This window comes from Lygodium microphyllum, chromosome 14, assembly GCF_053477565.2.
Source record: "Lygodium microphyllum isolate KBCC chromosome 14, Lygodium_microphyllum_v1.1.10, whole genome shotgun sequence".
Taxonomy (NCBI): domain Eukaryota; kingdom Viridiplantae; phylum Streptophyta; class Polypodiopsida; order Schizaeales; family Lygodiaceae; genus Lygodium; species Lygodium microphyllum.
Window position 1 is genome coordinate 31273546 of NC_141148.1, and position 70741 is coordinate 31344286.

Below are 70741 nucleotides of genomic sequence, written 5' to 3' on the forward strand. Positions count from 1 at the left end.
AGCAAATCGCTTGGATGCTAAACGAAAGCATAATGAACTTTTGACGTACCGTTTGAATGGACGGGGAATGGCACCTTCTCCCATAATTATTTAATTACAAAGAGATTTGTGCCAACTCTTCGACATGCTATATAGCATGTTTTCTCATTTCATTTATTTATTTATTTTTATGTATTGTTATTGTTTATTGATTTTATTATCATTTTATTAGAATTACTATTAAGAAAAAATCATATTATCCTTACACTTCAAAAAAATAACTATCCTTTTCTTAATGAAATTACGAAGTATAGCACGTTTTTCCTTGAACAAGTATACTATAGTTTTATGATAAAAACATATTGTTCTCATCAGCATCAATGGATGCTGCAAAGAAACAAAGTCACAAGGTATCCTTCAGGACTTCTAGAAAAAGGAAAACTGTGGCTTCTAGAAAAACATCACTAAAATTGTTTGCTGCAACTTCATACGACCTAGAAAAATTTGAATCATCTTGGGCGACAAAATGTGAACGCATCATTGAAAGACCAACAATGTGTGCATCCTCTGGTATAGTCACAATGGAATCGTGCTATCAACTCACAAAAGAAGAATGCATGTACAGAAGAAATAGAAGTTACAGCAGCTTTGTCAAGCACTATTCACATCCTTGCATACCAACAACACGAAGTCAACATGATGATAACTAAATGTCGACCATATCTTGCGAAGAAAGAGAGAAACAAATATGTAGTGTCACTCTTACCAAACTACACCAAATGAACTCTCAATGCAAAGTTGTTATAGCTTCAACTATTGAGTATCATTGGTACATCCATCTCGGTCTACAAAACAACTAAAGCGATTGCGAATGGAACCTTGGACCATCGATCTATTCTCGATAACCCTCTAGTCTCTTGGAATGATGGATCGCTTTCGTAACCATCTACTAGAATTGACTTGACTACATCTATATTACAGATGTGTTTGCTTTCAACATGCTACATAATCACTGATCCAGAAGTACATGGCTATAGCAGAACATCCACATCCAAAGATAGGGCTTTGCATCCTCAACAGGTAATCCATCGAAACCATCAAAAGGATTATCGAGCTCCATCCTGAAAGCTCTCCATTCGACCTAATGCTCCAAGTAGATCACGAGAATGAAATATATTACGAAATACCAACCGTCTCATTGAAAGAACGACGATGTTTAGGACAGACAGCTTACTTGCAAGAACCTCACCCTGCCTAGATATCACCTTGGAAAATGCAATGTTTCCATTCTTATTTCCACTTGGCCATGGTGCCTACGATGGCAACATCTAACTTAGCAAATACATCAAGATGCAGGCTTCAACCCTATTCTCTATGTACACCTTACACAAGCCTTACATTTTGATTCTATACCAGCTAAAACAGGATGTCTTGATCACGAACAACACAAGCACGACTTGCCTACAAAGAGACTCTGACAACTAGAGGCTTGCAAACAAGCACAATTCCAATGAAGAGGTCATCAAGAACATCCTCCAATACAGTGTTTCCCCCTCAATACCGAGATCTCCATCTTGGCACCGGCATAGCTTGAAGGACCTTATCACAATGGTTGATGCATGGAAAATGCCTCATTTCTTCCTCACTTTCACTGCAGACGAGGTCACTAGTATAAGGTGGGCCAAGCTCAACAAGTTGGAATGCATCGCAAAGGAGTTCAATCCTAAATTCTCATGGAAAGATTGTCCCATCAATTCTACCATCCTCTCCACACCAAGTTTCATCTTTTCTTCAAAAACCAGTACATCCTTGGCAGACCAGCTTGCGTAGGGCATGTCCCAGCACCATGTCATTAGGTATGAGATCCAACATAGAGGCTCCTTACACACATAATCCTATGGTTACATGAGGTAGACATTGCAAATACGACTAACGAGATATGTGTATACATTCTATCCAACAATGATCAGTGCAATTCGACAAGAAAACTAAGAGCCCTCATCATGGCAAAGAAATTTCATAGGTGTCATCGTGTCTACTACATAAGCAAAAGTAATGGTCACGATAAATGCAAGTATGGATTTTTGTATGCCTCATCCGACGATCCAGAGCCAACAATGGGCCTTGAAACTCAAAGATACATCTACTACCATCTTGGAGATGAGCATTGAAATGTAGTGCCTTATCACCCAACATTACTGCTCCTATGGGGAGCACACATGAATATTCAACGAGTAACTAACTCTTCCATCTCTTACTACCTGCTCAAGTATGTAGTGAAGGTAGAGCCGATTGGGAATATAAACATCCAAACAAAAGATGCCAATAGTCTTGGACTCCAACAAGCAGAAATTTATTTGCACTGCAATATTGTGCAAGCCAATGTCACCCACCAAAGCAGTGTTGAATTTCTTACAAATCTCGATAGTCACAAGAAGCGAGGTCATCAAGTACATCGACAGCTCCCCTGCACAAATACGACCACAGAAGCTCACAAGGGCAGGGAATATCATCATGCACCCTGTAGACCTTTACTATGCCCGACCATTGAGCTTAGAGAATTTAGCATTCTACCACTACCACAAAAACTACAGTATCACCAAAACCACCACTGCATCTGATCACAAACCTACTCTTTGTGATGCTTATGGCAATATAGTGCAAAAGCATATAAGAGTGGTACGTTTCACCGATTTTCACGCAACCCACCAAACTGAATGTTTCTTCTTCAATACATTACTACAATGAAAAACCTTCAAGTCCGAGAGCGAACTAATAAGTGCGGAGAACACAACACAATCATACTACATGGAGTGCCAACTCCGTGGTCTCGTGTCCGACAAGAAAGACCTCGAAATGCTCATCACAAACTACATGCAAAGAAACTTGCTTGCCTCGGACCAAACCCACCAACTAATGAACATTATCATTCAAAAGATCCCTTTCATCAAAGACAACCCAGCAACATTCACAATACCTCTAACAGCTTCTGACCTCAAAAGTACCATCACATCAATACGAATAAGGACATTACAACTCACAAAAGAGCTCCGAACAATTCTTGAAAGTCCTCTAACAACAGAATAACAAGCTGTCTACAATCACCTCATCAATGCGACATACACACACCGTCAGTGGCACACCAGGCAATGGAAAAAGCTTCCTCATGCATTACTACAGTTACAACCTCATTGCCAAAAATAAGATTTACCAAACAATTGTCATAACTTTTTTCAATGGCATTCTTCAACAGCAAGTCTACGTGGAGCAACAATTTGGTTCTAGTATCCTAAGAATTGTGTTAGAATTACCTCTTGCAAAAGGCTCTCTATGGCTTGAAGCATGCACTTTCAACTTGACGACATTGAATTGACCATTTATTTATTCAACGTGTCGTTTAACATGTCAAATACAATTGCAACCTTTAAAGGATATATTGGTGCAAAATTTATCCTTTATGTGGATGATTCGATTATTTTAAGGAGCCATAATGAGTTCATAGCTCATAAAGTTAGCTATTGAGCAAGTAGTTTGAGACAATACATCTTGGCTCACTTCATTTCTTCGTTGGACTTGAGGTATTCTAGTTATCTAAGAGCATTTTCATATCTTAGCAAAGACATCTCCATAAGAGAGGTCTCATTGATTGACTAGACTTTTTTTCGCTTACTACACATGCTTTGTTTTACAAGTGGTGTAGCTTGAGAAACGATGGATACCACCATTGCTCTTTCTTTTTTATAAAGCTACTTGTTTGGCAACCCTAAATACTATATAGTTGAGTCCATGTTAGCCAAATATGCTTCTCACAAAGAGAACCACAAGTTCTTCATTGAAACAAGCATAGTTGCATGGCCATATCTATAAACCTTGTGTCGCATGCTCACATGAAGCACGACTCACTACCGTTATAATCAAGAACAAAACTTGGATCAAGTTCTACAATTGTCTTATTGTTCTCCAAAGTACTCATGATAGACATCTTCATGGAGGCTCTTCCATTGCCTTCATTTCTTCTTGATTTGCTTTGGAGTTCAAGTATCATCTAGATCCAATAGGGAAAATTAATGGTCATGATACCCTACATTTTAGTCATTTTTTTGCTAGCATAATTATTACACCCATCCATCTACTTTTTTCATGTATAAATTTCACGCCTATTTAGGTCATATGCACCTTTTTATAGGTGGTTGATCAATTAGGCAACCTCTTGTTTTCTCCATTTCATTCTATCTTCCTCCTTACCACTCATATACCCTCACTCTAACTATGTATTGTATGTAGCACATGCAAGGGCTTTATTGCATCAACCTTCATCATTACTCTTAATGTACTTGTCTTATCTTCACATATTTCTTTTTCTACTATTATTCTAACAACATCAAGTCTTGTCTAAACACTTCGCTTGTACAAATGATCATGCTCATGACAAAGACAAGAAGCAATCAATGTCTAATGACGTACATATGGGGAGTGTAGGGATGCTATTGTTTGGTGGCAAAAAGAGGCGGGCAAGGAAGATTAATAAGCAACACAATTGTGTTGTGAAATGAGTGTCAAAAGCATGTGCAAAGGCTAGCACATAAGCCATTGTGATCAACAAGACTACAATTAATACCATAACCATTAATCTTCAAGATCACCATATCTAAATATCCAACACTAGATCATTATGCAAAAGAAAAGACAAATAGCACTAGCATTGAAAAACCAACAATAATCTACTAAATAGCAAAAGTATTAAGGAGAGTTTGTTCATGAAAGCACACACTTATATGCATGTGTATATGTATGCATGCATGTATTATACACACACCCTTCTATATGTGCATATATGTATGCATGTATGTTACGTGCACAAATGTATGTACAATCTTACATGAAAACATTATCACCCCACATACCATTCAACTATTGGTTGTGCTTGTTTATTGTTTGTATGTTTCCATGGGATACCATAATATACCAATGATGTGGTAGCTTCCTTTTATTACAATTTATTTTTATCTTTGAATTTGTTTTCATAATTAGCATGGTGGAAAAAGCTTGAGTATCTCTCCCCGCCCAACCCACCATTGTCATCAAATCAATTGCATTAGGCTCCTCATCAATGGCAACTCAACTATCAAGTAAAAATTGCACGACATTGATCCATGAGGACTTCATCTTAAGTAATCCTCAAGCTTTGAAGAACAACCATTTTGTAATGTATATTTTATATGCATTATATGAGAGCGATGAAAATTTCACTAACCTTGGTTCCAAGGTGTATAAAGTTTCATATTTTATAAAAGAGAATCATGTTACTAATTTCTTATAAGATTCAAATAACACATGTAAATATAGTATCCCATTAACTCAATGGTTTTTTACCCAAAATCAATTACTTAGCTCTAATTATATGTGATACCAAAACTACATCTATGAATACATGATTTGACAAACATAAGGAACCTTGCGTAGAATGTTTGTACATCCATATCAACAAGATCATAAGTACATAACTTTAAAAACAATATTTACCATGCCTACAACTATGTAAATAAAATGAACTACAACATGCTCATTGTCACGCACAAAAGTATTGCCCTTCTCTCTTTTTTTCTTATTTAACTTAAGAGTGCTTGGGGGAATATATTCACACATCTAATTATGCAATTTGTATTTCCAACCGTATTATTGTATGGCATAACTTGTGACAGGTGCTTTAGGCTATGCATTTGAGGTTATTTTCTACTCTTATTAGAATATTGTTGTCTGTGAGGGCCTATTTACCCAATGTATAACACTTTCCTTCTTCAACGTTTGTCTTTTTTATTTCACAAAACTATAATGTTTAGAGTAGAGATTGGGGATTTGAAAGTATTCGAAGGACCATTGAGCATCATCTTCTTTAGTTGTACCTACTCATCTCTTCTTACCTTTTTCCTTAAAATTTGTATAATCATCCTACTCCATTTCTCACATTGTATCCATCTTCACATCTCTTTCATATGAAAAAGGTAGAATATGGGCATCTAAAATGGAGATACAGAATTTGTAACTTTGGGAGTGACACAATCATATTACAATCTTGTCCACCATGGGTTTTTCAAATGAAAAGCTTCAACTTTGTTTTTCTTTTCCATTTTACAAATCCAATTAATTGATGAATAAAAATATCAAGACAACAAGAACAATGCCGAAAGGGACCGAGTGGTTAATGGGGATAAAGTTGAGAATAGAGGTGGAAAACCTTGATGCTTGCTTCACAATAAGATCTTCTACAAGAGTGATAGAACTCTTCATGGTCTAGTGAGACACATTCACAATGCATTAAATGACTTGGAAGAAAAGAACAATCTTGGTAAAATATGCCCTATTTTGAAGTGAAATGAGGTCTTCCATTTCATATATTCACCTCTTAGAAGCAAACAAGCTTTTTGATCAGCTCCTATCAGTGATTTGGCCATGCAAACCAATAAAGTGGACTTCTTTGCTTAAATTCATCATGCTTATCAACTTTTCTAATTGAGAAGTCGATTAAAAAAATATCATTTCTCCTCTTAAAAGGCTCTAGATGGCTTGCAAGTATCGCGTAGCACTCAACTCATCCATGGAAGTCTCCAAAAGAATATCCTCACGCAACAAGATGAATACAAGCATCACTCACTATCAAAATACATAAAAATCATAATCATAACCACTACCAATGAAGAGGTGGAGGATTGATCCAAATCTCTAATACCACTATAAGCACATGTACTTGATAAATAATATACATGATAAGTATCATGAGGAAATAATTGAAGAGAATTGGAGTAACAAACTCTTATAAATTACAATAAAAATTTTGAGAAATGATGCAACTATTGATACATACAATAGTTGGAGGCGAAGTACTATTTATAGCCCATCTCCAATGGATGGTCATCATTCTTACTTTACAAGTTCCACTCTCTTATGTTATGGGAGCATGTATTTTCAATGCTTAGCTTTCGCATTATTAAGGTATGCACATGTGAGGTACACATGCAAAGAGCAAATCTATTAAGTCACGTTGGCGACATGAGTACCCCAAGTGCTCAGTGGTGAAAATTTGTAGAAGTTGTATAAAGTTATGTTTGATAGGAACTTGTCAGTGCCTAGTGTCGCTTTGAGTCTGGACCATTAATTGGGCCACTACATGTCCAATGGTGATATTCGAAAATTATGCATTAATTAATAAATCAATGCTAGTCCAAGGCCAAATAATGTTGGGGCAATTAAATGTCCCATAGGGATTAGCACATTAATTGCGAGTGGGCACTAGCCAATTCTTAGGTAGAATCAAATGAATAATTCATTCATTTAACTTTTAAAAATTAATTAACCGATGATAGAAATTGCATAGAAGGTTGCCACATAGCAAAAGAAAGCACCAAATGTTGATGATGAACAAAAGCGACTCATGCCAGTAGGGTAAGTTATGCAAATGCAAAGCCATATTGATAGTGTCAATCCATGGTTTTTGGACAACTGTGAATGCATGCTAATATGGGTTATCCGAAATACTTTGGTGGTGTAACTATATTCCATGCAATGGCTAGTCAAGCAACGCATATTGGGATATATGGTACAAATCCATATGGTATACAACAACCAATGCATGGAATGCAACACGCAATGTATTTGGGTATGGTAAGTGGAATGCAAAACCCTACATATAGCAATGTTGGCGTGATGTCTAGGATACAATCAAGCATATATAGTAATGCATCTGCAGCCCCTAGTGTGTATGGGACTAAAGGAATGAATGCTAATCATGCAAATGCTTTGTATGGTGTTGGACGCAATGCAAATATAACAAATGAATTTTGCAACAACAATAATGAGGGTGGTATAAGGGGTGAAGTTTGAGACCTTTATTAGTGCACAAGTTAGATTAAAACTATTGACTTTCATTCAATAGTTTAATGCAACATACTCTAGGGATAACTTTATCGAATCCTCTAAGATCCAAAAGATAGCCATATTTTTTAAAGAAATGCATTGCAATGGTTGTCCACACTTTGATGCAAGATGAAGCACCATCGATATGGGTACAATTTAAGAACTATTTGCTTCTAAATGGTTAACAAGTACCTTTGAGGTGGATATTATGTTTACTTGGAATAAGTTAGATGCATCACAATGCAAGAATTTGGAGCAACACAATAAGAAATTTTGGGAAGCTTTATTACCGAGGTCACTTCTTATCGTGTTGTCCCTCTTTCAAAGCAAATTGAGAGATATTGTTGTAGATTGCCCAAGAAAATCATGGATTTTTTGGTAAAGACCACACTATGACCAACATGCCAACTCATTGAGGTGGCATGTATAACTCATGTTTTAGCACCATGGAAATTATTTGGGCTTCAAGGACAAAGAAGAGAAGCTATCCAAAAAAGTTTTCAAGGCTAAGAAAAGAGACTAACTTGAAAGTCAAGTTGAGAAAATGTAAAAACAGTAAGAAAAAACTTGGAAATCGATAGTACTTCTGACTAAGAAGGTGTCATAGTTTAGCTATACTAGAGTTTTGCAAAGATGTCTAAGTTGCCTAGTCTTATAGTACATAAATCTAAGTATACGAAATAGGATTTATCATGGTCAATTCATGGATATGACTTGCATTGTGTAGCTCTTATTTAGTAAGGACTTCATCAATTAGCCAATGATTTAGAATTTCTTTAGGAATATTCTCCCCGTGGTATTGAGTTATCAATTGCACTATGGTTGGTCAATATACCCGCAATCGTACGTTAATAGTCATTTGATCCCTTTGCCTAGCGTTTGTACTATTTCGAGCCTAAGATCATATCATTGTTTCAAGATGGGATACATCTGGCTCAGATATGCTTAATATCTAACGCACTAGGTTTCTAAAATCCTTTTACAAAAGAAGGAATTAGCTTTAGCTTTTGTGTATCTTGGGAGACTCTTGATGAGCTTTTTCTAATAATGGTCTCCTTAGGTAATATAGGTTCAAGCTCTTCCCAAGTGAATAGGAGCAACACATGGCAAAGGATTGTCCCAATAGATAGCAAGCTGGAAAAGGTGCAAATAAGGGAGAAAGAACCCAAAACCTTTACTAGATTGATCCCTAATGTGGTGCCGATGAGCCCAAAGATGATGCTATAGCACTTTATTATGCATGGGGAAAATTTAGAGATCAATACGCATGGAACTTCTTTAATCCTAGCGCATATTCAAATTTTCTCTACAGACATGGCTGCCCATCTAGGCATTAGAAAGGATGAGATGGGTTCTATGGGGAAGATTGGTATGGCATGCAAGGGACACACAGAGCTCATCACTCCTTTCATTGGGAAGCTTCGCTTATCACATTCAGAGCTATGTGAACAATGAAGAGTTCTTCATAGCATAATTGGAAGTACGTGATGTATAACTTGGAATGCCTTGGTATCATGCATGTAGTAGTTGATAGCTGTGATAAAGTTGTAACTCTTCAGCATGAGAGCAAGGTCCATAATCATCTTCCAAACTTGATCCCCAAGAGTAGCCCTCCTAATAAGCCACCATACAGGGTGAGATCCTTACTAAATGTTGGGTAGTGTAGGAAGGTGTTCACTCCTAAACACACACATTATCACGTATGGAGGCGATAAAATGACTAACAAGTAGACCAATGTCATTGGCAAGGTGGACCCAAATATGGAGAATATGCGGATACTATGTATAGCAATGATGATTAATCACTTCGATAAAGAAGAGAGTGAACTTATCTCCATGGCAGGTGAGAGATGGAGTGGTGAATCTGCATTCAATGATCAGTACAAGTACTCCAGGTAGTTCAAATATGAGAACTGTGCTTTTGAGGATCTGATAATGTATAAATGAGCTGTTATCAAGGGCACAAAATATACAAAAACACATGAATGTTGATAATATTTATGATAAAGGTAAGATACCATGATGATGAAAATGTGTGAACTGGTGCAATAACCTAAGTGATATACAAACAGCAGGAGGAGGCAGAGCAAGCGTGAAGGCTCAAACCGCTATAGAACGGCCACACAGGGGTCAGGGACTCAGGTCAGGGCTGTCGTGATGCAGAAGACTCAAGAATGCTCAAAGAGGCGGTCTGGGCTGACTGAGGTTGGGGCTGTTGTGACTCACAAGAGTCAAGAATGCTCAAAGAGTCGGTCTGGATGTGCACTGTTGAACATAGAATCGCAGATGCGACAAATCAGCAGGGTGGAATGTAATGTCACTCCAAATAGATCAAAAATGTGAACAGCCAATTAGCTCTCTACGGAGGGGTTTCAAACTGCCAGATAGATCGCATGGAGACAAAGCACAGCCACATTGCATATGATAGAAGGCATCAAGTCCATCAGGCAGGTTTTCCTGAAGGCTACCCTTTCACATCAGGGCATAGTTATTTTCTGTACGTTACCATATGGCGCGCACATACATTTATGGAAGTATGGAATAAGCATGGTTGACTATTCCTAGGTGAACCATACATGAAACCTAAAACTCACAAGAGTCAAGAATGCTCAAAGAGTCGGTCTGGATGTGCACTGTTGAACATAGAATCGCAGATGAGACAAATCAGCAGGGTGGAATGTAATGTCACTCCAAATAGATCAAAAATGTGAACAGCCAATTAGCTCTCTACGGAGGGGTTTCAAACTGCCAGATAGATCGCATGGAGACAAAGCACAGCCACATTGCATATGATAGAAGGCATCAAGTCCATCAGGCAAGTTTTCCTGAAGGCTACCCTTTCACATCAGGGCATAGTTATTTTCTGTACGTTACCATATGGCGCGCACATACATTTATGGAAGTATGGAATAAGCATGGTTGACTATTCCTAGGTGAACCATACATGAAACCTAATACTCACAAGAGTCAAGAATGCTCAAAGAGTCGGTCTGGATGTGCACTGTTGAACATAGAATCGCAGATGCGACAAATCAGCAGGGTGGAATGTAATGTCACTCCAAATAGATCAAAAATGTGAACAGCCAATTAGCTCTCTACGGAGGGGTTTCAAACTGCCAGATAGATCGCATGGAGACAAAGCACAGCCACATTGCATATGATAGAAGGCATCAAGTCCATCAGGCAGGTTTTCCTGAAGGCTACCCTTTCACATCAGGGCATAGTTATTTTCTGTACGTTACCATATGGCGCGCACATACATTTATGGAAGTATGGAATAAGCATGGTTGACTATTCCTAGGTGAACCATACATGAAACCTAAAACTCACAAGAGTCAAGAATGCTCAAAGAGTCGGTCTGGATGTGCACTGTTGAACATAGAATCGCAGATGCGACAAATCAGCAGGGTGGAATGTAATGTCACTCCAAATAGATCAAAAATGTGAACAGCCAATTAGCTCTCTACGGAGGGGTTTCAAACTGCCAGATAGATCGCATGGAGACAAAGCACAGCCACATTGCATATGATAGAAGGCATCAAGTCCATCAGGCAGGTTTTCCTGAAGGCTACCCTTTCACATCAGGGCATAGTTATTTTCTGTACATTACCATATGGTGCGCACATACATTTATGGAAGTATGGAATAAGCATGGTTGACTATTCCTAGGTGAACCATACATGAAACCTAATACTCACAAGAGTCAAGAATGCTCAAAGAGTCGGTCCGGATGTGCACTGTTGAACATAGAATCGCAGATGCGACAAATCAGCAGGGTGGAATGTAATGTCACTCCAAATAGATCAAAAATGTGAACAGCCAATTAGCTCTCTACGGAGGGGTTTCAAACTGCCAGATAGATCGCATGGAGACAAAGCACAGCCACATTGCATATGATAGAAGGCATCAAGTCCTTCAGGCAGGTTTTCCTGAAGGCTACCCTTTCACATCAGGGCATAGTTATTTTCTGTACGTTACCATATGGCGCGCACATACATTTATGGAAGTATGGAATAAGCATGGTTGACTATTCCTAGGTGAACCATACATGAAACCTAAAATTTTCCATACTTTCAAAAAATAAGATCTAATAATATGCACACTAGAATCTAAAGTCAAAACTTAAGTTTCCACAAATACCATTGAAAAGATTACTCATCACGTTGTATAGAAGTTAAGAACTTAGAACCATGTAATAGGAGACTTGTCATTTGATGATTCGTTGAACATTAGCGGCCAAATACATCAATGCTAATGGTTTGAAATTTGAAGACTCGTAAGACATCAAAGTTGCATTTGTGGCCAGATATATCAATTATAAATTATTGAAAATTGCACTTGTGGCATAAACAAAGCAATCATCACTTTTTCCCCTTGTTGCCAGGACCAAGCATGGTATGTTTTTCATACTTTCTAATACCAAACATTTGCAAAATGTTTGGTAATTTTACCATACACATATGGAAGAGCTATGCAGTTGGGCAATATTATCACGTCTCAATTTACAGTCAGTCGTTTGACATCACCAAGTTCGGGAGAAAGAACATAGAAGATGTGGAGCCATCTTCCACTATAAAGCATCCCTCCAGCAAATTAGGACAACTGCTGCTCTGAAATTGGTGAGCTTTCAGACAGTTCTAGAGTTAAGCTATAATTAACAGGACTGCATGTCCAACATCTTCACATAACTCTCTCATCTCTAAGTACTCAAGCATCATGTCTGCCTTTTTCAGAAGTGCATAGCAAGGATCAATTGCTGCATACCTTTCTGAGATAAGACATTGTGTATTCAATCCAAAGCCTTGTTTGTTGTCGTAACTTGAAGAGAGAGAATGCTTTCCTTTGGTGCAGACGATTTATCAGCGGCTATCCTTCTGGAGATTCCAAACATCTGTCAACAAGTTATAATTAAAATCCATTCTCAGACAGCACAATTTGCTCTGCTCCTGCATTTGTGCATGCAGACGTGCATATACATACTGTGATTTAGCCAAATGCACTTAAAAAGTACTAGATTTGGAAACTTAGAAAGAAAGTGCTGGAGAGCAGTCAAACAAACTACTAATAATCAGACACTCACCACAAACAGAAGAAACATTGTTGCAGCTTGCCCCCCTCCCTCCCCAAAAAAAGAACAAAACAAACACAAAACAAAAAATAGAATGGGATGGTATGAAAAAAACCCAAATAAATAGAGATTTTCAAAGAGAGGGAATTAAAGAAAATCCAAAATCAGAGTAGAAAGCTTTGTAGAAGCAGATAGCTTGCTTGCATCTCGTAGCAAGTTTTAATGACTTTCCTGGCAATCACCCGAACCATGGTCCGATCAGCATGCAAAACTTAAAAGTGGAGGACAGAAATGAATGCAGGGAACTAAATTTAAACCTGTGACACGTCAACCTAGAGTTTAGGCATGCCTAAAGGTAGAAGAAATGCAATGTGCATAGAAGGTTCCAGCTGCAAACAGCTGATCAAGTGCTTAAGGAGGCACGAAGCGCAAAAATAATCCATTATGAGAAGCAAAAGTCTTTGAAACTGTGAGAGTGCACAACGGAAGAGGAAAACGAACACAGAGAAAAGGAGAAGAGAAAAGGCAGCAGGAAGAGAATAGAAGGCTGCATTGAATCTGAAATGAATGCTGAATACAATGGTAGACTGATCAGTCCCTGCACACAGCCCAAAGCATCAGTGAGGGCACCGGATCTGGCTGGAAAAATGATGACAGCACAGGAGACAGTGATGGTGACAAAGATGGAGTGTGCAGCCAGCAGTCCTCGATGGAGACGGAGAAGAATGCTGCAAACTGAGAGCACCTGCAGAAGACAGAAGACAGTGACCTGCCCCTACCTGACAATGGCTAACAAATTGCCAGAATATGTTGAAACTGGCCGATTGCATTTAATGCAGTTTGACTGGAGCTGATGGCAACCATCTGGAGCAAATTGCTGACAAATAGGCTGCACAACCTCTGGCAGGGCATGTGCAAATGGATCCGAAATGAAAGGCTATGGCTCATACAGATTCCTCATTGGCGGATGCTTCGCGCTATAGACAGATGATTGGGTCGTTGATGTTGGGAATAAAGGACCACAGTGCCTTTTATACATGCTCGGAGGTGAACACACCCTTAGCACTTGTACTTCAGTCATTTACATATAATTATCAAAAACCTAAAGAGTGGTACATCTTTTCGTACCCACACAACGTGCATCACTCTCTACTACTACTCGCACACACACACACTCTTCCCTCTCTCACTCTCTCCGGCATCGCCATTGCCTAACATTGAACCTTCATTGCACAGCAACCACCACAAGCTGAAGGTTGCAGGTCGTCAGTCCTAGTCAGGCGTGTGGCAGCCAACAGGCCCTCGACAAGCAGGTGACAGGTAGGACAGGTCAGCGCGGGGCAGTCAGGCCTTCAACGGGCAGTTTTGCAGGTCATCGGTCAGCGCAGAGCAGTTTGTCGACACGCGTGCTCGTCAGGGCAGGTCAGCGTGAGCGCAGGCAGTCATCCGCCGCCCATCATGTTTTTTTTTAATTTAAAAAGAAATCATTCTTTTCTTCAAAGGTCTGTCCTTTATTAAAATCTGCAGGCTTTCACACATGCACAAGCACAGTCCAACAAATCCCAGAGATTGGACACGCTTCTACTCCTAAAACTTGGGGATTTTGGCATACACGGGAAGATTTTACTCAACAGATTTGTTTGGCATCAGCAACGGCTCTGGCAAGCACTTGCTACCTTAGATACTTGGTTTTTGTAATTCCTGCTCCATCAGGGGCCGGTTTTCCTCATCTGGCAAGCCATCTTATTGATCCCAATCTTTTAGAGTATGTGCTCATAGCTGGTGATGATCTTCCTCGACTCCAATGGTATTCGAGGACCAGGTTTCGCTCCCTCGATAGCTGTCCTTCGTCTTCAAATTACTTCGACATCCTATTGCTTGGAGGACCCTAATGCATTTCACTCCCTTCAATGTGCAAATACCCTACAGGTGCTGCCACCTAATTTAGATGGGACAATGCAGTTATCTTCACACATTCGGCTTTGATATATTAGCTTTGTTCACTTGGAGTATGATTCAATGCTCTTAGTGTTTGTCATACACATTGTGTTTCTCTCCACAAGGCCTATCGTCTCTCTCATTCGCTTTCACAATAGTCATTTCTTAACATGGATTCTTGCACACTCCCGGGTCTCAGAAATTGGGGCTTTTCACATATGTGCAAAATTGCAATGGGACGTACAATTCTTGGAATTTCAACATATTAGACCCCATACAATTTGGGGCTTTTGCAAATTTTACAAAAATTGGGTCAAACTTGGTCTTGGTATGTACTTGCAATGCATGTCAGATGGGAGAGGATCGAGGTGCAGCTGAAGTGCAGTAGACAGTGTGAGAGTGAGAGACAGAGTTGAGCACGATACCCAATGCAATAGTACTGAATAGAGTGTTAGCTGAAAGTACAAATGATAACCCTTATACCTTAGGGTTATAAGGGGCTGTTCACACCCGAACACAGTAAGTGCCCGTAAGTGTGCACCACAAGCACATACAAAATAGTACACATAATCTGGGGGAAAAAACCTCTCCTACCGAGAGTAAAAAGTGCCCCAGTGTCCTAGTGATCACCCGCACACTCCCATATGAGCGTAGGCGTAAGTAAGGCGTGTGAGATACCCAACAAACCCCCCTGGAGTGAAGAGTGATCAAGTGTACAAGGATCATCCGCCACCAAAGGGCGTCAAATTCAAAGCATCGCGAAATGCTTCAAATTTGTCTCGTGGAAGAGCTTTGGTGAAGATGTCTGCCACATTGCTGGTGGTAGGACAGTAGACAAGGCTGATATCACCTGCATGTAGCCTCTCTCTGACAAAGTGGTAGTGAATCTCTATGTGTTTCGTGCGAGCATGAAACACAGGGTTCCGTGCCACTGCAATGGCACTCTGACTGTCAATATATAAAGGAGTAGGCTCCGTAACAGATACATCCAAATCAGCAAGTAAGCGTCTAAGCCATACGCACTCAACTGCAGTAGTGAAGGCTGCCTTGTACTCAGCTTCACATGACGACGTGGCAACAGTGGATTGTTTCTTGCTAAGCCAAGAAATGCATGACGAGCCAAGAAAGAAACAATTGCCACTAGTGGAGTGACGAGTATCAAAATCACCAGCCCAATCAGAGTCACTGTAAGCATGTAACTGCAGTGGTCCCCCCTTGGCATAAAGCAATCCAAGAGCTCTAGTACCCTGCAAGTAACGAAACACACGCTTCACAGCTTGCCAATGCGACATACGAGGCTGATGCATGTACCTGCTCAAAACTGAAACGGCAAACTGTATGTCTGGCCGAGTGTGGCATAGATAGATGAGACATCCCACTGCTGGAGCATAAGTATGGATATCAAACAAATCACTGTCATCATGTAATGACAGTTTGAGCCCAGGTTCCATGGGTGTACAAACTGGCTTGCAATCCTGTAAGCCAAACTTCTCAAGAAGTTGCCCAATGTACCTTGATTGACATAATCCAATGCCTCTAGCATCATGTACAAACTGGATGCCCAAGTAATAATGCAAAATACCCAAGTCAGACATGTCAAAAGTTTGCTGTAAATTATTTTTGAATGCTGAAATCTGATCAGCATGTGTTCCAGTGAGCAAAAGGTCATCTACATATAGACACAAAATCAGCATGGATCCCCCTTCTTTATGTACATAAAGGGTAGACTCAGATGGGCTGTTTACAAACCCCTGACTAAGCAAGAAAGCATCTATCTTTGCGTACCAAGCTCGTGGAGCTTGTTTCAAACCATATAGAGCTTTTTTCAGCTTGCATACTAAATTTTCTGAGCCTTCAACTGCAAAACCAATGGGCTGCTGTACATACACTTCTTCCTGAAGTTCCCCATGTAAGAATGCAGTCTTTATATCCAGCTGATGCACTTTCCAACCAAAATGTGCAGCCAAGGCAATCATAGACCGAATGGTCGTCATACGGGAGGTAGGAGCAAAGGTCTCCTCATAGTCAATGCCCTTTTTCTGTGCGTAGCCTTTAGCTACCAGCCGTGCCTTGTACTTATCTATGGATCCATCTGCATTCCTTTTCAATTTGTAGACCCATTTCGTACCAATGGCACGCTTGCCAACTGGCAAAGACACCAAATCCCAAGTATGATTCTTATGAATAGAATCCAATTCAGCTTGCATGGCTGCCATCCAATGCACACTATGTCGTGCATCCTCAAAACATTCAGGCTCCTCATTATCATGAGTACATGCTGCCATAACAAACTCCATGGAATGTGCTGAATCATGCAGTCGAGTTTGCCTTCGAGTACGACCGGCCAAGGGTGTTTCCAAATGACTATCTCTCATAGTCTGCGTGTACCATCTAGGCACCTGTCTTGCTTCCTGACTGTGTACAAGTTCCTTCTGAATTTCAGTTTCAGCAATGTGCTGATTTACTGCATGTTCCATAGGAGCAGCTGGCTGAACATTAGGTTCATTTGCTGAAGTACCAGCTGAATCACCAAATGTGATGGGCAGCAGCCCTTCAAAGACATCACGGGCAGCCTGATATGTATCAAAACCAGCCAAGGATAATTCTGATTTTTCATCAAATACAACATCCCTGCTGACAAAAACCTTCTTGGTCACGGGATCATAAAGTCTGTAGCCTTTGCTTTCGCTGCTATATCCCATAAAGATGCATTTTACAGCCTTGTTGTCCAACTTCTTTCGAAGTACCTGTGGAATATGGGCATATGCAAGACACCCAAAAGTACGGAAGTGGCCAACAGAAGGTTTGCGGCTGTGCCAAGCCTCAAAAGGTGTGACGGTTTTCAAGGCCTTGGTAGGGCATCTGTTCAAAATGTGGCAAGCGCACATGACGGCTTCCATCCAAAAACTATGAGGCAAACTCTTTGCCTTCAGCATACATCTGGCCATCTCCATGAGTGACCGATTTTTCCTCTCTGCTACCCCATTCTGCTGTGGAGTATATGCAGTAGTGTACTGATGGATAATGCCCTTCTGCTGCAAATAAGAATTCAGCATAGAGGACATGTATTCCCCCCCTCGGTCCGAACGGAGAGTCTTAATCTTGCAACCAGACTGAGTTTCCACAAGTGCACTGAAAGCCAAAAATGCATCATACACTTCTGACTTCTTTTTCAAGCAGTAGACCCAGCACAAACGTGTAAAGTCATCAATAAATGTTACAAAATAGTAACAACCACCCAATGACTGTGTCTGCATGGGCCCACAAACATCCGAATGCACAAGCTGCAATCTGGCTGTTGCTCTAAAAGCAACATCACGGGGAAAAGAGAAACGATGCATTTTCCCCAAAATGCAACCCTCGCATAAATGCTCAAGAGGTCTCTCCAAGAGAGGTAATCCATCCAACATCTTAGTACGCTGTAATAGCATCAAGCTGCCATAGTTTACATGCCCCAAACGAGCATGCCATAACTCTGCCTCTAACATAGCAGGAGTAAGAGTGGATGTCAAATATGCAGACTGATCTACCGAAAGAGCATCCAACTCATATAACCCATGACACAGAGAACCTGTCAAGACCAATGTCATGTGTTCCTTGTCACGGACCATGCAACGGTCATCATCAAAGGTGACCTGCAAACCACAACGTGCCATAGAAGAAATGGAAAGCAGATTCTTCTTAATGCCAGGCACATACAAAGCATCCTGTAGGCGGAGAATAGAGCCATCAATGGCTGTAAGCTGAATCTCCCCAATACCACGAACAGGGTATGATGCATTATTAGCACACTGAACAGACTTCCCAACGGGAGGTGCACCAAGAGAAGCAAACAAATCTCTACGAGATGTGATATGCCGTGAAGCACCACTGTCAAAGAACCAAGTGTCAGCATCTTCTGTAGAGCTAAATGCTCTATCAGCCCAAGAGACATCATAACTGCAAGTGTAAAAACAATAGTCCCTGTCTACAACAAAGGACGCGGACTCACTAGCAGTGGAAGGAGCTGCAGAAACAGACATCCCTGACTCCTTCTTCTTCTCTTTGGCGATGCGCTTCCTGCACTCAGTGATATAGTGGCCAGGCTTCTTGCAGTAATGGCATTTTCCTTTTTTTGCTTGCGTGCCCCCCTGTTTCTGACTTGTCTGTGAAGTGCTACTACTACCAGAACTCTGCGAAGCATTTTTCCCTTGGCTGTTTTTACCCTTCTGCCTTGACATAAAAGCCTGCTCAGAGGCTATACCATCCACACCACTGTTCCGTCTAGTTTGCTCCTCCTCTAGAAGCAAACTGACAAGCTGAATGAAAGTGATGGGCTCTTATGAAATCCTCATAGTGAGGTTCAAGGCAGTATGAAAAGCCAAGTAAGAGGGAGGCAGTGAATTCAATGTCGTAGAAAGCAGCTGCGCATCTGAGTAGTACTCATCCACATTCATGAGTTGCTCCCGCAAGTCCTGAATTTTGTTGAGATGATCCTGCATAGAATCACCCTCATTCATCTTTAGAGTCTCTAGCTCTTTCTTCAAGAAAGAGATGCGAGTCTCATTCTTTCCTGCAAACATCTGCTCCAATGTCAACCAAGCTTCTTGTGAAGAAGCTGCTGAACGAATATGAGGAATGATAGAACGCTGAACTGCCAATGCAATCAGCGACATAGCCTGTGCATCCCGTGTATCCCAAGCTTTCTGAGCTGCAGTTCTTGGGGGAAGTGGCTGAGCGGGCTGAGGTGGAGGGGGCTGAGGTTGCCCTCTTGCACGTCCTCCTGGAGGAGGAGTAGCGGGAGCCACAACTCCCGGTCGTGCTTCCTCTCCACTGACATAATCCCACAAATTTTTGGCCACTAATACATTCTTCATCATGAAAGACCAAAGGGAATAATTGTTCCCATCCAATCGGTCTTCCTTGGACACATAGGTGAATACATCTCCTCCCTGATTTGCCATTATTTCCCAAAAGGCAATAGAGCAATGTCAATGCAGTACGGGCTGGAAATCTGCAAATTTCCAGAAATTGCAGCAAACACAAGTCTGCAATTAATGTGCAAAGGGTACTCTGTCAAAAAACTGTCACTGATGCACGCTTCCCAAGGTGCAATTAGTGCTCAGCAGCACTAAAACATCAAAAGCCCCAAAATTTTCTGCCCAAAATTTCTGTCACAAATGTCTGTTACAAAAGCCCCAAAATGTGCATTCAATGTGTCACAGACAGACACAGCACGTTTCCCAATGCTGAAAACTGAACCTGCTGTTCAGCACGTTTCCCAATGCTGAACCTGAACCTGTTGCAGGAACTCCTGTGTAAAAGAAAAGTGCAGAATGTTACCTCTGCGTGTTGACGACGGGCACGATTCCCGAGGTAATGACTGCTGGGTACAGTCGGACTGACGCACAGGTACAGGCGTGCAGGTCCAGTGACACGCGCAGGCAGGACTGGGCGCGCGCTGGGCAGAGGAGGCGGCACCCAGGACTGGCTGGTGGAGACAGGTGGCGCGCTGGCAGCTGGAGCTGACGGCACAGGCTAGCTCAGCGCAGGGAGGCTGCGCAGGCAGACTGACAGGCGAAGGGGCACGCTGGGCAGACACAGGGCAGAGGACACGCTGGGCAGAGGTGGCAGCACGCAGGTACAGGTGGCGCGCTGGGCAGGGCGGTGTTGCGCGCTGATTGTTGGAGCTGCACGCTGGGCAGAGGAGTCGTCTGGTGCTGCGCGCTGACGGACTGACAGGCGCAGGCAGGACTGGGCAGGAACAGGCGGCTGGGGCAGAACTTGCGGGGGCTGCAGACTGCAGACTGAAGACTGCTCTGAGCTGAGCTCTGATACCAAATGTCAGATGGGAGAGGATCGAGGTGCAGCTGAAGTGCAGTAGACAGTGTGAGAGTGAGAGACAGAGTTGAGCACGATACCCAATGCAATAGTACTGAATAGTGTTAGCTGAAAGTACAAATGATAACCCTTATACCTTAGGGTTATAAGGGGCTGTTCACACCCGAACACAGTAAGTGCCCGTAAGTGTGCACCACAAGCACATACAAAATAGTACACATAATCTGGGGGAAAAAACCTCTCCTACCGAGAGTAAAAAGTGCCCCAGTGTCCTAGTGATCACCCGCACACTCCCATATGAGCGTAGGCGTAAGTAAGGCGTGTGAGATACCCAACAATGCAGTTTCTATGCAAACTAAGCAGATAGGACCTCGGACAAATTTGGGGCTTTTGCAAAATATGTGAAATTTTGGCAAAAATTAGCTTGTTCAGGAGTTATGTTTGATGTCATTTGAGCGATTTGAGCAAAGAAATATTGGGGCTTTTGACTGTGAGAGTTAAATTGGTACCTATGGATGCATTTGGAGTAAAAATTGCAGCTAAAATTTGGGGCTTTCTCATGTAACTCGTGTATTAGCCAGTGATACGGCTGCAATTGCTTGTGGTGTGTTGTAGCACACATTTTGTACCTCTGAAAATTAATATCCAAATCTGAAATTTCTGCAATTACTTGAATTTTCATTGCTAGTTGGTACTTGCTTTGTACCGTGGTCATTTGTGTAACATTTGGGCTCACATTCATTGCCCTTTGAGTCACCTTTGAGCTGTAAATCATGGCTGGCAGCAGTGATAGCAACAATCTTTTGAACATTAAGAGACTTGAAGATGCACACAACTTTTGCTATATGGTAGAAGCAGTGCTATAATGTCTTGCTGCAGAAGAAACAAGTGAAACCCATCAAAACAAAAGGAGTAAAACCAGCAACCATGGATCAAGAGGAGTGGGATGATTTAGATGAGCTTGCATGCTCTACCATAGAGCTTTCAATGTCAAACACTTTGCTTTTCAACATTGAGAAACTAAAATCTACCTATGATATGTGGCAAAGACTTGAGGAGTTATATGCTCAGAAAAGTGCAACCAGTAAGGTTTATTGGTTAAAAAGATTGAGGGACCTTCATATGGAGGAAGGTACAACCATGTCTGTACGTTTGAATGAGTTTAACTCTATTTTCAGCCAACTGATTGCCTTGGAATTTCACATTAATGAGGAGTTCAAGGCAACATTTTTGCTATGCACCTTGCCTAAAAGTTGGAACACTTTTAGGACAGCAATGAGTAATTCTAATGCTATGTTGTTATCTTTAGACAAGGAGAGCTCTTTACTCATGGAGGAGCTCAATAGGCAAAATATTTCAGCAAAGAAGTCTTCCAATACACTACATACTAGAGGCAAACCCCCAAAAGAAGGGCAACTTAGACAACAAAGCACATAGCAAGTCTCGTGGGAAAAATATGGAGTGCCATCATTGTGGCAAGAAAGGCTACTTCAAGCAGGATTGCTTTAAGTGGAAAAAAGAAAAGGGCAAAGACAAAAACATTGATGATAACAAAGATAAGAAAAAGAACAGCCAACATGCAAAGAAGAGTAGTGTGAAAATAGAGGAAGTCAATGTAGTCAATCACGAGAGTGGCAGTGGCAGTGATGTACTCTTTGCTTCTTCTCTTAGTGCACGATCATTGATTGCAGATTTTGATAATGACATGCACACTTGGATTCTTGATTCAAGTGCCTCATTCCATGTAATGCCACACCATGAGTGGTTCTTTAACTACAGTGGTGGTAGGCATGGTGTTGTCCACTTGGGGGACAATTATGCATGTGACATTGCAGGGATTGGCAATGTGCAGTTGGCATTTCAGCATGTTCAGTGTTCACTTTGCATAATGAGAGGCATGTACCCCAGCTTAAGAAGAGCTTCATAACCACACGGCAGCTAGATGATAAAGGCTATCATACCACTTTTGGGGATAGCAAATGGAAAATATGTAAGGGCTCTAGAATTGTTGCTAAAGACTCTATAAGTGATACTATGTATCCATTACATGTATCTAGTGTGTGTGATCATGTTGTCGCCATAACCGAGTAGCCAAGTGTGTCTTTGTGCAATAAAGCACTTTCTCGTTTCGGTTATTTGCCATGTTTGAGGTATGTTGATTTTGACCATTGTGATCGTTGTATTTATACAAGCATGCTCAATCATCACATAAATTTTCTCTTTTGCTAAAATCTTCATCCTTAGAGTTGGTACATTCAGATACATGTGAGATACCAAGGTTGTCTCTAGAGGAAAAGAAATATTTTATCACTTTTATTAATGATGACACATGCAAAGTATGGGTTTATCCGATCCATTGTAAAGACAAAAATTTGGATAAGTTTAAAAAATTCTTGACACTTGCTGAAAATATAACCAGCAAGACATTAAAGTATCTTTGCTCTGACAATGGTGGGAAATATGTGTCTGAAGCCTTTCATGCCTTTTATGATAGCAAAGGGATAAAAAGGGACCTCACTGCCCCTTGTAATCCACCCCAAAATGGTGTCGCAAAGCATATGAATAGGACTATTCAAGAGAAGGTCCATACCATACTATCTCATGCTACATTACCTCATGGTATTTGTGCAAAGGCTGTTATGGAAGGCGCACTCTTGATACATCGGTCACCAAGCAGGTCTTTGGGGGGGAAAATTCCTCAAGAAGTGTGATCGAGCAAACCACCTTCATATACACACTTAAGTGTTTGGCTGCGAGGCATTTGTGCACATACGCAAAGAACAACGCAACAAATTGGACCCAAAGTCCTGTAAATGCATTTTCCTAGGATATGGTGACAAGGGAGAAATGGGGTACAAGTTATGGGATCCCAAAAAAAGGAAAATTGTACACAGCAATAATGTAATCTTCTAGAAAGATCGCATCCATAAACAGGCTGAAAAGATAGAAGAAGTGAAAAGAGTTGTGTTCCAAGAAAAAATTACCTGTAAAATAGAAAGAGTGCCCGCTATACAGCAGCAAATACCTACTGTAATGACCCTATAAATGTAGGGAATGATGCTGAAATTGATCAGCAAGAAGTTGCACATGATATACCATAGTTTCAGCAAGAAAATAAGCCACTGGAACAGCCGGAATAGGCAGTACAACATGCTGAATCTTTGGAACAGCAAGCTGTTAATGCAAATTTGCAAGATAAATACCCAGCAAACACTGATCATTAGATCCATAGGTCAACCAGAAATACCAAACAACCAAATAGGTTTGTTCTTGGTGTGAATCATGTCGCTGATTATGTCACGTTGAAACATTGTGGTAAACCGTCATGCTTAAAGGAAGCAATGGACAAAAAGGACAACAAGAAATTGTATAAAGCTATGCTATCAGAGATGGAATCTCTAAAGAAGAATGGTACTTGGGATTTGGTGCATTTGCCCAAGGGATAGAAAATCCTACCATGCAAATGGGTTTACAAAATAAAGGTCACCTCTGGTTCCTTGCCAAAGTACAAAGCATGGCTGGTTGCCAAAGGGTACAAACAAAAACATGGGATTGACTTTGATGAGATCTTTTCTCATGTAGTCAAAATGACTACTTTGCAAACCATATTAGGTTTGGTTGCATGTGAGGATATGAAACTCATACAGATGAATGTAAAGACTGTTTTCTTACATAGTGATCTACATATGACCTATATATGCAACAGCCAGAAGATTTTGTAGCTAAGGGGTAAGAAAAGATGGTATGTAAACTTAACAAAAGCTTGTATGGACTGAAACAAGCACCGCGTGAATGGTATCATAAGTTTGATACATTCATGCAATCTCAAGGTTTTAAAAGAAGTCAAAGTGGATCACTGCTTGTATACCAAGAAGACAGCAGATGGCAGCCTTATTATACTGATTTTGCATGTGGATGGTAGGGATGTTCATGCGTTAGACACATTGAAGCAGAACCTACATAGTAGCTTTGATATGACAGATCTTAGTAAAGCAAATCATACTCTTGGCATGTGTATACTCACGGACACATCGAAAGGTCTTCTTTATCTTTCACAGCAAGAGCATGTATCCAAGATTTTGCAGCGTCTCAATATGAAAAAGGGGAAAGCAATTGATGTACCATTACCTCCATATGTGAAACTCAATGCAAAGGACAGCCCTACATCAGATGATGAAAAGTCTTAAATGGCCAAGATCCCATATGCTTCAGCTATAGGTAGTTTAATGTATGCTATGGTTGCTACACGTCCTAACATAGCATTTGCGGTGGGAGTGGTTAGCAGGTATATGACACATCCTGGTAGAAAGCATTGGAAAGCATTGAAAGGTATCATGAGATATCTTAAGGACACAAAGGATGTGTGCATCTACTTTGGAAAGCAAAAAGCATATGTTGTTGGCTTTACGGATGCAGACTATGTTGGTCATGCTGACTGCAAGAAGTCTACTTCAGGGTAATGCATTCACCTTCACAAGGGGAGCAATTTCTTGGATCTCCGTGCTACAAAAGTATATGCATTGTCTACTACAAAGGCAAAGTATGTGGCTGCCACTGAGGCATACAAGAAAGCTTTATAGTTTTCACATCTAGTGGGAGAGCTTGGTATTACTAAGACTCCTGTCCTCCACTATGATAGTCAAAGTACTATCATGCTAGCATGGAATCCTGTCTTTCATGCAAAGACGAAGCACATATAGGTGAAGTATCACTTTATCAAAGATATACTTGATAGCAAAAGCATTGAGCTTGTGAAGGTACATACAAATAATAATCCTACAGATCTTCTCGTGAAAGGACTTCCAATAGAGCAGTTTGCTCATTGCAGACAAATGATGGGTTACACTTAGCATTAACATGTGTATCATTGAATGAAATCTCGGTGCTTTGAAGTTGCATTTGTTACACTTCAGTTGAATGATTATACATGTTGTGACACTAATAGTTTGGGGATACTTACTATCGCCCTATGTTGCTGTAACATGTCTACCTATTCGCTTACAAGACACGTCTTAGCAGCCCATCGCGAAGAGAGTCTAGAAAGCGCCGCCCGGCACTCCCACGGAATGTCACAGGGTTTGCGATCTAGGTCCTCCCAAGTCTGCCACGAAGCAAAAGCATTCCGGCCGTTCCCACTTAGGACCGACCTGAATCAGGGTTCTTCTAGTGGTCAAATTCCTAGAATGGTAGGTAGCGTCGAACCCCAGGCGAACTACTTTACGCAGAAACGTCAGGGTCGAAGCGGATTCATACTGCACTTAGTTCAAGAAGAATGGGAAACGAGAGGGATGCAAAGCTCGATCTCTCTGTCCATAAGGCATAGTCTCATTCCGTTCCCCTAAAACAGCATAAATCGGAATTCTAGTAACCTAGACTCTAGGTCAACGTTCCTTGCTGTTCATTTCCTTCGAGAAAAGTTTCCGACCAACCGGGACTACCCATCTGTAGGACGGACCCATGGCCACATCCACCCCACTTTCCTCAGGGTTGTTTTAGTTGTCTAATTACCTACCACATTTAGTTGGACACGCATAAAACAGCTTCCTTAATTAGCCAATTAGTCACCGGTTCCTTCATGTAATCTTAGCACAGACATAGAAAAACAGTGTCAAACAAGTTCCTTTTCAACAAGTTATCTTATTAATCAGTCTTTGGAATACATCATAATAATCCAGCCCGTAGGCTAATCCATAATCCGCCCGAAGGTAATCCAGCAATCCTCAGGGATTACTAATCCAAGTTTCCGCCCATAGACTAGTATGCGGGCCTCGAGATCCAATCCCGAGTCACGTCGGCCTTTTGTGCAGGACCCGAAAGGCAAGGGATTTACGGCCAAAGCCCCCCATGGCACCCAAGCGTCCTCCTACTCCAAGTAGCACCCAACGGAGAGACCTCTCGCAGCAGGTTCAGTCCACGTTCTTGACGCGGCTAACAACCCCCTTGGTTAGGGTCAAGCAGACAGTCGGGGGTAATTGATGCTGCCTCTCCCTCCAAGCCTTCAACCTGAAGCAATTAATTATTTTCCAGCCTTAGATTCCTTAAGCAAAGAAGTACAAACAGTACTCCTAACTGTACAAACACAATCAATCCAGTGGTCGTTTATTTGGCCAACTGCTAAGGTGTAAATACTCTTCTCCGAATGCGTCCAGCATCCGATCCGGGATCAATTGCGACTTGGCAAGATCCCCCAAGGGTTTATTTGTTTACCCTTTTATCCTTGGGTTAGGATTTATACCCTGTCAACCCAAATTAGCAAACGCCTTAGGTTCCTTAAGTTAAGACAGTAAATCCTGGGCAATCCCCGTCGCTTTAACTTGGTTTGTCCAATGCTCGTTACCCTAACTTGGCAACTCAGTAGCAGGATTTCTCGTCCTCTTGCAAGTTAGACCTACACTAGAACCTACCAACCTTGTTCTAAGGAGTGGCAACTCTTCTTTGTGATTTAACACAAAACCATGTGACATTGCAACTTGTTACATCGAAGTCGCATCTGACTTGTGGGACCATCTTTCCCATCAATCGGCATACCTTGGTCAAGAAATACGTTTAGTCAAGAGGTAGAGTTTGGGAGTCCTTCTTACCCAACCCAACCCTAACCTTACTAGGTTACAACGCTTGGTCTAGGGCTTCTAAACTCAATTAGAAGTCTAGTATTAGGTCATTCGATCCTTAGGTAAAAACCCTAGATTATTGTTGTATGGGCATCCACTTAACCCAACCATTCCGTGAATGTGGGTAGGATCCTTTAGGATTGGAAAGTCTTGACTTGGCATCCCAAGTGCGATACTAGGCATCCCTTGAGGGTCATAGCATTACAAGTGATTTGGCTAAATTGGTCTACTTGTCGTGCGACAAGAAACGATCTTTTCTTAGACATGCTAAATTTGTTCTAAAGGTGTAAATAGTTGCAAGACATCATATTATGTGCAAATATGCGATTCATTACTTCTATGCAACTATAAGGTTTGCAATAACTACTATTTTTCCTTGCTAAAATCATGATGATTGACAATTTGGAAAATAACTTGCGTAAAACCTACATGGATTTACATCAAGAGCTTTGCCTACAACCTTTCGTTTAATGCAGTTGAATTTCAAGCTTTAATATGACATGCAATCTTTTCTAGATACAATTTTGATAAATGAAGTTCATGCATGACGAATATCATAAGACTATTGTTGACTTAATCCATTCTACAAGCATCTTTGCATGCAACATGCAAGTCCGTGGTTTCATTTTCATGCCATGCAATTCTTTAGACAACATCTAACGGATGTTAACGATTTTCTCATGCAAATCACAACAAGGAAGTTATTGCCTAAATGCAATATATGCTTGTTCTTTTCCACGGCCAATCAAAGATGCATTTAAACAATTTCATCTTTTAAACCTAAGCAATATGTGCTTGGGATTTGCAACTTGGAAATGCAAGCAACCCAATTGCACGATATGCACTAACTCTTGTAAATCATTCAAGGAGATAATTTCCCAAATGTATTTTATCTTTACTACATGAATTAGAGACAAGCGTAAATGCATTCTTCCCATGGAGTTAAACGAGCCTAATGCATTTCTTTTATGTGAAATTAAACTCATAGAACCTGGGCATGAGGACTTGTAGGAATATCCACGCGTAGACTTGGGTTCGAGACTTCCGCGCGTGCGCCTTGCATCTTTTGTTTTCGGGCCATTTATGCTACGTATTTTTTTATTGCAGCAGCTTTCCTCGGGTTACTCGCGCGTCCTGGAGACTCACAGTCCGCGAGTCTTCCTCTCCTGCGCGAGATCAGGGCCTTGGAGGCTTGGGTTTTTAAATCCCGGGGATAAGCCGTATGCACAAGGCTTATGGAAGCTTGCCTTTAGAAGCTTCTTATTCTTCTGTCACAGAACGTGACGTGGAGGGGAATGATTGGGAAGGAGGGAAGGACGACGACGAAGAGGATGATTATGGAGGTGATGTTGATGGCGATGGAGTGGGCGGCAGCAGTGCGGCTGCAGGCAGACTGCGTAGCGGAATTGGCGATGGCGATGGCGATGGCGGCAGCCCTTTGGACAGGCAGCACGGCGTTTTTTCCTAATTCCTTCTCCCCTTGTGCCTCCCCCGAAGCTTAAGGGGAAGGTTATATAGCCTTTGAGTGGGAGGGGGGGGAATAACCACCCCCGTGGCACTTGCATGATTTCCCCCTTCTCTCCATGCACTCCACCACTACGCCTTCCTCTCACACTCTCTCTCCCCCTGCCATGCATCGGCTGAGGGGAGGGGGTAATTATTATAAAAAATTGCCTTAATCTTACCCATTATCCAATTGCCCCTTTTTCCAAGAAGGGTGTTCTCATGCGGCTTTGCGGTCTTCAAGCCCCGGCCTCTTTTGCATGACATGGAGCCGGATTTTAACATTGTGCGCGGATGGAACACTTAGCCACCGAAATTAATCGACGCGGGAGATGACTTTGCACAGCTTTTGCACGGGCGTGCGGTGATCAAAGTTCTTTAATATTTCGAGCTGAAATATTACAGTTGCATCCGGAAACCTGTATATTAGAAAGACTCCTAGTAACCATAGTTGGATACACGATGTGATCCTCCACCTATGTGAGACTTGAACTTGCAATGGCACAAATGATAGTGGGGAAACTCCTACCATCGCCCCATGTCATCTGTTAGCAAGTGATACATGCGATGGCACTAATAACATGGAGAATCTTGTTATTGTCATGTGTCATCCATTAGTATGTGTGGCATGCGATCGAGGTCGCTTGCTTCTTTCAAGAGGGGGGTATGTCACCAGGTTGTGATACTTTTTGCAGTTGCTTTCCTTATTTACTTATATAAATATTTTATTTTTCTTTCCTTTAGTTGTTGCTTTGTACCCCCAAAGTTCTCTTGGATTAAGCCAAGATCTTTGCATGGCCAAAAGAGGCAGCCATTGGGACAAATTGAACTAATGGTTTGTCTAGGCCTTAGGACCAAATTGAATGGGCACTAAAGAATAGAATGCCAATGGTTTGGGACTGTGTGCTTAGCCACTGGAGATGGTGCACGACAATGAGCCTGGCCAAGACAGAAGATGCACATGTGAGAATACTCACAGAATAAAAGACACCGTAACTGAGCCGCATTACACTTTTTGATGTGGTTGCAATGATATAAGCTGCTTAGGACAACTTGAGGAATGCAAGGGTTATCATCCCTAAAATTTAGGAAGTTACTATTTTTGGACCCCAGAATCTGTTCGCCTCATTATTGTCATTTTTGCACAAGGATTAATTATCTCGTCTATGCCAAGGTCAAATTTTGCACCAATCATGGAGAAATTTAAACCAAAAGGTTTAAACGGAAAAATTGTTTCATATATGCCATGTGTCATAATTTGAGCATAAATTCTCAAAAGAGAGAGAGAGAGAGGGCATTTTAAAAAAATGTAATAGGCAGGAGAGGTAGATCTAAATGTGAAGTTTTCAGGGGCCGAGAGCAAATTGTTGCAAGTATATCAGCTATGGAGAGTACTTTTTCATCTCTAACTCATGTATGGAGGTAGAGCTTGCTCCCTCTGGTCAACTCTCTCTCTATTCTCAAAGGAAATGCTCTACATGATAGGTTGATTCCATCGAATGTACAATTCTATATTTTCTTTGCACTTTTGCTAAGGCAAGAGCCTCATTGTCCAAGTTCAGAAGCAACTAATTGCTTCTCCAGTGCAGGAACTGAAGAAAGTGATGACCACACCACACAGGAACAGGGTTTTCAACTCTAATTTAGTGTTGTTTGTGGGACTATTTTACTGTTGAAATGAAGCCTAGATCAAAGGATTTGTAGTCCAACTGGTATGGAACAAATTTAAAATGGAATAAGGCTGAGAACAAGTCAAGAAACAGGTGAAAAACAGTAAATACAGAGTTCTGCACATTGCAATTCTACACTTGAATTATTGAGTTATGCTCACAGAAAGTGTTTTTCTACTTGGGATGTTGTTTTGGATATGTTGTACTGTCCTTATGCAGCTGAAATTTACTCAGAAAAGATGAAAGCCAACTATTCACAAGACATGTTATTTTTGTAATTTTCCATCTTTTAATTGAAAAAGAAATACCGAAAAGGAGGCCGAAATTCGGGGCCAATCTGGCGGTGAGCAAGGGACTGAGGTCTCTGTTTGTGTGTATGTGAAAAGACCAGGTATTAATTGAAAGGACTACCGCTTTATGTGAGTCATAGACCGGTTGCATCAATGGTGAGATACTCCAAAGCAAAACATAACAGAGAGAAAATCTAACTAAAAAGACAATGCAATGAATGTGTATGTGTGTGAGTAAATGCAGCGGAAGACATAAGAATGGAAAAGCTAAGGACAATGAATCCTATGGGCCCGACTCTAAGAGCGTGAAAAATGAATGCTAGACTGACCTAGGGTATCCTAAAGGACCTAGAGACATGCTAGTCTAAGGTGTCCACCATCACGTACAGCCAGTAGCAAGGCTCTGCCAAGGGAACGCCTGACGAGATGGAGAGGAAGGTGAGATGGATGCATGAAGTGCAACGTGATCAGAACCTGTAGATCAATCAGCCAGTCCCTCAAGGGTAGTGAAAGAGACTGTCTGCTGAGGCTGTGCTCGAGCCACATGTCCAGCAGCAGCAACAAGTACTGAAGCAACAGATGAAGCAGGAGAGGAAGGCGTAGCCCCATTGGACTATGCAGTCGCAGCGGTCTGCTGAGGCTTTTTAAGTGGAAGACCTTGGGCCTTAGAGCAACACTCCTTGTCCACATGGATTGCTCTCTGGTAGTGTATGCAAAACCAGTTTTTCTTAAGAAATTGCTATCAGATAGGTCTAGATTCTTTGGTTCCATCTAAGGAAGAGGAGTCACCTTTTGATTGGCTTGCCTTTGCATCTTGCGAGTTCCTGCCACTATTGGTTTTCCCTCCTGAAGAAGAGGTAACCAACCCCCTCTGCTCTGAATAAGGCTGTGATGAGGATTTCTTGGGGACTTCACCATGCAGCCTCGCATAACACAAGAATTGGTACTCAAACTTGTAGAAGGTTGGCAATCAAGGCTGTGAAATGTACTGAATGAAATTGAAGTATTTTTCGGGCAACTTATTCAAGAAGAACGTAACCTCATCGTCGTCTGACTTTGGAGAGCCAGTAGTGGCGAACTCAGCGAGTAACCTCCTATATTCAACCAGCTTGATTTTCAAATCATCCCCTTCCTTAATACAGAACTCTTGAAGCTCAAAGTCGAGATTTATGCGCCGAGTACGATCTCGGGCCGTATAGCGGTTGAGAAGGTGACTCCAACACTCTGATGCACGCGGGAAGTGTTGTATCTAAGAGTGAAACTCAAGAAGCAATCCCTATATCAGCTCAACATTGGCTGTGGCATTGCGGGCTCTCCACTGACGGATGTAGTTAGGGTGAGCTAGTTGAGGGTCCGGCATAGGCTCTGGACCAATGACGAGGTTCCTAAGACCCTGAGACTCAAGTACTTGTTGCATGAAATTCGACCAAGTGGTGAAATTCAACCCGTTAAAACGAGTCCTATCGGTGAAGGCATTCTTAGCCGTTGCAACAAGAGTGGTAGTGCTCAGAGATGGGTAGTGTGAAAAAGTGTAATGGGGGTAAGATGAGGGAGGGGAGTGCACTTGGGAATGGGGCCCAGAGTGCCTACCCAGAGTGCAAGGTGAATCCATAGCTAGGGATCGGCTGACTAGGCATGGGCATGGTAGCCACATGAGTAACCCAAGGAGGTGGGATGAGAACATGTGGAGCAAAAGATGGGAATCTCTGCGTAGGTGTAACCCAAGGAGAGTGTGAAAACGCGGCATAAGCTAAGGATGGAAACCCCTGCGTCTGAGTGGGCATGTGAAAGGTGAATCTAGCAGTAGTGAGGGGGATGCCCATCACAGCCATCCCAGGTACTTTGGGTGTGCTCATTTGCCGAAAGGTGAGAGAGACTATGTTAAAGGGTAGCATTCCCCCTAACAAAGTACCATGGTGCAAAGAGGTAGAGAATGGGGTAGAGAAGAAGAAGGTGCTAGGAGCGGAGATGGAAGATCCAACCCCTAGTGTGTGTGAAGCGGATATGGAGTGTAATCCAAGATTTTGAAAGGATAAAGAGAGATGATCAAGGGTGGAGGTAGAAGAGGGTGGGATGGGAGGGAAGTGAAGTGTGTGTTACATGCTCAAATGAAACAGAAGCTGTAAATATACATGTATTCCATGTGCTTCATAAGCCCCCTCTATTGAAGTTCACATATGCAAAGCCATCCAAATCCTATACCTCAAAAGAAGAAACAGGCGAGGGTTTTGATTCATGCAACTCAAAAGAATTGTACAAACCTAACATTGGACATGGCTGAGATGATGAAGATGGATCGTCAAACATTCTGAATGCTGTATATCCTCCGTGATCGGAGAGATGGCCAGCCTCACTAAGTGGTCCGAATGTGGTAGTAAAACTGGTAGGAGGGTAGGAGGGGTGAAAACATCACCGTACTTGTTGCGATAGTACTCCTCAAAGTCCTCCTCTATCATGTTAGTGAAATCTGAAATAGAAGTAGAAAAAGAAGGTGAAGGTGAAAGTGGAGTGTTGTCCTCCTCACCGAGTCCATAATGCCGTCTCAGGGCCTTCGGTGATGGAGAAGCCTAATAGGGCATCTTAAGAACTCTAGAAGAAGGTGTCTGGGACATTGTGATTCAGTTACGAGTTGTATTGTGTACCTCGCACAAAGACTAGCTCTCCACAATATCCACAAGATACTCTCTACAAGAGCATGGGCTCTGATACCATGTGAAGAAAACTACTAGGGTTTGCACTGAGTAAACACAAAGTGTACGACCACGACAAAAACACAAAGAGACAGACACAAACACAAAAAGCAAAACTCAAACCCTGAATGCAAAAACTCAAAACTCAAACACAAACAGAGAAAGGGAGAGAAGAACACAACTCTAAAGTGAATGAATACTACAAATGAATTTAAGAGTATACAAATACTCAAGGGCAGAGCAGTGTGTCGGAGAGTGACCTCCACCAAAGACAGATCCCGAGTCTGTGACCACCAATCAAACTATGAAGAGAGAGAAAGAACACCAAACGCTGATCACCAAAGTGTAGGCGACTGCAAAGGATGATGTTTGATGATGAAAATGCCAACAGAAGGCTATAAACGCAGCTGCCACATGGAGGAAGATGGTCGCTAACTGCCGCCAAGTGATGGAGAGCTCCAAACACAGTGACAGGTCGCCTAATGGAGGAGGAGAGCTGCTAATTGTCACCTATAGCCAAAGGCTGCAAACGCAGGGTGCAAATGAGGGTGGAGGTGTTGGCGATGAGGAACAGGGCCAAACGCAGCATGTAGGAGGACACCAAACAGTGGGCAACAGCCTGGAGGAAGGTGCCAGGGCACTGCAAGGACTGAGAGAGAGAGAGAGAGGTAGCAATCGAAGGGTTGGACTGCCACGTATGTGTGTGCTGATAGCTGCAATCTACAAAAATGAGATGGGCTGAATGGGGGCAGCCTGTCTATTTATAGATGTTAAAGGGTGCCCCAAGGAATTAGGGTTTTTGGGGGACCACTGAAACTCTCTCGCACCGCTCCCCTTTTTAGGGTTTTTCATTAATTAAGTGTTTTTTGGGGCTGTTTAAGAATGCTATTCGGCTGAAAAGCGTGTTTTAGCTCAACAGTTTTTGCCTTAGTTTTGAGACACAAATTCTGATCAATTTTAGCTCAGTTTTTTATCAAATTGAGAACCATTTATGGTTACTTCTGGGATCAATTTTGCACCAGTCACTTCTTAGTTTTTGCAATCGGTTTGTGATCAATTTGGGGTCACATTTGCAGCAGTTTGTGATCAGTTCTCACATCAACAAGTGATCAGTTTATGATCAGATTATGCTCAATTTTCAATGGTTTACAACTGGTTCCATGGACAACAACATGTTAGTAAATGTCGTTGACAGTTTCAGCCATGGTATATGCTGAAAATATGCTTTACTATGATTGTGGAGTCAAAATAATTGAGAAACATGAGTTATGGATGCATCCAATGGGTTTCTAGCAATGTTTCTAGACTAATTTTCAGTTTTATGTTATGTATATGCTGGGTGGAAATTTTCAGCACGTTTGGGGCATATAGCATAGTTGGACAACAATGGCCAATGTTGTGAATGTGATGCCTTTTGGAAACTCTAGTATAGTATGCTTTTCCTTTGGCACGGCGCAGTACAATCGAGGACGATTGTAGGGATTTTAAGGGAGAGGTCTTTCAAGGGAACGTGAAATTTTAAGATGCTTTAATCTTGCCAATAACATTTAATTAAGTTATTAATCAAATGTACAAGGTTGTTTAGCACGTGATGCACATGGCAGTTATTTCATGGTAATAGGCCAAGGACCTCGAGGATGCAATGGGTGTCAAAGGCAAAAGTTGTGATAAGTTATGCCAACTAAGTCTTGGTGGTCAATTGGTATCAAATTTGACCCTAGGACAGTTGTTTGGCCAATAAGCGTCAGTGGTGACACTAGGGACTAGCATTAATTAGTTAACTAAGGCTAGTCTAAGGATCAACAGAGCAAGTGGCCTAGCCAATTTAATTATGGATGGGCACATTTAATTTTGGAAAAAATAGAAGGACTGATATTAACTTTTAGAATTATTGAATTTTGAAAATTAATTTAATGGATGGATAATGTTGGAAAATGGATTTAGAAAGTTGGCACTTGGCAAAAATGCCCATGCAAGGCTGAAAAAAGTTTTTGGGGACTAGAGAGAGGGATTCAGTGAGAGGAAAGAGATGCTACTAGTTTGATCTACAACCATTGGAGGTCCATCTGAGGTAGCCAAGGGCAAGAGAAGACCAAATTGGTGTAGGCAAGAGTAGATCTTGCCTTCCCAAAAGCTAACGACTGCAAATTGGGGCTGGCAACAGCAATTTGGGGCCTCCTAAGCAACTAGCAACTGCATTAAATGTTGTCTGGTACAAGCAACAATCAGCTTTCAAGCTTTCCTCGCATGAAAATCAAAAATCTCTCGTCTCACATTCTCTCACCTTCTCTAGCTTGTGTTTAGTCATTCTCACCTTTTCTCAGTCATTTGGATCAGATCTCGGCCAAATTTGGTGGACAACAAAGAGATATCTACTGTAAACCCTAAATTTCTACAGAAATTAGGGTTTAACAGCCACCTCAGGACCTGTGCCAACAAGAGAAGGCATCGTACACTAAATTCAACACTTGAAATTTGTGTAATTGTCAGGGAATTCAACTATCAGCCCATTCATTGTAAATTGGGGGCAGCATTTGGCCAGTTGGTGGTTCCATTTGTGCAAGTCGTGGGCAATTGGCCCAAATTGATTGCTAATTGTTATTACAACAAGAGGCTTTTCAAACAGCAAAGGAGATTGTGGAATCTTAGCTTGTACTCATTCCATTAGCAATCAAAGTGAAGAAATACCAAAAGGGGTGCCAGTTTTGGAGCCAACAGGGTGTCCAATGTCCAAGATTATTAAGGTAAATTGTACATTTCAATTTATGTTTATTTGTTGATTGCTGTAATTAAGTGCTTAATCAGGGAATGACCACCCTCTCCGAGAAGGAAGGCTTGTTACAGCCCGAATAGTAGACTTTCGAGCCGTAAGTGCAAAAGTCTCAAAATAGTCCAAACCTGCCCTCTAAGAAAAACCCTTGGCTACAAGCCTAGCTTTGTGCTTGTCCAAGGAACCATTTGCAAGGTACCCACTTCACATCTATCACCTTCCACTTCGGAGGGCACAAGACTACCTCCAAAGTCTCATTACGCTCAATAAAATCGAGCTTCTCCTGCATGGCCTGACGCCAAATATATTGTACAAGAGCCTCCTCAACTATGGTAGGCTCATTGACATGAAGAAACTATGACATAAGAGCATTGTTGACACAATGTAAACTATTCCGTTGGGTCTGTATGCAAGCTGATTTGCATGGACGTATAGGAAGGTAAATCCTCCTCATGTGAAGACGGCTTCCCCTCTGATTGGTTGATCAGCCCTACAAGACTCCGGAGGGGAGGTTGAAGGGGTGGAACTATGGGACGAAGAAGTAGTTGTATCCATCACAAGTGGTAGGAAAGTCGAAGTAGAGGGTGGAGAAGGAGGGGGAGGAGCCAAAGACAAAGAAGGGATACTAAGAGGCAACCTAGAAGGAGAGGAACTGAGGGTAGGGGAGAGTCAGTCGATGATGAAGAATCACCTATAAGAGAGCAATCAATAGGATCCTCGAAGGCCGCAGCCTTGTCAAAGATCACATCCAAGCTCACCTCAAGCTTGCGTGTCCGCGGTCATAGAGTTGATAGCCCTTCGTGATAGTGTTATAACCCACGAAAATGAGCTTCCTGAACTTTGAGTCAAGCTTTGTCTTCCTCTTCTTCTTGTCCACATGGACAAACGCATCACATCCAAAGATGTGGAAGTGAGTCACAAAGGGCTTTCAACCAAAGAAAGCTTCATAGGGAGTCATGTCCTATAACACAGAAGTCACGGAACAATTGCAGATGTAAACTGCGGTAGCCACCACCTCACCCCAAAGGGTACGAGAAAGACCCCAATGCTCTAGGGCCATCTCTAGCAAGGTCCAATTTGCATACTCCGCCACATCATTCTCCAAAGGTGTGTTCGGATGGATATACTCCACCCGAATGCCGTGATCCCTACAAAACTGAGAAAAGAGGTTAGGAGTAAACTGTCCACCATGCTCTGCCCATGCACCACGAACTTTGGAAGTAGTCAGTGTCTCCACAAACACCTTCCATACGCAGAAATGGGAGTACACCTCGCTCTTGTACTCCAGAAAATAAGGCCACACATAACAACTAAAGTCGTCTATAATCAACATCAAATACTTGGCCTTCCCAAGGGAGGTCGTGCGCATAGGCTTGCAAAGGTCGGTATGAGCCAACTCAAGCCGGGTAGAAATCCTCCTAGTAGCAACCTAGGGATGAGGTTGCCTATGTTGCTTGCCCCTCAAACAACTAGGACACAAAGTGTGAATAGGAGGGAAATCAGGAAGTCCTTCCACCATCCTCTTTTGAGAAGCTTGTCATATAGCGTCAAAATTTAGATGACCATAACAAGCATGCCAAAGCAGCCCAAGCTCGTGGGAAGACCTTGCCGCTAAGGCTGTGAGTGTGTAAAGCCCACTCTCTTGAGATCCTGTCCAAAAAACGGCACCTATAGAAACATCCTTCACTATCACCACATCCTTTGTAAACACCACGTGGAGACCAAGCCGTGTAAGACCATGAACAAACAAAAGGTTAAAACCTAAATCCGATACATAGAGAACTTTCACTAAAGAAGATTGGCTGTCCAATAATAAAGAAATAATCTCCACTCCTCGAATAGAAACAGTAGAATTGTCACCAATGCTGATGGCTCAGATCATGTGAGAAGAGGCCCCACTGTCAACAAGCCAAGGCTTCTCCTAAGTGGAAGAAGCAAGAGCTATATTCTCTTCGGCAAATACATATACAAAGACAAACTCTGTCATCGCAGAGGCAGCTTTGTATCCTTTGAATCCTTCTCCTTTGGCTTCAAATGGGGGTACTTTTGTCAACACTTCTCCTTGGGATGAGTGCCCTTCCCACACTGTGGGCACTTGGGCCTCCTCATCTTTCTTGTCCTCCTGCTTCTTGTCTTCGGCCACGCCTTGTTCTTCTTCCCTCCACCTATATCTGCAGTAAATGCCTTGGTGGAGCCAAAACCACTAGCCCCAACCTCTCTAAGTCGCTCGTCATGCTCCAAGACAAGCACTAAAAGCTCCTCCCATAAGAGTGTCTTGCAAGTCCTCAATGTGATAAGGTTAGTATAGAAGACATCGAACTAAGGAGATGGCAACCAAGTCAAAAGTATCATAGCCATGTCTTCAAAGGATATCATCCGACCAAGAGAGACAAGCTCACACCTCATGTCCTCCATCTTTGTGATGTGCTACTTCAAAGAGAAGGAGTCATCAAGACTGAGCATCCGCAACTTTTTCTCAAGGGAAATCTTATGGGCAAACATCTTGTGCTTATACAAAGACGCAAGCTTCTGCCACACTTTCTCCGCGGGTCATCAATCTACGAATATACACAAGGACAGAATCATGCAAACTCATAAAGAGAAGGGACCGAGCTCGAGAGTGGGACCAATTCTACAAGGTTGCTCAATCCATAGAACTCCCATCTGTTGGATCCTCCTTCGAACAAGGGATAGAATCAGAAACAAAAGCCCAAACATCAAAGGTATCGAGTATGCACTCCACCTTATACAACCACAACGAAATAGTTGGAACCATTGAGTGTGTTTTCTTTGGGTAATGAAGGTAAGACAAACACCCTACATCGAGGGTATCAAGGATGGCATCTTCACTAAGGTCAGAGCCTTCTGTGATAGATGAATAGAAGGGGAACGAGTACCAAGGGGAGACTCCTCTCACTGACTGTAATCGTGATAATCACATCTCTCTTCATAAGTATCTCGAAAGAAGCTCCTCCTCTTAGTCATGCCACTAGAAGGGGGTCGCTTGCACCAAGAAGCTATCGTCTATGCCAGAAAGCTATCACCCAAGCCAAAAAACTACCACCTACAAAATACAAATTTGTGTTTGCTACAAAACACAAAAAACTAGAGCCGCCCGATGTGTCTCAACAAGGTCACTGTTATGAGGACATGTACTTTTGAAACCTCACTTAACATGTGGATTAATTTTTAATCACATGGTTAAGTAAATGTTGCACATGTGAGGTGTGACTAGGGTTAGAGTAAATTTACGAGCCCGAGACCCGAGAAAATCACGCGATGTCAAAGGCAAAAGTTACTATAAGTTATACTGCACACGTACTTGGTGGTATCTGGTACCAATTGTTGGTCTAGGTCATACATTTAGCCATAAGTGTCAATTTGGTGACACTAAAGAAGTGGCGTTTAATGATACCTAACGCCAATCTGATGGTCAAAGATGGCGCACAAACACTCGAGAATGGAAGTTGCAGAGCCAATTTAATTATTGGCTAGTTAGATTATTTTTCAAGATACCAAAATAATTATTAGATTCAATTTTAGTATTTAAAGACTGAAAAATAATATTTAATTATGAATAATGCTAGAAAAACCATTTGGGAAGGCTGCCACTTGTCAAAAATGCCCATGTAAGACAGAAAAAAGTCTTTAAAGACTAGAGAGGTATTTTTAGTGTTTTCAGCTTAGAAGAGAGAGAGGAGATGCTACTGGTCTGATTTGCAACCATTGGAGGACCTTCTGAGGCAGTCAGGGGCAGGAGAAAACCAATCAACAGCAGGTAAAAGCATCTACAGGCTATTGAGACAGGGCAGCAGCAATAAATGACTGATTTTCTTTAGTTCTTCGTGAAGAAAGTCTGAATTTTCTCTCTCCTCAACATTCTCTCTCATCTCCCAATCTTTCTACAACCTTGCTCCAAAGATTGCAGCATTGAGATCACCAGAGGCTAAGAAATTTCAGATTTCCCTGCTGTAAATCCTAATCTGCATTAGGGTGTAGTAGCAACCTCGAGAAGCGTGCCAAAAATTGGAAACTCCAAGACTTGGATTCAACAGGGCTGAAGCTGTTTTTAGCCTATTCAAGTGGAGGAACCAACGAATATTTGAATTTGGGGCATTTTCCATCTCTATCAAAGCGGGTAAAGGCCAATTGATTGCTTAGACTCTGCACGCAACCCAAAGCATGAGTGAGAGCACCAAGTCAAGCTGATGACGATGGCAATACCAAGCATGGAGAGTCAGAGTGTGCACCTACAAACAAAAGACTAAAGACTAAAGAGTGTGTGTGTCTCCCAGGGGAGGTGCGGCTATAAATAGCCAAAAAACCGAAACATTGGCTGACCTGCTCCTGAAGGGGCCATAAATGCTGGTCATTGAAGAGGAAAATGCCAAAAAAATAGGAGAGGCCTCGAAAAAGTCCCAAATGGCAATGACAATGTCCAACAAGTGAAGACAAATTGTGGAAAGCAGAAACTGGCCTAGAAATGCACATAGGAAGCCAACAAATAAAGAAAATGCACCTAAACTGCCAGAGCTCCTATGTCTTCGTCAGATTGTGATAGAAGCTCACATCCAGGCTGACAAGACTAACAGAGGTAGGCTAATCTAGGTTAACAAGACTAACATAGGTAGGCTAACATATTCTTCTTGAATTCTTGTGTTCTTTGCAATGTTCTTTGCAATATTTTTCTTTTACTTTGCTCCTCACTAGTATCCTCAAGTCTTATTGTTATTCTTCCCATTCTTGTTCCCTTGCTTCCTCTTTCAAGGGGTGGAAACAAGGGCCCACTTTGAAGTTGAAAAATGGGATTCCTTATGAACCTAATCAAACCACTTGGCATACTATACTAGTTGGCATTCAAATTCATGAAACTTGGAGCTCATGGTCAAGGTTGATACATTGGGTACTATCTTGAGGTACACAATGGTCAACTAAATGTGGCCAATGGTCAAATGTAAGGACGAGAATATGTAATTGTGATTGAAACTCGAGCATGAGACCCCACATGAGCTCAACGATAGTTGTGGTATTTCTACTCCCAAGAGTGAACTACCTTATATGAGGACCACTAGGGATTAGTTGGAATTCTAGCCCCGGAATAAGTACCACAAGTCCTAAGAATACACAACATGTCACATTAAATCAAGCCAAGTTGTGAAGTTGGACCCAACCGGAGTGAGCCTTGTCACTAAAGAGATGCTTAGCTATAGCAAAAGAATGGGAAAATGTGTGAGGCATTGGATAGTTGGATGGAATGGACTAGGCTTGCCGTTGACTAGGCGTGATACGTGACATCAAACTGCATGACATGGTCATTGGTCATTGGTGACACCAAAGTACATGTTTGCCCCAAAGAAGGTATTTGTCGTATATATGATGCATGTCGGAAAGGTGTAGCATGGTATACTAGGCATTGATATGTGAGTAAGTTGTGTGGCCAATTGAGTAATTGAAGGGGCTAGATATGCACGGGTTGGATAGCCTTGCATATTGGTCCCCATCGATGCTTAGTTTAAGAATGGAGCTCCTATCATCGTTGCATCGCCACCAACCAGTTGAGGATTAGTGAAACATCCCCCTAGATCCAATTTGCACATGAGACACATAAGGGGCTCACCCTCAACCTAGGTTGACAACTGTACCAAGCCAAGATCACATCCAAGAGGTGGCATCCCGTACCACTAGCCCACACAATCATATATTGGCCATTGGACGTCCAAAAGAAGTGATCACACAATGATGTGCAAAAATAAGCCTTACATCCTTTGAATAGAACTCAATTGTCCTAGCCTAAAGTACCTCTAGTACATTCGTACTAAGTCACTTTATGACCCACGGGTGTGGCCAATGCTATTCATATCCGTCCTAACATCCAAGGAAATAATACTTCCCCCTTTACAAATGATTATTGTCCTCAACAATTGTAAACGCCCCGAACAACGTAGTATACTTAACAATTATGATATTCGCTTGTTTTCGAGATTTAATATAAAAGAAAATGAACACTTAAAGCTGAAAATGAAAATTACTCACAAAATTACAGCCATGAAAATGTAAAAGTAATGGAGACAAGATTGAGAGTTGAAGATGGGCAATCCCTCCCCCCCGAAGGAATGTATTTCTGCTCAACCCAAGTCCCTTAGGGAAGAGCTCAGTTACAATCAACCTGAGAGTGAGGAGAAGTAATTCTCACTCTCACAAGATCATGCAAAGATGTACAAACACACATGCATTATCTATTATGCAATGATAAGAACTGATTTCTTTACAGTATGAGAGAAGAAAGAGAGGAAATCAGCCTTTCTCCATCATTGAACAGTAGTACATGGATAGGACTTGCTTCTTGTTGCTAAAATGGAAGAAAGAGCTTGAGAAGGAGGTGCTGTAATGACTTTACAGGCTTGCTGTCCTGTAAAACAGCAGTGATAGAAGAGGAAATATGGAGGAATTTGATAATGGAGAAGTGGGGGATGATGATGGGATGGATGGGACCAGTTTCTGGCTATCTTTGGGTGCTGTACATGAGTTTACAGCAAAGAAAAATGATGCTGAATGAAGAAAAACGAGCTCTTATTTATAAGAGAGAGAAGAGCTAGTACAAAAGGGGAAAGTGGAGTAGCACAAGACAAGTGTCCAGCCACATATCATGAGATGTGACAAGTGGTGGGACACTTGGAAACTTGTATGGCAAAAGTGTCTCTTCTCTATGGCCTTCCTTTTTGGGCTGAATACTGTCAAGAATAGAAACAACCAAATTTAGTAAGCACAGTCAGAGTACAGAACTTACTATTTTTAAAATGACATCCCTATTTTTTAGGACTAGCATTTTTAGGCTAATTCAAGGCTCCTAAAATTTAGGGATCTCCTAAAATTTAGGGACCCCCCAATATGGGTGTCATATGAAAGCTTTTTCCGTGTACATCGCAAAAACGGTATCAAAATCTTCATGTGACTTTCCTATGCAAAGAGATGTGCATTTCAAGCTTTCAGTCCACACATGCACATTATACAAGCATTTCATGATCATGCCATCTTGTTGATTGTAATTGTCTGTTCTGGTGGATCTAGCCCACACTTCAAGGCATCAATCTTTTCTGTGTGCGAGTCTAACCCTGATATGCGTGAGTTCTGATCACAGGCGCCCAATCGGGCCATATAGGTGGAAGTGTGAACTATCTTTTCTCTAACCCACCACGTGGGTCCACCATAACTTGTGACCACTCATCAGTGGCCAGCTCCAATGCACTTTTTTTTATATCTAATTAATGCAAAGGAAATAAATTTAATAAATCATTATATAGACAAATTAATGAAAAAGGATACAAATTCTGTTTCTATAGAGTTGTGATAACAATATCCTCAAGGACGAAGTGCACAAAGCAACTTTTCAATAGATATACCAGCCTCAAGTTGCCTTTGCCTTTGGGCGATTTTTCCACTTAACTTGATACTCAAGATAAACGATTCGACAAGATCACTTAGTCCTATATCGAGAACCAATTTGAGTTCAAATGGAATGTAACAAGCAATATCCTTCACTAGTGGGACTCTCTCGATCATGACAATTCACCTTGCCCCAATCATTCTTTCAAACAACTCAAGTGAAACATCATGTGAATTTGGATGTCCAAAGGTTAAGACACGCTATTAATCTTCTTCGTAATCTCAACTATTATGACACTTGCTAAAAGTCATTGAATTGGAATCTTCTCGGCCCTTGAAGGTAGAGTCCTTCGGGACTTTCAAAGTATATCCACATTCCCTCTTGGAGCTGTACAAGAGTATGGTTCTGGTTCTATGTGTACAGTTCTGGTTAACATAAACGTAGCACAGTCCTGGGCTATTTTGATGATTTCCTTTGGAATCATTCACATTTCCCGCATGTTGTGCACAAAGTCAACTACAACTTGCATCTTACTCTTGTGAGAGCATGCAAAATGTGAGATGGCTAAATTTTCCCAGGCACATTACAACAGTGCACAGGATCTGAGAAAGAGACGCAACTGCCAACAAACCATATAAAAACTTCAAATTTCAAAACACACGCCTTCTGAAAATATAGGAAAAACTAGTTTAAGTTACATTTCTGAAAGTTCCTTGTACTTTGTATTTTACCGCAGGCTTTTCGCCGAGGTGATAGAAATTTCTTTTCATGAAAAAATAAAAAAATTACATTTGTGAAAGAATAGTAGCAAACTACCACATGGAACAACTCCTGAACACATTGTGTGAGGCTCAAGAAATAAAATCCATTCTACAGAAGATTATGCAGAGAGAGGAAATGCCACTGTCACAGACAAAAATTGGCTGATTGATCAGAAAATTTCCTTCGCCAAGCTAGCGGAGGCCTTCGACGGATAAAACTAAAGCTATATTCCGACAACAGTCGGGGCACAAAGAAGCATTCAGCGAGGAAAAGTAGTGAGAGAAATGCGACCAGCTGTGTGCTAGAATGGTCCAGAAACGTTGTGAGAACAATGAATAATAACAAGGAGAGAGGGAGGACCTTCTGAAGGGTGTTCTTTAAGCACGACCGATGCTCCTCCATGGAAGCATGAAGGAACTCATCAATGTGGCTCCTGACTTCTTCAATGAAAGAGCCGCTAGATTGCTTGTGTTTCCTGCACGACGAAGACGATGCCGAAGGGGCTTCGTTCGTGGAGGCCATCAGCGCACTATGCTATTACAAGAATCTTCTATTCTTTTATACATCTATACATCTATCTATACGCCTATTCTATACATAAATTACATTACATTACATTATTACGACATTACATTACATACATAACATCTTTACTATTAGTTAACGAGAGGTGGGGGCAGGTGCCACGTGGCAGCCCCCATCTCCCCACAATAAAAAAAGAGAACGCGGGGGCGGGTGCTGCATGTCCAACACCAGCCCCCGCCCGCAAAAATCGCGCCCATCCCGGCGCAAAGTCGGGCTGAGTCTAGGCGCGAAGCGCCTGTACATATTAACCGAAGTACATATTAACACAAGGTTTTGTGGGGGGCTACCACGTGGCACATGCAGAGTCCCCCCCTTGCAAAACCTTCCGTGACTGCCCCATGCAATACACCCACCCACAAACACACCTGCCCATCGAGTCCCAGTGCGAAGCGCCTTCACCCTTTTTAAGCACTACCGATCCCTAACATGAGTTACTACAATTCACAAGTTGAAAGTGGCATATCATATCCTATTGTTAATGGTTGTAAAATGATCAAATGCAAATCACTCAATGTTTGTTTAAATATGTCTTCTAGCAAAAACAAGCCGAAATTTCAATATGGCCTAGGGCTGGAAAAGAGGTTTTAAAGATTTTCATAAGTCCAAAAATAATCAAATGTGAAAATGAAAAAGTAACATTATGCATCTTTTTTTATCATGGAAGTTTTCTATAATGTATACAATACACTAGTTGGCCAATGTTAGCCAAGTCCTCTAATCAAGTGTTGCACAATTTGTGAAACTCGTGAGGTTACGCCTTGTTTGCTTTACATTTATGAGAGAGGCTCACAAAAAATAAGAGGAGATGAGCTATACTCATCTCATGCATTCTTTTCTTTTAAACATCATTATGTCATGTATGATCTCCACTTTTCTCAAAAACGCAATCCCCCTCTAATAGAATCCCCCCTTGAATCTAGATAACTTCTAGTCTAAAATCAATTTGGATTGGATACATTCTGTGTGTGTGGTAGATGATCTAGTAAATAGGACAAAGGGCCCTAATACCCTACATCTCAAGGTTGGGGTTTGTAAATGCAATGATGGAGAGTCACAAGACATTCGTTATCTCAAATATGTATGCCACCAAGAAATGTAATGTAATATGCCCTTTCCACCTAAGGAAATAATAGGGCCAATCACTTATAAACCATTGATGCAAAGTTCTCCCAACATTGTGTATATGCATGTGGGCATATGCATGCATGTATGCATAATAGGGGTGTGCTAGAACTAGTAACTTACCAATTGATACACCTATAGGTTTCTCTCTACCATGTATATGGCATACAAATTCTTTATCATATAATGTGCACACTTTGCATATATACTTGAATCAAAGAACAAAAGGCCTACTAGCAAAGCCAATAATAATTCAATTTGCTAGCACTCGCATGTTTGCTCTCACCACCTATGAGATGCCTAAATGTGCATCTTCAAAGGATCAAGGAAACCAAAGTTACTACATAAACATGAGATCTGTAAAGATGAGGCTTTGAAAATGGAAATTAGAGAAAGACATTCAACACATTATAAGTTATGCCAAAGTAGGTTTGTTACATATACCAGGTTGGCTTCAAGATGTTACATTATAAGTTTGTTACATATACCAGGTTGGCTTCAAGATGACAATGCAAGCAAATAGGCCCTAACCAAGACATCTTAGCAACAACAAGTGGATTTAAAAGAATTGTGATTCCTACCCTTGGTACACAACGTATATTGGATTGATATTTATTTTGTCAGAAAGTAGAGAGTATGAGCCCATTACACATTAAACATCATGTTATATAATTATTGTTTCAAATTTGAATTATAGGTTATGCGTGCTAAACTGTGAGGTCTTGCAAAACTTTAAAAATTCCCCAAAAAAATATCCAAGCTTCAGAGTATCATTGATTGCCATGTAGGATATGGTAGGTTTGGTATATTCATTCTTCATATATATTATCAAAATAGACTCATCATTAGTATCATATTAATGTATTAAAATGTGCAATAGATTAATATTCATCTCAATCACAACAATTGGCTATAAAAGCTAATAATTAATCGCATATGAAACTAGATAGATTACTCGAACTATGTCCTACATATATTTATTGTTATAAATTACTCCAACAAATAAGTTCATGCATCTCTCAAAAATACACAAAACTCATTATTGTATCCTACTACTTGCTACATTGCCTCTTCTTTTTTGACTAAATTGCACATGTTGTAAATATAAGCAAACATTAGTTGTGATAGAGACTAAATTGAACCCCTCATGTCGTGTCTTTTGATCACAACAACAGGACATTAGAGGGAACTCTTATTTATTCAAGAGCTTCAACCAAATTAGATGTGGATCATTTACCAACCTAGGATTGGGTGCTACTACAATAGAAATACCACCATTGAACCAATCGGAGCACCTACTAGTTAGCTATCCCTTGCTAAAAATAGGTGTGACACTTTGACAATGACATGTCTAGAGGTTAACCTATACATCAATGATGAAGTACAAATGGAATACTCTAAGTTTTACTTAGTAAAAGAATAGTGCTATTCATGTATATCTTTAATTTGATTGTATGATGCCCACTATCTCTACACAGAAAGCATTACATGACCAATAGTTTGTTAGGAAGATGATCACCAATGTTTTTTTGGCTCCATGAGCATATATACGCAAGTTCCTAGCCAATAAATAGACACTTTGAGCTTTGCAAGCTTGGAGGAAGCTTCCTTGTTGATGAAGCTAGTGTTGGGGGTAAAGATGCATGTGCCTGACCGCCCGTGTATTCATTACACTAACTATACCCACATTGATTGTGGTAGTTCCCACATAAGGTGTCTTACTCTCTACTCTGTCCGCCATAGCTCTTGTTTTGCTCTTGCTTCCACTCATGCTCTGCCTTTCAACTGGTATCAAAGCCAACCATTTGAGGAGCTTTTTCATATGTTGCTTCAGCGGAGTTCAAAGTTTTAGCTCAAGGTTTCATGGCAACCATTGTTTCTCCCTCTTGAGGTATGCGTTGATTCTTTCCTTCTTCAGACTTGTTCAAGCTTGCTCCATGCTTTTGAGGAGATTCCCAAGGCTTACTTGAGCCTTATTGAGTGCTTATTGAGTTGAGGAGTAGCCATTTTATCCATTTTGAGTGGTACTATTGAATTTGACTTCTTTATTGTTGTGCATAAGAGAAAACAACACTTCATTGTGGATAACTTATCATTTGTTACAAGTGGTGAAAAGGCAATAGGAGGTGGCAAGCAACTCCTTGATGCTCACCTATTCCACATTAATCATAGGAAGTTCAACTCTTCAAGGCTAACTTGATCCCTCAATGGGCAGACAACATAGTCTATGTCCTTGAGAAAGGTCTATCAAAACAACCAACTGAGAAAACATGACTCATATGACTCCTATTCAAAACCCTACCATTCCAATTGATCATTGGTCAATTATATCATTTGGGGCAAGATGGTATTCTGAGGAGATGCCTCTATGAACATGAGATAGAGGATGCGTTACATGAGACGCATGGTGGCATTGCTAGAGAGCACTTCAATGCAACCACCATAATTAGAAAAGTACTCTAATCACAATCACGGTGGCCCATGATATTTAAATATGCTATTTGATTTATCAAGCACTGTGATGAGTGCCAAAGGACCAAGTTGCCTAATCAAAAATGATAAAATAAAACCCACACTAGTGATTGTACATCACCAAACCCTTCGACTTCATGGGACATATTAGTCTAGCCACTCAATACCCACAAGGTTGATACATTATTATAGCTATGATGAAGTACATGATTAGATAGATAGAGGCTAAGGCTGCTCAGAAAAATGATATAAGAACCATTTCTTGATTTCTTTAGAAGAAATTCATTTCACACTTTGGATGCCCCATTGAGATTATTGGTGACTAAGGGACCCACTCCATTAACAAAGTGATTTAGCACCTCTTGTCCACATTCTTGTTAATCCATAGAAAGTCTAGCCCATACTACCCTTAAGCAAATGGCCATGTAGATACTACAAACAAAGTTCTTGTTCAAATCTTGACAAAAACCATCTCATCATCACCATAAATTTGGGATCACAAACTCTCGTGGTAGCCCTTTGGGCCTATTGCACAATTTATAAGATTGCTACAAGCCAAACTCCATTCCTACTTACCTATGGCACTGATGCCATCATGCCTATCAGACTGTTGATCCCTAGTCTTTACATTGTTGTCCAAGCATAGTGGAAAGACATTAAGGCATGGCATCATCACCTTGAAGAGATGCAACATTTAATAGAAACGTGATTACTAGCTACTCATGGCCTACTTGCAAAAAAAGCTTGACATATGTAAGGCCTAGTTTGATAAGCATGTTAAACAAAGATCCTTTGATTAGGTGGATCTTGTCTTACTCTATTCAATTAAAGGCCATAAGAAAAAATTAAAATTAAGAGGCCTCAGACTATTTTGCATTCATTTCATAAGTAAGACAAGGAATGTTGAGCTAGAAACTTTGGAGGGCCAACCCATTGGCCATGTCAATGGCAATATAATTAAGAAATACTATCCACCTAGGTACCCCTCGCATGAACTACCCATGGTAAGTCTAGATAGAACCTTGCTATGAATAGGGCAAACTTTCCATGACTAGTTTGAGCAACAACAACGACACCTTAGCTTGGCTATGAAAACATCCATCTTGATATGTATTCAAGTTGAAGAATAGACTTTGAGAATTTTCAATTCACCTATTGAATCTTTAATAAATTATAGTTTAAAAGAGGTCGAAAAGTGTCTATGTTAATTTTATGGTTTGCTAATGAGCTTAATGGAACCTAATTTACCTTTTTTTTCCCTTACAAAAACATGAGACAAATAATTTCAACCTCTTTATGTAAGCACTTGTACATAGAATACACATATCAACCTCCTCAATATAAAAACATGAGATGATACAAAGTGATGCATAACTTAACTATGTTTTTTGCATATTAATATGGTATGCACATCAATATTGTTACCTCTTTTCAACTCTATAAGATGCCCTTTGACATATAAGAGGGAAAATTGTTCTCTCCACCTTCTATACCAATAAACTTAATAAGAGTGTAGGACTATTAATTGTTTTTTCCTTTTTATCGAACTTGTATAAACACAACCCTTTCCACATCCTGTAAATGAATGCATATACATAATTGCACCTGTGGTATCTATTAGGAGACTCGATTGGGTATACTATGTATGACTACCACTTTTGACCTAAAGAAGTTTGATGCAATAACTTACTTTGAATTACCTTGATTAAAATATTTTAGGTTATACTTTCATGTTATTTGGTTATCATTTTTCACTTTGACATCATAAAAATTACTCTAACTCTGTACTTAAAATCTTCAGAACACCATATTGGGGAATATAGGAATTTCCCATAAGTTTGGGACACGTGATCAAATCTTTGGATTTGTCATAACTTGAACGCTATAACTCCAAATCAAGCGCTCTATAGCTCAATAGATTCCATTTTTCAAGCACTTTCCAATGATAGGTCACATCATATGGTTTTGAGAAACTTATGAGCATGTTATACGGGTGCCACCATTTTAGTATTCAAAAAATGGGAATTGAGAGATTCCCAAACTCACTAATATTGTGATCTTGTCAAGTCATGTGCTTAGAATTGGGTGTACTTTAACTTGATTCACATCAAGTCTACTTAGAATAGGGTACGCTTTTTTGTACTTTGAAAAATATAGAAGCACAACATCTATGAATTTGTGCTCTCTCTCAACATTGTATTGATCTTAGGATTAATATTTTCTATATCTTCTAAAGCTAAACTCAGTCTCATAGAGGATATTGTTGAGCCTATTCATAAGGCCATGCTTAACTTGGAGAGAGTTTGATTGTATTATTGAGCTTTATCAATACAACCAAGTATTTCCTAGCATATTAGCATCAACAACCCATCATTTTAATCCAAGTATAGAGGCATAGAGCATGGTCTTTGCATTACAAGTATTTATTATCAAATCAAAGACTCATGGCCACGAAGAAAAAAATGCACGTCAATACTATATAAGCATAGTTCAATCTCTAGACACCCATACACATTATCAATATATACATGAGATTAGAGATCAACCAAAAACATATATGATGGATACATACATGGGTCAAGTATTTCATATATTTGAGAGAGCAAGCATGCGATCAAGTCTTTATCAACTTTCTTGATTTGATATGATTATGAGGTGTCATTTGGGAGGGAGCTTGAGCATGTTCTCATGCTCATATCAACCCTCTCCTTATGGGAAAGGATGTTGTCAATACAGTTTTCCCATGTCCCTTTGAGGGCATGGAAAAATAGTTTCTCCTCTCATTGAGATAACTATGAGATAGCATGCTTGAGCACGTGCTCAAGATTGTATTTGAACCCTATCTATTTGCTATTACTTTTTGATATCTAGAGTCCTTATATCATTCTATGATAATAACATGAGAAAATAATCAATTTTTTAAAGTGAATATATGATAAATCCAAAGCTTTTTAGACTCTACAAAACAAGCATATCAAATTTATGTTTATGTTTATGTACATTGAAAAATACTAAAGCACGACATCTATGACATTACGCTCTCTTTCACCATTGTATTGATCTTGGGATTAAAATTTTCTATTTGTTCTAAAGCTAATCTCAATCTCATAGAGGATATCACCGAGCTTGTCCACAAGGCCAATGCTCAACCTGAGAGAGCTTGATCGAATTATTGAGCTTTATCCATGTGGCGAAGTATTTCCTACTATATTAGTGTTAACAACCATCATTTTAATCCATGTATAGAGACATAGAGCATTGTTGTCACATAAATATTATAATGTCTATAGGTCTTTAGTGTTGAACCAAAGACTCATGGCCATGAAGGAAGACATTCATATAAATACTATGTAAATATAATTTAGTCTCACATCCATACACATTATCAATATATACATGAGCTTATAGCTCAATCAAAAACATACATGATGGATGCATACATGGGTCTACTAGTTAATGTCTCTAAGAGGATATAGGAATATATTTTCTCCTCTCTCATTGAGATACTATGAGATAACACACTTGAGCACTGATCAAGCTTTTATCTAAACCTTGTTTATTTGATATGTCTTTGGGACATATATTGTGCATGTTTTCAAGCTTGTAAAAACCTTCTCCTTATAGGGAATAATATTGTTAAGGAGGGTTTTCCTCTTCCTTTGAGGGCATGAAAGAAAGTTTCTCCTCTCTCATTGAAATGGCTATTAGACAGCATGCTTCAAACACCCTATCTATTTGATATGCCTTTTTGATATGTCTTTGGGAAAGAGCTTGAGCATGTGCTCAAGCTTGTATTAACTCTATCTTTATGGGGGAGGACCTCTACCCTTAAGTGTAGCATGGTAGATTTTTCCTCTCTCATTGAGATGTCTATGAGATAGAGCTTGAGCACATGCTCAAGCTTGTATCAACACTATCAAAGACTCGTGGCCATGAAGGAAGAAATTCAAATCAATACTACATTAACATAGTTCAGCCTCCAAGCATCCATACATATTATCAATTTATACGCAAGCTTAGAGCTCAATCAAAAACATACATGATGGATACATACATTTCAACCAAACTTTCTAATAATTGTGAACAAGGATGATATAGAAAATTGTACAACCCCTTATCATGTAATAATCATTTAACCCAAAAATGATTGATGAAATCTATAAATGAAATAGAGAAGAAACCAATACACATGGCACAATATGATGCATAGCCCATCATTCACAACATATCACCCAATTATAGCATATGAGCTATAAAAATGTATCATTATCATAATTGTATAAATGGATTGTAGTAAATGGTTGCATGTTGTTTGATTCCATTGGAGGTTTGGCAATGCCTCTATAACATCTCATTAGTGTTGGGATGTATTAGTCCTATCATCAGAGTTAAAAACACAACATGAAAATGATATAGTTTGCACTAGTTTGCAAAAGTATAGAGATTTTATAAGTTTTTTAACATATCATATACACATATACACACATTATTGCTTTGCAAATCCAAATTGGTATAGCAATCTTTCCAAAATGTTCTTCACAACCCTTGTATTCATCTTGGTTATCTTTCTGCAACCCAACCTTTTTGCTAGCCAAATCAACTTAGTTGGTTTCATTCTAGAAATTCTATATTCTTCTTGAAGAACTTGTAAAGTGTGTTGATCGACTTATATCTAGACTTGTACTTCTACTTTGTAGATTTTTTATAGGAAACGATCTCTTTGTGTGATAATTTTGAGTGTACCATGTATTATTCATATCATCCCACTCACTCATAACTCCTTTAACTTGGATATACTAATTGTGCCCTTCAAATATGTTGAGATGGCAAGCTCAACATATGGGGATATTGATGATGGATCATCTAGTTAAATGGGTCTGCACGTTTACACTTAGCACATTGGTGGTCATTACGATCCTTATATGGCCACTAACTTATCAATTATTATATTTAGTTTGTTGCATCTACCTACAACTGGTATACTTATAGCACCAAAAGTCAATTAGTATAGTCAATTATGCACTGTTTGACTAAGTAGGCCACTTTTCTTTATGTTGTATCTTATTTGTACTTTTTGTACATTGTATTGTGTGTAAAAGAAGAAGAAAAAACCAACAATAAATTTTTTTTGGCCTGCATCTCTCTTCTTGTGTACTTGAGTGAGCTTCCTCTTATGTGTATGGTGTGTGTTTGGCATAGCAGCTCAAGCAATTTCCCCCACCACGTGATTCTTGACACAATAGAGATATTTGCCCATATTGAGTGCTTATAATAGCACTTTGTACATCGAGACATATCATTCAACACAAGAAGATAGGGGAGTAAATGTCCCATAAGCATATCATCATCCTTTGCTTCGATATCAAAATTAGATAGGAAAATGTAATTGCCACTTAGTGTAATACAATCATTACAAGGATCATCATCAATAAGGATGGTTTGTGTAGCATCGCATCCAAATTGCATAGCCATTTATGCCAAGGGCTTGAACCATGCTTCAACACCTAGCTTTCCTAGACTATACATTTTCATTTTGTTAGATCTATAGTAGTAATCCTCATGCTATATGGCAAAAAATTTCAAACTATATTCTATTTTCTACTCTAAACTTCTAACCAATGATTCAACATTATGTTCTTGTCCAACTGACCAAATCCTAACATTATATCTTTCTAGCAAAATATCCAAGAGTTCTATACAACTAGGTCAAAACACTAGACAGTTTATATGACCATATAGTATGGATTTATGAAGCGGTAATGGTTGGATACAATGCTTGAATAGTAAGCCATTCCAATCCCATTAGAATGGATTTCTCCATCATGCCTGGTGACTATATCTTATATCCTGCTCAATTGAAAGATTAGTAATGATCACAACGAATTGGATAGTTGAAATCATATTGTCACTTATATTATGCACAATACAAGACTTTAATATTGCAAGGTTAACTTAATACTCTTTTTTTTTTTTTTGCGTTGTGTATGTAAACAAAATTACATACAATATGTTACTTCATGACAAGAAAACCTGTAATTTAATCAAATAGGCTCTCATTTGGCTTGCCCATGTTGCTAATCTCAATCAAACTCTCTTTTGAGACTAACTCTCCCTACTATTTATGGGATTAGGCTTTTGTGATATTCATGAGATGAATGAATCTCTATTTGAGATGAAATTATTTTAATCTTTTTTTAAAGGTCTTTGCTTTGTCATATACTAAAGCTTACAGCATCCCTCCTTTTTTGAGGTCTCTTTGGGGCACAACGCCAAGTGCTCGAGCTTATAGAGATATGTTATAATTTTAAATATCTTAAAAGCACATCTTTGCCATATGCTCAAGCTTGTAGCAACCCTTTCTTGAAATTTTTTAATGAAGTCAGAGCTTGGCCATGTGTCCAAGATTAATCTAGCTCTCTCTCTTTGATGTGTTGTTTAGCCATGTGCTCAATTTCATAGCAACTCTCCTTGGTCCAAGATTAGAGCAAACCCCTCATTGAAATATCTTTTCCATGGTTGATCTTGGCCATGTGCTCAAGGGAATAGCTCAAGGGTATAAAAGTGGTTATAATTATTTAGTATTGAATAGCTCAAGGGCATAAAAGTGGTTAGAATTATTTGGTCTTGAATAGCTCAAGGGTATATGAGATGCATACAAAATTTTGTAAAATCATTACAACACATAGATCTACTCTATATCCATATCATCCTCTTGGGCTAAAGGTTTTCTACACCTTTTGGATCATCTGCAAGTCTTGGATTTGGAGGTTGTTTTCATTTCTCACTCGTATCCCCTTTATTGTTTGTGGCCTCTTGTATTGTTTGAACCTCCTCTGGTAGTCTTCCCCAAATCTAATGTTTGGTTGACCAAGCCATCAATGTTTTGTGTAACTCATTATATAGATTTTTGGTATTTCTACCAAACACGTCATAGGTCTTTGAATTTCTAGAACTATCCTTACTACATATCCATCAGAGAAAGTATCCATGATGTGATATTCAATCTTACAAAATTTGATTATGCATATATCCATCGATTGTATCTTCTTTTGTTGGAGGTTGTCTCCCACTAGATTATAGATATTAAGATTTGTTTTATCTTCATTCGGTGTTTCATGAGCAATGATCGAGGATAACCCTCTCTGACAACCTAAAAATGAGACAACAAGCAGTGCTAATAAAGAGGTTGACTTTGTCTGAATACTATACTTAATGATAAATTTTGACAATTTACGACCAAAACACTAGAATACCCTAATTACAAGCCAACATAGTAGCCTCTGATGACCACAAACAAATTTAAAATCTCACAAAAATTACAACATCTATAACCTCAAAAGAAACAAAAACAAAAGTCATTTTGAAGAAAACTTCACACAAAATCCTCATACCTTATATTTTGGTTGTGGTGATACATTGAGATTTCTACATTTAGCTTGTAGAGAATACACAAAATGATCCAAAAGCTTGCGTGTGACCCTCCTCTCCTCACCAAGGCAAGAAAAAAATCTCATGAGAAGGGCCCATGACTCTTTGTTCTCTCTCCTTATATAGGTTTCTCTCATCTTCCATGCATTTTAAATGTATTTCAAAAGATTTAGGCTTTTTCATATGTTTTGTTTTTCTAAAGCTTAAAGGATATTTGAAAATGCGTTGCCTCCTTATTTAAAAAAAAAACACATTTCCAAAGCATAACTCGTTTTAAGAAGATGAGTGCTTTTCAAATTAATTGAATGAGGCTTTTGTAGTAACTATTCACAATATCAATCACTATGTTTGCACTTCTGATACTCATGATCACCAAAGTCTCGATAGTAGTCATCTTTATGTAGAAAAGAATATGGTGATTCCTTGCAGTTATAAAAACGACGCCTTTAATGATCACTACCACCCCTACTAGAGCTTCTAATATAGCTTTGGTTTGGACTTTGACTCAAATTGTGGCTATGACTACTGGCATTTTCAATTAGTACTGCATGGAGGAATATTTCTCTAAGCCATTCTATTATTTTGACATCTGTGTTTGTGATTGATCTTGCACGTTGACAAGTGCCATAGTCCCTTTAGAATCCATCCAAGAGGCTACTTTAATGCCTAGTATTCAATCCTAGTATGAATAAAGACTCTTGTTCCTTTATTGGATCTAGTGGATCATTTGGAATGATTGTGTACATTTGTCCTTCTTTTTATGATTGCCCTTTTCGTGCTTATACCTTGGTCTCTATAAATTCAACATGTTTCTTTCGTGAGGTTGTCTTTTTTATACTATCAAATGCTTTGAGTAGCTCATCAAATGGCTGGTCTTTCACCTTTGTATGTGAGTTCCAATCCCCTAGTAAACATTGTATCATTACCATCTTGCTTCTTTTTTTAGACCTCATATACATCATGGAGAACCTGACAAATAAAATTTTCCAACACTCACATCAAGGCAAGATAACTCCTCTCTTGACCTTTAACCCTCCTAGAAGCAACTTTCTTTGCTTGTCCAATATTATCCCAACTCAGCTCATCATTCACATGATCCAATATAAATAAGTCAGACTTGTTGAGAAATTCACCAAAAGGGTTGAATATGTCAACATACCAACTCCTTACATCCAAGGATGCAAAGTTCAGTGTAGATGGCACCTCTACAAGTATTGCCTTTGTTTTATTGGTCATTTTAGAAGCAATTTATTTGGGCACATTGAAAAAATAAACATATACAATGTGGATTATGATATTCCAAAAAGATAATAAATATATAGAATGTGATTATGATACTCTAAAAAGATAATTTCATATACAACATGCTTTATAATACCTTAATGAAGCTAAACTCAAATAAAAACTAGAAAACTTCACAAAGATAACTCAAATAAAATATAATGTGGGCTTGGCCCTATATGCAAGAATATTTCAACTAGTTTCAATTTTGTAAATACAAGCTCAAATAGAACATAATGTTGGGCACATGACACTAAACATCCCCTAGAAGTTCAATAAGGCTATGAGAGTGAAATTTAAATGCCTAGGACATGTAGGGAAAGAGTAGAATGATGCAAATTTTACATGGGAATTCAAAGCCGACGGAAGTGGAAGATGCGTATTTGACAATTTTAAGAGACCGTGGAAGATGAGAATGCAAATTTCAAACGTTGAAGTAGTTGCAAAATTTTCATAGTTTTTTAAATTGCCAGATTGAAGCAAGTTGACTTCTTTGTCATTTGAGACCTCAAGCTAGATGCACATGATTTATCGGATTGACAATTGGAAGCCACCGGACAGGGACGAAGTGGAGACCGAATATCTGAAGGGCCAATAATTTGGCCAAGATTTAAAAAGCTATGGGTTAGGGGCCTTTTGTGAAAGGTGAGAAGGATCGAAGCTTGCATGCGAGCTATGGCAGGAGAGCAAGAGCAAGAAAGAGAGAGACAAGAAATGGGAACTCCAACAGTCACAATGTGTGACCGGGCCTTTCTTTATTTACTAGTCACTAAAATGATTGTAAAGAATAAAGTGACGTGACGGGCGCCCGCCACCTGCAGTGTGCAGTGGCGGGTACTATCGGTGTAGTAATACACGGGGCGGCACGGCGGAGGCACCTTTACCCCAACAACCTCCCACTTAAAGGTGAATCTGCCCCAGTGAGAGAGAAAAGAAAAGAAAAAGACAGTACAACTGTACATAGGTATAAGGGATGAGGAAAGGCAACATCTCATCCAATGTCCATCAATCTCCTGAGGAAGTCAAAGCACTCAGTAGTGAGGCTTTTTGTGAGCAGATCTGCAGGATTCTCGTCAGTTGGAGATCTTGACAAGGTCAACAGACTTGTCCTCCATGACACCACGTATGAAGTGATACCTCACCTCAATGTGTTTTGTCTTCGCATGGAAGACCGGATTCTTAACTAATTGAATGGCACTCATAGAATCTGAATGTAGTGTAGGTATAGCATCAATCCCAAGGTCAGAACTAGATGGCCTAGCCATATGGCCTTGCACGTGAGCTATGGCGGGAGAGCAAGAGCAAGAAAGAGAGAGACAAGAAATGGGAACTCCAACATTTTGGGGGCCCATAAGCCCAAATTTTTTGACGTGGGGGGCGTTTTGAAATGGCGTTAGCAGTCGTCGGACCCCCCTCATGATGATTTTGGTGGAGGAGGGGTAGGAAGGTTGCAAAGCAAGCCACAAAATTAATGACATCAATTGATTCTTCAAAAATTTCACTCCCAATTGGCTATTGAATCGCACAAAATGGCTACTTGATGTGGAATTGGAAAATTTAATCTTTCTTTCTCCTCCCTCTCTCTCCTCTTAGTGCTCGTTTCTACGCATCAATCTATGAGAGAAGGGGGTGGGCTGATTTGAGAGATTTCAATTAGTAGATGATGCTAAGACATGATGGAGCGTAGTTCAATGTTTGGAGGAGCATTAATGACTATTAATTGGCATCAATGACCTTCCAAATGAGAGATGCATGTGAGATAAAGTGTGGTTTTATGAGTAAGTGAAAATTTTTATTGTTTTATGATAAATCTATGAGAAACATTAAGAAAGTTAGGACGAATCGATTGTCCATTAATTTCTTTATGAGACACAAAATCCATAAATTGTGGTTTTAGAGCAAATCATGGATTTTGGAGTTTTCTATGTGTTAATGCTATTTGCATGGGATGGAAAAAATTCTCAAAAAATCTAATCAAGTCACATTAGAAAAATCAAGAAATATCAGTATTTATTGATATAGAAAAAAATAAAGAAAAAATAGTTTTTTTACACTTGAAAAATATGGAAAAAATAACATGTGTGTCCGTGGATGTATGATATGGTTGAAGCATGAGGTTTAGCCTTATTTTAGCCCTATATTTATGTTAAAATGATTATTTATCACTTTTTATGAAGAAAAATACATTAAAATGCTCTCTAATACAGAGCATGTTATAGAAGTCATGGACAATTATGACAGCTTGACAACACTATCATATTTTGGGCATAATTTTTCCATACGGTATCAAATTTAGGCATTCTATATCAAGAAATGAAGAGCGTGAGGAGAGCTACAGATTTGAGCACTCAGAGGTTGATTTTGTGTAATTTTCTATCTATATTTCACATAGAACAAAACAGTTCTGGTTTGGACAACAAACACTAAATTCCATAATGCATGTTTGATGCTTTGGGGATGTTATTTTGATGCTTGAATAGTATGGTTATGCTTTTGGGACTAATTTGAGCTTGAAATAGCTTAGATTTTAGTGTCATTTTAGTGATGTAATGATAGGGTAGCAAGCATTTATCAGTGAAAAACTTATATCTAATGCTTATCATTGATGCTTTATGAGATACTCAGTGGATGTACCACTACTTCAATTGTTATGTATACTTCCCGATATGCTATGCCATGCTTTTGAGTTGAGATTTGGGCTCCATTACATTGATGTTGGATGTGGTTACATAGCTTGGTTACTTCAGTGGCTTACGCAATTATGGGCTTGAAAAATATATTAGGTTCTATGCTCTTGCCGCCTTATGCTTCATGTATCTTGGATACTCAAATGTCATGTACTTGATGTTTTGAGCTTGCATTTCTCATTTGGCATTCGATTTTGTTTCAATGGGAGTTACATATGCTACTTTGGATGTTACATAGAGCTTTGGATTGGTACAGTTGAGCTTGAGCTTACTTTCACTGAGACCATGGGACATTTACTTCATGTACATGCTCTCTTGATATGCATAGGATGAAATTAACCTACTGTGGGATGATTTGATCAGCTACTTTGGACCTATCACTTATGTGTGTCAGTGTGTTGTTGGTGATATTCATATGCTTCTAGTTTATGTATTGAGCTTTGCTTAGTGGGTTATGCATTTGGTGATCTATGTGCATGATGTCTATGCCTACCGCATGTATGGTTACTAACACACTGCAGTTGTGACAACCTTCAATACCAGTTGTTCTTGATTGCTCACACTTGCTTATTGGCATATTGTTGTAGTTTATTATAGTAGTTTGTCATCTCAATTTTATGCATTCTATATGAGGCTAGTCACTTGGATTGGACAATCACTTGAATACCATTAGTGGATAGCTCATCCTTCTGGTAGTTTCTATTGCTCAACCCTTGATTTGGCTATGATTTCGAGGCTATTTTATTATCATTTACAACATCATATTTATCTTGGATTGTGCTTTCATTTACTCCATTCTTGCTAGTGGGTTCGAATGATAGTGCTATCTTCAATATTGACAAGTTGGATAGCACCAACTACAGCTATAGGAAGGCACAAATCTAGCATGTTTTATTCTAGAAATTGTAGATTAAACCATTGAGACATGAGGATGTAAAGCTTTGATACAAAGGATTGGACAGAACTAGAGAGTTATGCAAATCTACAATCATTTTGTCACTCTCTAAGTAGGTCTACTATAATGTTGTCTCTAATGGGTAGACCACCTATCAATTATCGGATAAGACTTGCAATGTCTATGATAAGTAGAGCCCTACCTCTCAGATATATTGGCTAAAGCAACTCATGGACCTTCGTATGAAGGAGGGCAATTCCATGTCTACCCAGTTAAATAAGTTTCATTCTATTTTTAGCCAGCTGTCTTCACAAGGGATTGAATTTAAGGATGGTCTTTCTCCCTTATTCTTGTTGGTTACATTGTCTAAGTGATGGGACACATTCCGTATTGCTATGTGTGCAAATATGCCTAGTAATGGGTTGAAATTGCAAGATGTTGAGGGTGCGGTCTTGAATGAAGAGGTTAACACAAAGAATGTAGATGCTTCTTGCACCTCTCATGCTTTGATAGTTAGAGGCAATAATGGTAGGAGTGGTAATGACTGCTGTGGAAGAGACTCTCAGAAGTTTATATTAAGGGTTAGTTGACCGCCCTGTCCACCCCACCCCAGAATGGTATGGTTGAGTGCATGAATAAGATGATTTAGAAGTGATTCCATAGTATGCTTACCCAGGCACAACACTTTTGGGTTGAGGTAGTTACCACTGTTGTACATTTGATTAATCGATCCCCATGCACTGCTGTTGTTGCCACATTGTAGAGAGGTATGGTTTGGAAAACCTCCATCATATGCTCATGTGTGTGTCTTTGAATGTGAGGCTTTTTTGCCATGTTCCCAAGGATAAACTCAATAAGTTGGATCCTAAGTCTGTGAAATGTATCTTTCTTGTTTATGGGGATGCATGTGAGATGGGCTATAGCCTATGGGATCCACAGGCTCGAAAGATCATCTACAACCATGATGTTGTTTTCCATGAAAAGAAAATGCATAAGCAACCTAAGCATGTCGTTGAGGTACACAGGGTGATATTTTAGGAGGAGCCTCCTATTACTGTACATCCCACTAGATAGCATGTAGCAGTTGATGCTCCAGTGGCCCAGGACCATGATATTAGATAGGAGGTCCAGGTTCCATAGCCTATTTTGTGATAGTCTACTAGAGATAGACATTAGCCTAGTTGGTTTGTTGGGGATAAAGGCGTCTATGCCTAGCTGCCTGTGTATTCATTACACTAATAGTACCTACCCACTTGTATACTGCAAGAGGTGGGCACCCATCATTGTCAATTCATTCTTTATATTCTTTTAGTGACATTTGAACAAGGGAAGGCCGATCACACATTGTGACTATTGGAGTTCCCACATACGGTGTCTCGCTCTCTTGCTCCATCCACCATAGCTCTTGCTTCCACTTGTGTGCTTCCACTCGAGCTCTACCTTTCTGCTAGAAAAGCATGCAATAGAAGTAGCAACAACCAACATATATAGTGCACTCAAGTGATCACATAGGACTCAAACTTCAAATGTGAGCAGCCTTGGAAGAAGATAACAATAAGAATGTTAGAAGAAGTATAGCATGTGAATCCTATATAAGCAAGGGCACATGAGGGAAAGTGAGGTGTGAATGGACTAGAGGACATGGGAATTCATGACCCTAGCTATTGATGGCCATAAATAGCCCTAAGGGTCACTCTCAATGTAGAAGAGAGTGTACCAGTTGTACTTCCTGAGCAACTGAATAAGCAAGATCTTCTTCTTATACTTTGTAAGCTCTCTTCTCCCTCTTATGCATAGTCCTCTATACTATAACTCTAATATTCTAACATGGTATCTGAGCCACCTCTAATCCATTGAGCTTCCCACAATCATATCTTGACCTAAGTGCACAAGTGACCTTCATTTCTTCATTTTATCTTCTCAACTTCCATAGCTGTCAGCAACCCACTAAACTTGGAGGGCTTAGTGTGGCCAAAGGAGGGCATATTAGCTCCAACCTTCTTTTGGAGATATCTTCCTCACCTCAAGGAGTTCCCTCTTAGCATGATAAACCTCGACATTAGGTGCATTAGAACCCCAACATTGCTCATCTCTCAGGAAAAAGCATAGATCTAGACATCCTCTTAGTTCACAACTAGCCGCGTATTGTAGGAGGCACAATGCTAGTGGCTTCCATGGGGCATTGGTAGCACCCAAGTTGACTACCCCCGCCTTAAAGGGTTTCCCTAAATTCTCCCTCTACTACCCACTATGGTCAAAACCCTAACTATCACCCTATTTGGCAGTCATAGACAAAAAGCTTGAAGCTTAGTTTTCTTTAGTTTTCTTCTTATTGAAGTCATGAACAATGATTTTAATCACTGACTAAGCAAGATTCAAGTTTATTACAAATTTGGCAGCTCAATACTCATAGCTTCTTGTCCTGAAGGTGACTCTCAAGCCCGTCATTCAATGGGATTCCAACACAAGCAGCGCAACATTATTATGGCTTGGGTTCTTTCATCGTCTTCTACATCTATAGGTTTAGATGGGTCAATGGCCTTGGTCCCTTTGATGAAGGGCAAGTAACCCCTCTCCATCATTTTATATTTCACTAATACCTACCATGGGTGAAAGTCTCTCCCATCAAACTTGCGGATTTGAGGTTTTACATCAACATAGGCCATGATAAGAAGGTCTTACCGATTGGACTAGGCAATGGCAATGTCTAATCCTTCACAAGGTGGGCAATGAAAGCGGAAGCAAATGAAATGATGTTTAAATCAAATGAGTAATAGGTTGAAACTGATTAAAAAATCAACAAGACAACATTTGGTGGCGAGGAGATCAATGGTCTATATGTTTGACATATAGCCTTACAATGGTCAAGAGACAATGATAGTTAAGCACTTAGTGAATATGCTGAAGGTCTAAAAACCTTTAGATTGTTGAGAACAACTAGCAAGCAATGATAACCGGATTGATCAATAGTTGTTTAAAAACACTAATATCCAAGCTTAGTGAATGGACGAATCATTAATCCACCACATTGATAAACTTGCAACTACAAAGGTGAAGAGGGATGAGCTCAAGAAATTGTATAGTGCAAGAGGAAAGAACTCCAAAATCTTCCTCAAAATAGAAAATTTCAGCTTGGAATAGAAGTAGGGAGAAGACTTGGGAAAGTTCATTTCTCACATGAAGGGACTGATGGTCCAAGCTCTATTTATGTTGAAGAAGATGCCATTGCAATAATTTTAAAAGTTGTAAGGAAAGTCTTCCCAACTCTTGTAACTACTCTAACAAATGTACCAAATCCTACACTTGAAGGTGTCATTCAATCTTGTTTGGATGAGAACAAAAGAAATGAAAAGGAAGGCACCACTGGCTCAGCATCTACCTTAACAACTCACAATCAACTCTTATTCCATACTCTTTCTACTAAATGTTTCTTTTGTAATAAAAAGGGATATATTGTAAGTAATAACTAGAAAGAATATCTCAACAAGATGAACTGCAACAATGGTAAGCAAACACGACATATCACCAGTAAATGTCCTAACTCCCCTGAAGCATCAAAAGAATTGGAGGCCAATAACGTCTCCAAAGAACTTGATGGCTACCTTTTTTAGTATCTGTTGTATCATCCTTCCATAGATATCATTGTAGCCTACTTTACAATTGCATCCCACTAATTGATTGAGAGGGGGGGGGGGGGGGGGGGGGGGGGGGCATGATTCCAATACCACCTTGGCATTGAGGGGGGTGTTAGAAGTATAGCATGTAAACCCTATGTAAGCAAGGGAAGGCGAGGTGTGAATGGACTAGAGGATAGGGAAAACCCTAACCCTGGCTTCGAGTGGCTATATAAACAACCCTAAGGGTCACTCTCAATGTAGAAGAGAGAGTGTATTAAGTGTTCTTCTTGAGCAACTGAATAAGAAATATCTTCTTCTTGTACTTTGTGAGCTCTCTTCTCCCTCTTGTGCACACTCCTCTATGCTGCAACTTTGATATTCTAACAAAGAAGATGATGAAGATGCCGATAGTGCTAGAGGCTTATCCACTTTTTTGTTATGCAAAATAAAAAGACCTTTAAGTATTGTGTAAAACCTTAGTTCCTATCTTTAAAAGAGGAGAAAGATTTTATATGTGGAAAAAATATTCATGGGCAACTGTCCCCTAGCCTATATACTCAAACAAATTTGTAACCCATCCACAAGTGTTCTCCTACTTGAGCCAAGTAGAGCTCAAAAGTGATCGTGTGTGTGTGTGTGTGAGAGAGAGAGAGAGAAAGAGATAAAATCCTCTACTTAAGATTGAAGTCTCAAAAGGACTTTGTAAGTACATGGCATATGAGAGCGTACAAATGTTAGATGCATGAGTGATTTGTCATGCCTTTTGCAAACACTATGATAGTTTAAAAATCATGGCGTGGATTTGCCCATGCAATTAGCGCTCAAACGAACATTGTACATGCACAATGGCATGCATATGGTGGACTAGATGTGTCTAGTCATGTATAGCACTCCAATATAGCATTGAGGGGGAGTGTTGAGAGGTAGTGATTGCAATTGTGTAGCATTACATAGGATGGATGACAAGGTGAAGTAAACAACTCGCTTAAGAGGTGATGTTGAGAATAAGCTTCCATGTTTTTGGGTGTGTATATGTATGTAGGGAAAAACATTTTTATGTGCTTATGATTGTATAGCCTACAAAGATGGATGTAAGATGTGAAGAGAAGTGTGCCATATAGGTGCACACATGAAAAATCTAAGGACTAGTGTGTTACATTGAGACACACATGGAAAGTGTGAGGGCACATAAATGAGGTCTCATCTTATATATATATATATATATATATATATATATATATATAACACCATTGTATTCAATGCAAAATAGAGAAGAATAATTGAGTGTGCATATTGTCTATTGAGCCATGTTCTTCTTACTTTATTTTAATCCACCTTGATTATGTTTTAATTATCATATACATCATCATTAGCCTTGCATTTGGTTTCCTAACATTACTTTCATATTTAAGGGTCCTTTTTTCAAAAAGTTTGACTAAGACCTTGAGAAGAATGTCCCATTCCCTTAAAAATTTTGATCATGACCTCTAGACTACCATTTTTTGAGTTGAATTATATTTTTTGTTTGATCTTTATGTTCTTTTGTTGTTTTTGTTTGTTACTTTTTTCTTTGTCGTCTTTCTCTTCTTGCCATTTCTTTTTCTCTCCTATTTGTCTTCACCATTGGAAGAATCTTGAGATATCATTTCCAGCATTTTCTCTTTCTCTCCTAACCATTTTCTTTCTCTCCTAATTGTATACACCATTTAAAGAAGCTAAAGATACATTTTTCTTTCTCTTTTTCTAGTCTAGGCCACTTCTCTTTCTCATTTCTCTTTATTATTCTCACCATTTCTTTTTCTCATATATTTGTATATATCATGGGAAGAAAGTAATATATCATTTGAACTACAAGAAGCAAGAATTCATTGAGGTATTATTGTTGGAAGAAGTGCAATATATCATTTGAACTGCAAGAAACAAGAATTCATTAAGGTATTGTTTGGAACACAAGGACTATTCTTTTTCTTTATGTTTGCGTTTGCACTAGTTTGAGAAGTCATGCTAAACAAACATTTGGATACCTTTGTCTTTCCTTGTAGAGGGAGCTCACGCTCAACCGCCAAGACCCACGGACCGCTTATTCGTTCAAATATTTCAAGCAAGCACCTATGGTATATCTCACCTACTTGATGCACCTTTGATCCTACCGAGGTGTAGTGAGCTTACCTTGATGCTTGAATAAGTTGCCTCCTCCTTCAAGCACATTGGTAGCTCCACAATTCTTGATGCAAGCTCAAGCATCCTCAAGCCTCCACCTCCAAGCTCCATCCTCCATAGCTGCACGCGAGACAAGGGAAGAGAAGAGAAGAGAAGAAGAACAGAGGAGATGGTGGAGAGCTTCACCTCCTTGATCCCTCACCCTCACACACTCACTCCCTCTCTCAAGCACACACAAGCAAGCAAAGAGAAGAGAAGAAGAGAAGGAAAAGAGTCTCTTATTGCCACATACCAAAGAATGAGCTCTCATTCACTTTTTGGAGTTTATATACATGCCCTAAAATCTCTTGGGTAGTCATCCCCTTTTTTACATGATCGGCCATTATGGCAAGGCCCTCTTTTCCATTCCCTTCTACTTGGCCTATTTCTTTAGTCTATGCCCATCTACCCTTTTACAATTTGCACAGGAGGGAGCCGAGTGCTCTTTTATAAAAGTTTGGGGACGCCTTTCACTTAAAAATGTGCTTTTGCCTTTAACTTGATTTTAGAGGCTGCCCTTGTGCCTTTGCTTGTTCTCTGTCCTGCTTCTTCCATTTCATTCACATTTCACTTCTTTTGCTTCCGTCTCGAGTGGGGGTTAACATTTCTCTTTGTTTTCTTCCCCCCCACTATTTCTCTCTTGCTCTCTCTCTCTCTCTATATATATATATATATTTGTATGTGCCATGCTTGAGATTTCATTAGAGTATAAGAAGTAAGAAACTCTTCAAGATATTGTTTGGAATATTGAGTATGATTTTTAAAAATTGTTTACCTTTGCAACAATTTTAATAGCGATCTTAATAAACATATATTTGATTGTTCTCTCTCCCCCCTCATAAGAAAAGTATCAAGGACTTGAATACACCATAAAGAGATACTTACATTTTCTTAATAGAAGTGCCAGTAGTACTCTTCTTTCTGAATCAAGGTGACTACTATATTAAGGAGGTTCTCATCTCCAAACTCTCTTTTCTATTTTTGTATATGCTTACAACAATTGATGTTTGGGTAGATAGAGGATTATATTCAATTGATCCATTAAAATGTGAGCTACCCAAATTTGTACAATTTATGATAGATATAGGTTTATTGAAGGTGCAAAATTTGGGTTAATGTAAAAGTTTCACTATTAATATGAAACTAATATTCATAATGTGGGGCAAATGATTTACCAAAACCATTATGCTTGGGAGGCAAATATATATTAAGCAAAAAGTAAGTAGGTTACCTGAGGCAAAGACAAAGTTGCAATTGTTGAAGGTCCAATTAGAAAAGCTCAAATTGGATAATAAAGCAAAATATATGTTTTGGGATCTCAGGGGGAGGCAATGATATCAAAGAGAATGAATACTTTAGATACACGCAATATTAAAGGCTTGTTGTAAAAAGATATCACATTTTATTTAATGTTTTCTATCTTTTTGCTTGAGCTTGTAAGTTGTATATTTTCTCATATAGCCCTTAACATATTCTTTTCTTGGTGTATCACCATGTTATCAAGGCATGGAATATGCTTTATTAGGGAGGACCATGGTCAATATGGGACACCCAAGTCATGGGAAAAACAACAACATTTTTCTTTATAACCAATAGATATAGCACCATGCTAATAAAATCCTACGATAAATTGAAGAAATATAAGGGAAGATCCAAACACTACTCAATATGAACTTTTTCATTAGTATGGTGAGAATGTGTGCGATATGTGTGAATTTAATCATATTACTTTATAGAGAATTCAATCAAAGAGCCTTGATTTTTTACTATTTTATTCTCATATTTATTTTTTAAAATTGAAAAATAATATTTTCTTTGTTATTACGAGATTCTTTTGTGTCTTATAGCCTTAAAATGGGATCCTTGAAAGGATTAGTAAGGTAAGGCATAAGCAATATAATCAATAACTTTTGAAGCTTGGTTCATACTCAAAAATCCTAATTGTGGTATATTTTTAATACATATCACATTGGCTCTAGTTGTGGGTGTATATGTGAGAAAGCTCAAAATTTTAAAGTAGCACAAATAGTGGGATGATGGGGTCATTGACTTGTAGCATGATAAATCTTTAGGATGTTTAGGTTAAGCCTTGGCAAAGAATCCACCTCAATCTTAGTCCTTATATCACCAAAATTAGTTAAAAAACAATCATCACCATAAAGTAGTATCAATTAGATAAGTGAAAAATTCCAATTCGTGATTTATAATAAGCATTTTATAATCTACAATATTGGTATCCAAGAAGGAGAAATCTTTACTAGAGTCATCCAAAAAGTCCACCTTTTCACAAGACTCAATGATAATACCCATGTAGTAGTCCTCCCTAAGCCTTTTGAATTTCTCAACGTGATTTAATAGAAGATATTCCTTCCCAAGTATAGGAAGGATGAAAGATTTGCTTGAGTGAGTGACTTGATAGCCTTTGGTATATCTTTTCTATCTCCTTCTTTAATCAGATTTGCCTCTTCAATATTTATTGTGTCAAGTCTCTTTGGCAGTGCCTTCTCCTCCTCAATGGGCAATGACTCTTCAATATCCATGTCTACATATTCAATATATTCAATCCTCTTCTAGTTGGCTTCCAATATGCGAAGGCAATTAGTTTTCTATTCTTGGTAAGTGAAGAAGTACACAAACCCAATATAGGTTTCAAATAACTCATACTTATATGTTTGGAATGAACAATCCAATGTTGCTCTACAATCTTAAGAAAGCTCGTATAGCCTTTCTTTACAATCCTCCTTTGGTTATTGAACCTTCCCCAAAATGGATAGTGGATAAAATTCTTAGATCCTTAAAATTGCTTTTTCAATCTCCACCATTTCATTAAAGCTTTGGAACTCCTCATGGAAATATAACATGTTCAAAAAGATGATATGCTATGTGTTTAATGGCACATTGAATATTTGGCTTTGTCAAAGCAACAAGTTTTGTCCAACTTTGTAAAGGAAGAAAAACAACTTCTGAGCTAGGGATTTCTCTTCATTGGAAATTTTTTGTGTAGTATGATTGACCTCTAGGATAGGTTCCATTGAGACTTCTACATAAACTCTTATCCCCTCTCCAATGTTTGGATATTTTAGGGACTCTACAAAGTTGAATGGTTTGGTTGTTTTAAGTTGACTTAAAAGAACCCTACTTTTGAAAAAGTGATATCAATTAGCTAAAAGTAAGAAAATGGACCCAAAAAATGTCATTATCAAGGATGAATCTTTTGACTAGAATTATCTCTTGAGGGTAAGCTTGAAGAGCCTTTTTTACCCAAGCGATAAAAGTAAAAAAAGGACACAAAAAATATCATTATCAAGGACAAGTCATTTGACTAGAATTATCTTGTGAGGATAAGTTTAGACACCCATTTTTACCATTTTGTTAGAGCTAGATGAAGTTTGGTCAAATTAGTAGAGTGTCGAATGTTACATTGCACCTTGCCACAAATCAAGAATTCTAGTTCATTGTCTAGCAACATGCAAGAGAATTCAAGGTTAAGGAGTGATGCTTGCCACGCCCACACACTTGATTAAACTTTCAAGAGTTTAGCAAGTAGAGGCAATAAGAAAGTAGAAAGACCATGACACACATTTTCAATTTACTTTTGATAAACTTGAAAAGCAATTGAGATACCATGAGCAAACCATGAACTAGTACAAAAAATCTAGTGCAAAAAGCACAAGAACCACTTCGTAGCCAACCAATGTAAAGTCTACCAAGGTTGGCAAGTACGCTGATCTTAAGCAATAGCTTAAAATGATCAAGAAAGTCAATGACTAGTTTAGGGAACTCGAGAGCAATTAAAAGAAGATGTCAATGAGGAGATATGATAGTGTTGATGGCCTTTTGAGCACAAGATTGCCTTTGAAATCCATACAAGTAGAATCCCTTGGAGAACCAACACCCAAAGCTCAAAAGTTGGAGAGCCCATAACACCTCAAGGAAGACACCATCACATATCTTGGAGGCCTTCTTGTGAGCAGGAATATAGGGAGGATGTAAATGTCATGGAAGAATTCCTTGAGTATGATGCATGTCAAGAACAAAGCAATGAGAATGAGGAAGCAC

General features: G+C 39.7%; 1 protein-coding gene across 2 annotated transcripts; it reads right to left on the minus strand.

Moving 5' to 3' along the window:
* Positions 1–12105: 12105 nt before the first annotated feature.
* LOC148025457 (uncharacterized) lies at positions 12106–44947 on the minus strand. Of its 2 annotated transcripts, XM_087692589.1 has the most exons (3): positions 44757–44947; positions 12655–12781; positions 12106–12500 (listed from the first exon to the last, which is right to left on the minus strand). In XM_087692589.1, exons 1-2 carry the CDS (start codon positions 44916–44918, stop codon positions 12680–12682), a joined length of 264 nt encoding a protein of 87 aa, XP_087548715.1. In that variant the 5' UTR covers positions 44919–44947; the 3' UTR covers positions 12106–12500; positions 12655–12679. The 2 variants fall into 2 exon arrangements, with proteins under 2 accessions (XP_087548715.1, XP_087548714.1); XM_087692588.1 differs by having other exon boundaries at positions 12112–12781.
* Between the last annotated feature and the right edge of the window lie 25794 nt (positions 44948–70741).

Coding starts and splice junctions, on each gene's coding strand:
- LOC148025457 (XM_087692589.1), bottom strand. CDS start 44,918: ATGGCCTCCACGAACGAAGCCCCTTCGGCATCGTCTTCGTCGTGCAGG. Junction 12,782..44,756: donor TAAAGAACACCCTTCAGAAG/GTCCTCCCTCTC, acceptor ACTTGTTGACAG/ATGTTTGGAATCTCCAGAAG.